This window comes from Amphibalanus amphitrite, unplaced genomic scaffold (assembly GCF_019059575.1).
Source record: "Amphibalanus amphitrite isolate SeventyFive unplaced genomic scaffold, NRLGWU_Aamphi_draft 000965F_arrow, whole genome shotgun sequence".
NCBI lineage: Eukaryota > Metazoa > Arthropoda > Thecostraca > Balanomorpha > Balanidae > Amphibalanus > Amphibalanus amphitrite.
The window spans coordinates 120,362-190,388 of NW_024882459.1; the positions used below are offsets into that span (position 1 = coordinate 120,362).

A 70,027-nucleotide genomic window follows, 5' to 3' on the forward strand; every position below is an offset into this window, starting at 1 on the left:
CGACCAGATAGTGACGTCCGGGTGCGGGAGCTCTGCAATGGCTCGCAGGGCAGCTTCCCTGCGGACTGCAGGCGGGTCCGACCGGCGGGTGGCCACGGGCAGGTCCACCCTGAAGGTGATGCCGCTGCGGTGGCCCAGCCATGGCGGGTCGCAGCTGTAGAACGCCGAACCTGTAACACAATAGAATTGCAATTGTAACAAAGACCTGCATGGTCAGCACACATCTGTCATCTGCAGTGACTGTCATCCCAAGTTGGTATGAATTGGCACAAAGTTGGGTCATGGTAGCACTAGCAGACGTAGCACAAGCTGTTGTGATATGCCATACCGTAGGACTAGGTCGTAGGTTGTAAATTTTAGGTTTAAGGCTGTAGGTTGTAGGTCAGGTTAGGTAAGGTTTGGTTAGAAAGACCCATTCTCGTGCATCGGGCAGCTTGTGCTACATCTACCTTACCAATACCCAATTTGGATTCCCAAAATTGATGGCAAACAGGCTTTTTGTATAACAAGTGTGGTTAATTGTTCTAATCCCCGCTGCAATGTGAGGGTAACTGCTTTTCTACAATCACAAAATTTGAATTCATATAGGTAGGTGTTTACATGTTCAGAAAATGATACAAAATATGACACGATTATAGCTGCAACTGGATAATGGATACCAACCTCAACTAAAAGTTTCTGCAGCCTTATAACCTAACAAATGACTAAATTGCCAAAATAAATCCCTTAGTACAATAGCTTGACTCTAAAAAATAACAGAAATTTTGCATGCAGACCCTCTGAAATGGAGGGTTTATGAAAAGTAACAAAAATAAACATTCACCAATATCAATATGTTGTTATAAATTTCATATGTAGCATAAGCGCCAATACTGCCTTCATTTACAATGTTGCTACTGTTTTCCACTCACAAACGCTGCCCTCCGTGGACAGCAGCAGCAGCAGTGAAACGTCACCCGTGGTGTGACATCATCACCCATGACGTAATGGAAATCCAGTTGTTACCAAGGCCCCAGTAAATGCTACCAGTGAAATGCTGTTTCCAGTGTTATGGTCCTATGTATATTTCCAGCCGATCCAGCCTTGAGTGTGCACCCGTGCGTGCGAAAAAAAATGTTGGGTGGCGTTTGGATCAGTCGGACGTGTTTGAAAGTGCTCCATTGTTTTAAGATATATACCGTAACCAGCTAACGTACTGCCTTTAAAATGCACAGAAATATTCGCATTTTATCATAGATTGTTTCTGGTGTATACTGATTAAGCATAAGTTACGTGTAAGACTGCTAGAAACATTTTAAAAAATGAATTATTTTCATTAGTTTTGGAAAGTATTACGGTTCAATTAAGGTCAGTTCTGATTGATTTTTTACTCCGAAAGCACATGCTTTATAGGCTTAGATCTAGCAATCGCAGGATTTACGCACTGAAACTTGAAAGGTGATTAAAGATATGCACAGCTCTTCGGACGATGACTCGGACTACTTTTTTGAGGGTTATGACCCCAAAAGCAGCGAATGGATCATTGCAGGCAAAAGAAAAAGGAACAAGAAAATGAATGAAAAAACGAATCTCTCCAAAAATGAAAATGATGCAAAGGTAAAAATCGCTTCAAACTTGTGTGGCTCTTGTCAGATGGAAATGGGCGCCAAAGACCGATCACTGGAATGTGGGGTGTGCTTGTTAAGATACCATGTTGTTTGCCAAGGAGTATCGGACAAACTGTACGAAGCCCTTGGGGATGATGCGGACAGTTGTGCGTGGTTCTGTCGGGCTTGCAAGGAGGGAGCTAAGCAACTGAGACTTCAGATCATAGCGTTGCAGCGAGAGCAGCTGTCCATCAAATCCGAACTCGATCGGCTCGCCACTACATCCGATCAAAACTCTGCTGGGATTGCCGGATTGAGAGCTGATATATCACAGACCAACCAGAAGCTTGAGGCGGGGCAAAAGGAGCTGCAGGCTAGAGTCAACGCCATCGAAGCCATTTCCAATGCCAACGTCACGCAAAATGACAAAAAGATCGCTGCCCTCCAAGCAAAGCTCGAAAAAAGATTGCAAGAAGTGGAAAAAAGCTGTGGGTCGGCATCAGCAGAAGTGCGCAGTCCTAGCTACGCTCAAGCAGCAGCTAGCATGACAGCATTGGAAACCAGACTAGAGGAACTGTCCGTGACTGTAAAGTCAAACCTAGTAAAAAAGGACACTGATACCAGAGCCCTGAAGAGAGGTCTCAGTGAACTAGAAGACATCGAAAATAGGAAACTCAACTTGGCAGTTTTCAACCTCCCTGAGACCGGTAGCAGCGAAGGAGACATTACAGCATTCAAAGAAATGATAAAATCTGAGTTTAAACTATCTGTGAAGTTACAGGAGGCGACACGGCTTGGAAAGAAGAAAGACACAGGTTCCAGAATACTGAGAGTGAAACTTGAAGCGCTGAGTGAGAAGAAGCTGATCTTGGCTAAAGCGAAGGATTTGCGAACAAGCCACGACGAAACGTATGCTAGTGTCTTTATCCGTCCAGATCTGACAAAATGCCAGCTTGAAGCTTCAAAAAACTTGCGAGCACTGCTCCAGGAAAAGCGCCAAGCTTTCCCAGAAAAGAGATGGATGATCAAACGGAACGAAATTGTCATGGTTCCATCACAGCGAGACTAGACATTCAAGACGTCAAGAAACCTGCCGGGCCTGTAACCCATACTGTTAACTCATTGAAAGTGTTTTATGCCAACATCGACAATTCTATTATGAGTAAATACGACGCGATGCTGGCACTCACTGCACTTGAGAGCTATGATATTCTTGCATTAACAGAAATGAAACCTAAAGTTGGGTTGATGCCTGAACACCCTGTAATGGAACTGCCCGACTACGAATTATTTACTAGCAACTTTTCAGCCGGAGCTACTAGGGGCACGGGAATTTATGTAAAAAAGAATCTGATGGCCAAACAAGTTTATCCCACGGGAGACTGCAACTTTCAGGATTGCACCTGGATTACGGTTAATGCCAGGGGTGGAGCAAGTATGCTTGTTGGGGTGATCTACAGAAGCGGGTCACCAAGTAAAGCTATTCCTCAAGATCCTGATCTTCACAAAATGCTTGGCTGGGCAGCATCCACAAATCATTCGCACAAGGTTATAGTCGGTGACTTTAACCACCCAGAAATATTCTGGACCCCGGACCCAGAAGTTCCAGAAGGTGTCAGCCAGAACAGCCCAGCTCGTAAGTTTATCGAATGTATACGCGATACCTACTTTCTACAGCATATAACAGAGCCAACAAGATACAGAGATGGACAGCGCTCTACTCTCGATGACCTACTCTTTACAAATGAGCGAGACTTGGTGGAACAACTGACAATTGGAGACCCGGTTGGAGCAAGCGATCATGCCAGTGTCTCATTTGCTATATCGTTTGTCCCTTACGTTCCAGTAAGAAAGAGTGCGGTACTGAATTACCACAAAGCCAACTATGAAGAAATGAGGAAAGCACTGGACGTTGACTGGCAAGGACTATTTGAAGGCAAATCTGTGCATGAGATGGCAGATACGCTTGGACAAACGATCACGGATTTAATGGATAGGTACGTGCCCAAGCTGGACACCAACAAGAAAGCGAAAAGAGGAAATCCCCTGTGGATGAATCGGAGTGCTCTTAGAATGGTGAAGAAAAAACATCACGCTTGGGTTCGTTTTCTGAACACCAAGGACAGTAATGATTACGAAAGTTATGTCAAGGCAAGAAATGAAGCTACCCACGCGACCAGGAAAGCAAGGCGGGAATTCGAGTCGAAGCTGGCTAAAGAAGTCAAAGGAAATCACAAAGTGTTTTGGAACTACGTCAACCGTCGCAGGAAATCAAAATGTGGTATCTCGGACTTGCGTAGTGCTAATGGTGAACTGGCAACTAATGACAAGCACAAGGCTGATATATTGAATCATCAGTACGCAAGCGTTTTCACAAAGGAAGACAAGTCATCGATCCCAACGCTAGCTCCAAAGCCTTTGGAGGCAGAGATGCAAGTTGCGATAACTGTTCAGCGAGTCAATGCCAAGCTGAAAACACTGAAGATTGATAAATCGCCAGGCCCCGACAACATGCACCCTCGTGTTTTGCACGAACTTGCTGACCAACTTGCGACACCCATCACATCTCTGTTCTGTAAAAGTATTGAAACTGGAGAAGTTCCACGGCAATGGAAGGTGGCCACTGTCACGCCAATCTTTAAAAAAGGCGACAAAAGTGATCCCGCGAACTACCGACCAGTGTCACTGACATCAATATTATGCAAGATTCTGGAGAGGATCATATGCGAGGACATCATCGTTCATCTGAAGACAAACAATCTTATCGCTCGCCAACAACATGGTTTCATCACAGGGAAATCTAAAGTCACAAACCTACTGGAAGCTCTTGATATTTGGACGGAAGCGCTAAGCCACAGCTTACCAGTGGATGTTGTGTTTCTGGACTATGCCAAAGCGTTCGACACTGTGCCCCATGAACGGCTTCTAGCCCAGGTCCAGGCTCTAGGGGTGAATGCAAAGACTCATCAGTGGATAAGGAGTTTTCTAACAGGCAGGCGGCAAAGAGTGAACGTCAATGGATCACTCTCAGACTGGGAGTATGTAACAAGTGGAGTGCCGCAAGGCTCAGTGCTCGGGCCTCTCTTGTTTTCCATGTTTGTCTGTGATGTTCCCGACCTCTTAAATTGTCATATCTCTATGTTTGCGGACGATACCAAGGTCTACCAAGTCATCAACGAGCGCGATGGTGAACTTCACAATCTGCAAGAGGACATCAACTCTTTGCAAGATTGGGCAAAAACAATGCAGATGATCTTTCATCCACTCAAGTGCAAGGTCATGCATCTCGGACCAACAAATCCTGGAAGTGAGTATACCATGACAACTATGGGTGGAGGCAAACATACCCTTGAAGCAGTCTGTGAGGAAAAGGACCTGGGAGTCACTATAGACATGAAGCTATCCTTCTCAAAACATGTCACTAACCAGATTAACAAGGCCAATAGAATTCTTGGTGCAATCAAGCATACCTTTGCAAACATTGACAGCGACATTTTCAAAGCCTTGTACAAAAGCATTGTCAGGCCCCACCTCGAGTATGCAACTGTTATATGGAGTCCCAAGTTCAAAAAGGACAAAGATGCACTCGAACAGGTGCAGCGGCGGGCAACACGGCTGGTGAACGGACTGTCTCACCTTTCATATTCAGATCGCCTCAGGAGCCTTAATTTACCTACTCTGGAATTCCGACGGAAACGGTCGGACATCATCGAGACCTTCAAAATTTTGAAAGGCTTCGACAAGGTGGACTTCCAAAGAGAGTGCCCGTGTTGTCACAACAGCATGTTCAAGAACTCTCTCAGCCGTGTCACCCGAGGTCACGATCAAAAACTTCAAGTTCAGCATCAATTGGGACCCAGAAAAGCCTTCTTTGCGGCACGAGTAACTCAGACATGGAACAAGCTGTCAACCCACACCATCGATGCTCCAAATGTCGATGTGTTCAAGTACAGACTGGGGAAGGAATGGAAGGACCACCCTGAAAAGTTCAACTACAAGTTCTCATACTAATGATCATCGTGGCCATCAATGTATGGCCTCACCTAGCATGGCAGCCTACTCGTCTTCGTCAGAAGAAGAGGAGGCATCTCTTGAGTAAAGGGTCTGATTACTCGAAAGGGTACCTAATGACCTTTACTTAAGGTAAATACTTAAGGTAAATACTTAAGCGATTGTGTTGCTTGTTTTATAATGTGTCTACAAAAGTACCTACTTCAACTTATCAATATTGCAGCATAACAGCCTATTAGTTTACATGAGCATTCTGAAAGTTGGGTCGTGGGCAATGTGACCGAAAGTTGTATCCTGCCAAAGGTTGTAATTGGATGGTAGGCATAGTTTCTCTTGTTGGACTTTGGAGTCTCCAGGTTGCAGTTCCACTTCCATGCGCATCATATGAGCGCGCTGGCATCAGGTATTGGTATGGGTGCCCTGTTGTTGATGCGAGTTTTCAAAGCTTTGCTCAATTTCGAAATGCTTATGGGGAGCCAACAATTGCTATTACACTTCATTACAAATGATAAGATACTACATCTCAAACAGAATACCCACAAAGTTCAAATGAGCATGAGCATGAATAGGGGCACTTAAACCCTGGATAGTTAAAGTTGAACACATCACACCCTGGGACAGCACAGGGAAGATTGAAATGGCAGAGACCGTGTCACTCTTCAGTCGTCATTCCCCAGTCCCCACTGCTGACGACTGACGTCCACAGGGGCCAGTGGTGGTGGATGGCCTGATGCATCAGCCACTGAGTCCACAGGCAGCTGACTCGTCCTCCAGTGCCTCAATGGAAGGAACGACCATGCTCGGGGTCAGCCCAGATGATAGCGGCTGTGACGGTTCTGGTCTGTTGGCCTTGCTTGGCTAGCTGTGGCCAGCACAGCACAGAGACAGTGCAATGTTGCCTCTGGCCACAGCGATTGAAATACTTTGTGCTAGCCAGACTGTTTTCCGTGTGTCCCCGTTGCGGGACGTTCATGAGACCTGTGGCCGCCGGACCCAGAGCACTAGATGTCTTAACGGCGAAAGGAGCAAAGACATAGCTCTCACGGAGAGTGGCATATCGGGCGCGCTTGCGTTCTTCCACACAGCGGGCTCAAGGCGGAGCTGATGACGGCAGTTGCTGAGAAGGTATCGCAGCAGATGGCGTCCCATACCAGGCTCGTTTTTCGGCCGAAAGGGAAGAGCGTTAATCCCATCGGGACGTCGGCCGTCGCCTCTGTCAAGGCCGGTGGGCTCCAAGACACTCTCGATCCCTGTGCTGCTGAGTGCCCGCCGCAGCACGTCATTAAGGTTAGCGTGACGTGCATGACTGCCAACACTCTTGGCACAGGAGAGACCGTGGTGGCCTAGTCGGTCAACAGGGCGACGGCAGAGCTGGCAGTTATGCGGTTCACATACCGGCGCCCCGAGTCGCAGCGCCACTGCTACCCGGACGGTTTCGTCCCAGACTGGTGACGGGGAGGGTCTGCAACCAGGCGGCAGTGTGGGGCTCTGCGGCAGCAAGGAGACGTGCCCGGACCACCTGGTTTGCCCCGTCCAGCAGGTGCTTCTGAGGCATCTTAGAGAATGTCTCATCCCAAGCGCGCTGCTTGCCCTCTTCTGACGGGGCACCAGACGTCAGACGAGCGGCTTCGCCGAGCTTCGCGGCAGTATCGGCCTTGACACGCTGGAGTGTTTGAGTCGGCTGGAGAGGCTCGGTGGCGTGGAGAATCTCTTGCGTCAGCGGCAGACAAGCGTGAAGGGATGCCACGTGACACGGCGGGGCCATTACCATCACCGACCGCACTACAAGTCCTCCGAAACGTAGTGGTAGGGACGCCTGTTCCCACGCTCCGTCATCGATTGTGACGTTAATGACGGTGGTGAGAGTCCGCGTACTGTGTTTTCGACAACCAGCAACGACCTCGTCTCGCGATATAGCGGCGCTGGCCGCAGAAGATGGGTTAGCCGGGGGCTGCCATGTAGTGTCAAAAGGAAAAGACCGGAGGGAGTGAGCGTCAAGACAGCTGATGCGGGCACACAGCCTGTCTATGACGGCTGCAGCCCTGGTGGTGGCGACAGGCAACGCAGCATCGGTCAATGGAGCGCCTAGGAGGGAGAGATCGCTTGCTAGAGTGGCTCTGGACTGCGCTGGACGCTGCTAGGCGGCGCTGGACCGGCGAATGCGACATCGCACTTGTTGGCGCTCAGCTGCAGACCAGTTGTAGGCAGGCTGTCGCCAGGACTGCTAGGTCAGCGGCGACGAGGTCGGCCGGACCTCCGATGGTCCTGTCGTCGAGGTACCACACGTTTAGTGGTGACCGCTTTCTTCTGATGATTGGGTCTAAAGCAAGAGCAAAAGCCGCGACCATTGCCCTGTACCGTTCTAAGCAGTTCCTTTTGGAGCAGTGTGTCCCTATCCGTTCAGTAACACTTTGGGATCGACTTGGATGGATGGTGTCGAGCACTGCTACTGGCCAAGCGTTGATTGAGTTTCCCGCTTTGGGACGGCGCTGTACGGCTATAGCGGCCTGCAACAGCTGTGTAAAGCCGTAAAATAATGTATTCCAACAGCATCTGTGTTCCGCAATCTTGAAAGATAACGCTCCGGTCCGTTGGAGTATTTTTGTCCCGTTCTTTTCCAGCGACCGCCGTCCACCCGACGTGGACCAGTCGCGGCGATAGCGAGAAACGCGGCGATGTCCCATGTGCAAACGCAGATAAGACTGGGAACTTGTGCCGTCGTTTGTCGTACGGTACTGAACCTCCTTGATCTTTGTATAGGTAGCCGACTCAGTGACCAGCGCCGGCCCCCCAGCGAAGACGAGTGCATTTGAGGGTGTGATCTGTGCGGTAGAGGGAAGGGAACGAGTGGCTGCCATGTCGGACGAAGAAAAGGACGTGGTCGAGTTGATTGGAGATTATACCGCCGGCCTGCTCGACAAGTATCAGCGCATTAAAGGTGGGTGTGAAACACGTCACCTTCGACATCCGACTTGTGATAGGATACCAAAAGATTGTTTAATAAATCATTCGGAGTTTGGTGTACTAATATGTGATCAGAATACTAATATCCAAAATCAGCCAACTTTATGCCGAAATATTCGATAGATTCCGTTTGTTTATGCTGGTAAAACATTTTACGGTTTTCCCATCCTTATTCTAATTCATGATCTGAATGAAGATGGCCGTGTTTGGCATCGATGTTATCATTCGTAAAGCGTAATTTAACCAAAACTGCAAACCTCAGACGTAACACATTTTGACACCTGTGTCCCATCGGCAGATGGCGACAAGTCCATTCCATTCTGGGACCAGGTGGTGCTTTGCTGCACGGACGACACCCGTATCGAGGCGGCCTTCGCGCGCAGTGTGGCGGCGCTGAGCCTACCCTCGGCGGCGCGGTACCGAGTGCTGCCCGACCCGCCTGGAGTCAGAATAGAGGGAGGAGGAGCCACCATGCACGCGCTGGCCAAACTGAGGGAGGAGTTCGGCGACCAGCTGGATGAAATGCGTGTGCTGGTCATACAGGCAGGTCAGTCGGGAGTGTTCGATCAGGGTTTTTGGAAGGTCATTGGTAATGAATGTAGAAAAACGTTTTCATCATTTCAAAAGAAACATTTCTGGGACGGATTCGTTGGAGCAACGGAGGGCATGCTGATTGCTGAGTAGCCTGTTTTAACCGGGTTGTACCGTTTAGCGTCATCGACAGTGGTAGGTGAAGTATGGCCGGACGATCGGACTTTGACTCATGAATGCTGAGCCGTGGCAGCATTTACAAGGTCCATCACTTGCGTCGTCTTTACGACCTTTCTTTAGGTTGATGTTTCGTTTCCATTACCAGGCGGGTTCAGCAAGCGTCTGGTGCACCACGCCGTCCTGGGAAAGCTGTTCAGCATGCTTCCCCTGGGCAAGCGCGGTCTGAGCGTGCTGGAGCTGAAGCTGGCTATGTACCTGCCGTTCGCGGCGCTGTTGCCCCGCGGCGGCATGCTCACTACCAGCTGCGACGATCTGCAGCTCTGCTGGCTGCCCGAACGGCCGCCCGGTGAGTCGGCCCCCGGAGATTGGCGGATCGACGCCGAGACTTCAGGGGATGACTGGTGGTCTGGAGGGGGTTAGGGGGATAATACAGACCGGATGGTCAAAGATAGCCTAATCCTCAATATAATCTGAATAAAATGAAAAAAATAGCAAAATTCCAATCAAATATGCTCATAATCATCATGATTATTTTCCTCACAACGCTAAACTCTCTATAAAAAAATTGTTGTTTATTGGGGTTTTAGGGCGCGCCGACTGCAAAGGTCATTTTGCGCCCATAACGTCGCACTAATAAAACAAGTGTTTCAAAAGAAAGATAACTTAAGTACGATCATCAAATTCGATCATGGACACTTTAATCAACCAGGGTTACTTGTATTGTGTTCAGACATACATCCGCCTTGGCTGTTTATCGAACGGATTCTGTTTTTTTTTCGTTCACAGATGATCTGTTTCCGACTAAACCGGACGGTTTTGTGACGCCGTCCCACCCGGCTCCGCTGTCGACGGCTGTCAACCACGGAGTGTACGTGCTGCCGCCTGGCGAGAAGTCCGGTAACCAGCAAGGGCGGATCTAGGGGGTCGTTTTGGGGGGGGTCACCAGTCGGCCGACATACCAGGTCTGGTGAATGAATTCTGACGACCGGGGGGGGGGGGTAGGGAGCGAGTATGTCGAGATCAAAAAATGACATTTGATCTTCGTCGTTTATAAGATGAAGTTTTATCGTAAGTCACTCGGCTCAGTAGTTTTAGTTAGTGAAACCCACCTATATAGGAGCGTCGCCACGGATTTTTTACTGGGGGGGGGGGAGGTGGGTCGACCGACTTAAAAACCCAGAAGTAGATATAGTTACCTCACTTTTAGCCTAATGCATTAGTAAATAGTAGCATACAGTCACGATCTCTCTTATTGACCTGTGTATGAATCGGCGGCGCGAAGCGCCGCAAAAATTTGCAAAAAAAAGTTGTCAAAACACAGCTCTAAAACACAAATATTACAACCTTTTTAGCATGCTAGTACAAGCCGGAGTTCCTTCACAGTACACATATGAATTCCGATTCAATTTGACACGGTTGGTGTTATTACAGTCACTGTTATTTCTCTCTTATTGATTGGTGTATAAATCGGCGGCGCGAAGCGCCGAGAAAATTTGCAAAAGAATGTGTCGAAACACAGCTCCAAAACACAAATTTTACCACCCTTTTAGCATTGCAGTACAAGCCGGAGTTCCTTTACAGCACACATATGAATTCTGATTCAATTTGACACGGTTGGTTTATGTAATTACAGTCAAGATTTCGTATTGACCTGTACGTATGTACATAAATCGGCGGCGCGAAGCGCCGCGAAAAATTTGCAAAAACATTTGTCAAAACACAGAGGGGGCCTCCTCTCTACAGAGGACCACCGATCTCTACTGCGGGCCTCCTCTTTTCACAGGGCCTCTTAACTACAGAAGCTACAGGGCCTCCTCTCTACAGAGGGCTTCCTCTCTACTGAGGGTCTCTCCCTTTAAGAGGGCCTCCTTTACAGAGGGCCTCCTCTCTTCAAAGAGCCAGAGGACCTCATCTCTGCAAAGGGCCTCCTCTCTTCAGAGGGCCTCTTCTCTACAGAGGGCCTCCTTTCTTCAGAGGGCCTCTTCTCTACAGCGGGTCTCCACTCTTCAGAGGGCCTTCTGCATTCAGGCGGTCTCCTTTCCACAGAGGGCCTCCTCTCTACACAGGGCCTCCTCTCTACATAGAGCCTTCTCTCTACAGCAGGTCTCCTCTCTACAGAGGGCCTCCTCTTTAAAGGGGTCTCCTCTCTACAGGGGGCCTCCTCTCTACTGAGGGCCTCCTTTCTACAGAGGACCTCCTCTACAGAGGGCCTCCTACCTACTGAGGAGTCAGAGGGGCCCTAGCGGTCAGACACAGACACTAGCGGTTATTCACTGGAGGCCCCAGGAAGTAAGAAGGGCCCTAGCTGTCAGGCTGGTCAGAGGGCCCTGAATGTCCTGACGTGATTTTTGGGATTCCCGTGAATTTCTTTCGCCTCAGACGTGATTTTGACCTGCCAGGGCCCAGGGGCACTAAAAATAAAACAAACAAAATAAAAAATGAAAATAGGACATCACCAAAATTAAGTGACCGAAATCCGTTGAGTTTTTAATTTTGCGTATAGGTAGGGGCACCACGAATTAAATTCATGACCATCCCCTTGGAGTTTTCCTGGATCATCCCCTGGTGCTCGCACGGTTGAGACAAAAACGAGTAAGATTCTGGTCTTCAATACGCCTTTTCACGCAACACGATCCAGAAAAACAAAAGTATTAGCTCAGAAGTGTTTGACAGGTGATTTTGAGCATGCAAGACGGCGTCTATAGCGCATTTAGGTCTTCGGCTTTTGGGGGGGGTCAAATGACCCTCTCAGACCTTTTGGGGGGGGTCATGACCCCGTGGACCCCCCCCAGGATCCGCCAGTGGTAACCAGTACGTGTTCTCGGCCCCCTGTGAGGAGGTGCTGCAGAAACCCAGCGAGCAGCTGATGAGGGAGCGAGGCGCCGTCTTCATGCAAGGTGAGACGGTCGGCAGTGACAGCCATAGTTCGTGATATTGGTAAGGTCGTCTCGATTCTTGCACACGCCGATATGTAAGGCGTTTCGACATTTTATTACCTCACAGTGGCAATCTTTTCAAAACTGATCGCTTCCGAAAGAAATGTCAGTGATTCTTTCTTGATTTTATCTTAGAAATATGTCTGCTCCGTTTCCTCCCCACACGTCAGTTGAGTTCTTCCTCACCACTGGACTGTCTACCGTTCGCAGACGGCCGGGAGACGGTGCAGATTGACGGCGCCGTGTGGGCCGGGCCGGCCGCCATGCGCGCTCTGGAGGCGCTCTACGTCCGCCTGCGGCCACTCAATGAGGAGGTGAGCGTGTGGCGCGATTTTCTACCGTCGGGCGGCCGGCGCCGGCCCGGCCACTACGAGTCTGTGGAGGTGCCGCGGCTGCCGGCCGACTCGGCGCGACGGATCACGTTCGACGCGCTGCTGGGCGTGCCCCTGACTGTGCTGGCTGTGCCGCGCTCGCGGTTCTACCACCTGGGCACGCTGCCCGAGTACCTGCACCACCTGGCTGGCGGCGGCGAGCTGGCGCGCGTGCTGCGGCTGCGCCGCTGGTGCCACGCGCGCGGCCAGCCGCAGGACGGCGTGGTGATGTACTCCGCTCTCTGCCCGCACAGCCGGGTGCCCGCTAGTGCCATGGTGGAGTTCTGCCGACTGCAGAAGGTGGAGGTGGGGGACGGCTCGCTGCTCAGCCACTGCCACGTCGAGGGTCCGGAGCGGGTGCCGGCGCACGTGCTGCTGCACACGGCGGCCGTCACGTGGCGCGGCCGCCGCCAGTACGTGGCGCTCGGTATGGGTATGCAGGACCCGGTGAAGGAGGCGCCGGCGCTGCTGGCCGGCCGGCCGGTGGCCCATACCACCGGGCCGCTCTGGTCGGCGCGCCTGTTCGAGGCAGCCGACACGATGGCCCAGGCTGCCGCGGCGACCCTGCGGCGCCTGACTGAGGCCCAGCCGCAGGTCGCCGACGATCTCTGGAGCATGGAAGACGTGATGAAGCACTGGGACCCGATGGCCATGCTCGACTTCAGGGACGAGCTCGACAGACTGGTGGACGGCGTGGAGGCTGCAGACAAACTAGAAGCGGAGCGGAGCGTGATGCAGGGCTCGGGAGACTGCAAGCAGCGAGTGGAGCCGAATGGGGTGTGATGGGATCTCAGGGGTGCGATGGGATGCTTGCAGTGCCGTGCCAGTGGTTTTCAGGGAACAGCCAGCTGTGCTGTGCTTCCCAGGCTGTACATTGAATGGTGAAAACGAGCAGCATTGTCGCAAAATCGCCGCATGCTATTGAGGCGGTATTACGGGTCATGCCTTTTGATGCTTCATCCTTGTGTGTGGGCATTATTTCGAACAATCAGGTTGTGCATTCCGATTCCAGTAGCTTTACTGCCAGTATGTACCCTAGGGTTTGTGGCTTTCATTTTATACATCACCTGTGTGTGACTTCATTGTTGTGCTGTGCAAGCCAAATGTAAACAGTTTTAAAAGGGAAAGCAATAAAGGAAAATGATTCATGTGTTTTTTTTTGGGGGGGGGGGAGGGCAACAGGGGCTCAACAGCAAATGATCATCGTACACGTTTGTGCTCGACCAGAAACAGGGTGATTGTCTCCAAATAGTGAAGTAGCTAAATTAGGCTTTAGGCTCAGTGAGATATATAGAGCAAGGTCTCCAGTGTAATCGCGACCCACCGTAACGGGGACCGGCGGGGGGGGGGGCGGGGGTTCCAGCGTTAAGCGTATCCAGTATTCACATCAACCGCTAGTAGATTGTCACAATAGCCAGCATGGTGCGTGTTTCCCAAAAATAATCGCGATATGACATCGGGTATCCCAATGCCATTTCGCATTTCATGTCAATCTCGAGTGTTATATCTCAATGTCAATCTCCTGTCAGTGTCATGTCTCTTCTTTTCACCGTCCTTTTCCCGGTCACATATTCTATGAAACACTAGGGCAACTAAAACTTACCCCTCTTCCCGTGAAATTCGATCCTCGGATATGTGACATGGAGCCCGGTCACACTGACTCCAACGCGACGCTAACTCGCCTGTAATTTACTAGTTTGTGCTCGAAATCACTCGAACAGGGGCGCGGGAACTCCTTTCCGACTGGGGGGGCACACCATAATAGAGATCAACCTAGGGTACCCCCAAATCTAGTTTTCTCACCGGTTTTATGCCACTTATTTTTCACCCCTCGGCTTTTTCAACAAAAAAGAAAACATTTGCAAAAAAAAGTGTGGTATTCCGTCTCAAAGCTGTGGGGGCACCGCCCCCACGGCCCCAGAGTTGGGGGGGCAAGCTGCCCCCACTGCCCCCCCCGGCTCCCGCGCCTATGCACTCGAATGTGCCTCTTGATAGCTCACAATACGCTAGTTGGTGCTCCAAGGGCGCTCAAATCATCCACAGGCCGACAAAAGCTTAATACACGATGATATTTACACGTAATATTCGTTTCAAATGACATCCATTCAGATCAACAGGGTATTTTGCACTCAAACAATGACTCCCACTCGCATTAAAATCTAGTTGCTACTCTCCTCTCACGCTATTACAGGCGCCGCTGGGGGAGGGTGATCAATTGTGGTTAATGTAACAGGAAATTCGACAGTAACTGATTGTAACGACAGAACACGAGACGCAGCACCGAAAAGCATGCAACGTAATGCGGAGTGTGTCCACGAATCCACAATCTACAAGAGATCGTTCAGATATTCAGAAGAAGACGATGATATTTGGAATGTAAAGCGCGATGAAGGTGCTGGTCCCGCAATGGTCTAGTGTATGAAGGTGGTGGTCCCAAGTCTACAAGTGCATGAAGGTGTTGGCCTCGCACTGGTTCAGCCCATTCGCCTAACTAGCAGCCACTCCATCCACTCCAAAAGGCCCTCGGCCTCACGTAACGCCCGCTCGTGTTCGCTAATCGTCGCGGTGAACTGCTCGGCATCCCATCATCGTTCGCCTGTCGCGCCACTGATCGTCGCCGGTTCTTGAGTCACCCCAATGCCACCGCCTGTCGCCAGCTTATTATCCATTCGTCACATCGCAGCGACTGCCCCCGTATCTTCGCCAGCCTTCCTATTCCTCGGCACAACCCACGACACTCCCACCCCGGCTGCGTCTCACTTTTTCTCCTTTCCGGCCTTTGAGCTGATGCTGTGGATCATGTCCTGGATTTTCCGCAGCGCCCGGTTGTCCTCCAACAGTTCGGCACACTCGGCGTCCTTCTCTGCCAGGCTGCGCTCCTGAGACTTGCAGAGCAGCTCCAGGTTGGTGACCTCCGTGCGCAGCGCCGCCGCCTGCTGCTCCTGCTGGTGCAGCGCGCGAGACGTCTCCTGCAGGCGGCTCTCCTGCTCCTGAAGCGCGGCCTCCTGACGCTGACGGGCCGCGCTCAGCTCTGTGGAGGAGAGACGTAGGATTCAAACTGGACCCTTGGAGATGAAAACTTGACAGGGTGCAAACTCACACTAGTGCAGAGTTTGGCTTCAGAACAAAAATAGTTATTTGATGAGGAGAAATGCGATTAGCAAGACAACACATTTGCGAGACTAATATTTCAGGTCGCCAGCAAAGTCAGCATAAGCGATAAATCACCATCGTGCACCCTCAGCGCTGAGAATCAGAAAGAAAACATCTACATTCAACCGAAATAAGCGTCATTCCTAATTAGACATCAGCTCCGCCCCCTCCCTCCGCTCTCTTACCCTGTTTCTCGGCGGTTAGCGCGGCCACCTGTTCGGCCAGCGCGGCGCGGCGCGCCTCCGTCTCCGTCACCGCCTGCTGGGCGGTGCGCAGACTCTCGGAGCGCGCAGACAGCTCGCGCTCCAGCCGCTGAGCGGCCGCGTGCTGCTGCTGCGTCTCGCGCTGGCACTGGTCGCGCTCCTGACGCACCCGGGTCAGCTGGGCGTCGGCGGTGGCCAGGCGCGCCTCGGCCGTCCGGCTGGCAGAGTGGAGGGACTCGACGCGCCGCTCGGCGGCCACCAGCAGCCGGCGCACCGCCGCGTTCTGACCGTCCGGGGAGGGGCGGTCAGTGGGGAGCAGGGGGTGTCTGGTATGGGAGACGAGAGCAGTTTACAGTGGAGGGGGAACGTCCGCTCCGACTTCCGATAACATTGGTCGATCATGCATGGACTTCAGCCGCGGACCTGTGTCTGTATATCGTGTACGCGCTAGCCTAAAATTATAGTTGCATTGCTCCCCTTTTACCTCCGCCGAGTCCTATGTGCCTTGTACTGATCTCTGCCAATTCTTATGCACTATCAATTACTATGTACCGACTAACCCCTGCCGATGCTTAATAAGCACCCTGTTCCGACCTCTGCCGCTCTGTACTGCCCCCTGCCGCCCTGTGCTGCCCCGTGTACCATACACTGACCTCAGCGGCGGCCTGGGCGCCCTGCAGTCGCAGAGAGGTGGTGAGCGCAGATGCAGCCTGCAGCGCCTGCTCCAGCTCTGCCACCGTCTCAGTGAGCGCGGCCACCTTGAACTCGTACAGCTCCATCGTGTCCACCAGAGAGACATTCTCCTTCGCCTGTAGGCGATGTGAGGTTACATTAGACAGTGTCCACCAGACCATCAGCAAGACGCTCTCCTTCGTCTGGGGACGGGGTGGGTTAGATTAGACACCACCAGCGTGACGTAACTCTCCTTTGCCTGGGGACGGGCAGGGGGAGGAGATGAACGACCACTGGAGGAGGGAGGAGATGGGGACGGGCAGGGGGAGGAGATGACGAACGACCCGCCATGGCTGGGCCACCGCGGCGGCACCACCTTCAGGGTAGACCTGCCCGTGGCCACCCGCCGGTCGGACCCGCCTGCAGTCCGCAGGGAAGCTGCCCTGCGAGCCATTGCAGAGCTCCCGCAACCGGATATTACTATCTGGTCGGACGGCTCGGCTCGCGGCGGGATGGAACAGGGCGGCGCAGGCGCGCTGATCCAGTTTCACCACCTCAACAATGAAGAAACCGTGCGCGCTCCTGCAGGGGCGGTCTGCTCCAGCTTGAGAGCAGAGCTGACCGCCATGCGCGAGGCGCTCGCGGCTGTGGCCGGCCTGGAGGAAGGGGAGCTGGCATCAATCAAGTCGGTCCGCCTCCTCACCGACTCAAGGTCTGGGCTACAACTACTCGGCCGCGGCCCAGCTAGCCAGACCATGGCTCTGGCCGCCGAGGTCTGGAGGCTGCTGAACACCCTCGCCGAGAACGGCACCGAGACGGTGCTCCAGTGGGTGCCAGGCCATGCCGGGCTGGACGGCAACGAGACCGCCGACCGCCTGGCTGGCGAGGCCGCGGCGGGCGACCAAGATAGCGCACCGATTGACCTATCGAGTGCGCGGGCCGCCGTCACGCGCCATGTCCGGGAGCTGTCGCGACGGAGGACAACCGCTGCCCACCCGCACCCGGACCCCACGCCTGGCCACGACTCCCTGGCGCGCTGGGGGTCGGTGACGCTGTCCCAGCTGAGGACCGGCACATCACCGCTGACGCGCGACACGCTCTACAAGATTGGCCTGGCAGCCAACGACGAATGCCCCGCGTGCGGGGAGCCCGACAGCGTGACGCACCTGCTGACCGATTGTCCGGCCTATGAGGCGGCCCGCCGCCGCCGCTGGGGTGTCGACCCCCGCCTGGTCGACGTCCTCGGCGGCCCGGCGGCGAGGGTCGTCGACTTCATCGAGGGTGTCGGGCGGACCGAGCCGCCGCTCGACACGCCTGCGCCGCCGCCCCCCTGAGCGGGCTGGCGGCGGGATGCAGAAGAAGAAGAAGAAGATGAACGACCAAGCTGGTTACTGGATGCAACAATGGATAGGGTACATAGGAAGTTTACAGGTGATAACCGGAAATGAAAACCGTGGTACAGTCTCTGACATTACCACTTCTAAACAATATCGGCATTCATGCGCTAAATATTTTCTTCACTCCGCTCTTCACGTTCACTTTAATCGATAGTTAACCGACGCCATGTCTTCCTACCACGCCCCTCTCCCCTCCAGCCGCCGTCCCACTAACGGCCCGTGACTCACGTCTCCCCGCTCCTGCTGCAGCCGCGCCAGCACCGCGTCCACCCGCTCCACAGTCGTCTGGCTCAGTTCGATCGGCGGCCGGTAGGGCGGCGCCACCGTCGCGTCTCCGGTCGCCGCCGCCGCTGCGCCCGCGCGCTGACACGCCAGCGAGTCGGTCAGCTGCTGCACGCTGTCCAAGCAGAGGCGTGGGGTATCGGTCAGGCAATGGTGAGACGTAATTAGTGAGCAGCAAAACCGCAGGCGGCGATTATTAGAACAGAGACCAGTCTTCCAGCTTCAAGTTCGACAACAATGCATTCGCCATTCATTCGCCGATAACGCCCCAGCTCTCCCTCCCGCTGCTCCCAGGACACTGGAGATTCCAAAGAGTCGCTATTCCGTACCTGTCATCACGCAGACTGCCGGCACAGAGGAGCCGCAGCGCCCTCTGCACCAGATCCCGGTCGTCGGCCGACAGCGCGCGGCCCAGCCAGGCCAGCAGGCGCGCGTCACGCAGCAGCTCCAGCTGCGCCTCCAGCCAGCCGGCGTTCTGGGGGGCAGCGGGGGGACGAACAGGGGTCAGTTTAACATTGCTGGGAGCTGCTGACGGGCAGGAATGAATGGAATCACAAACACTTTATAGCATACTAAACCATCCTATTCCGCAGTTACAGGATTGGAGCTCAAACGAAACAAAACTACTTATCATTCCCCAGTTGCCGTCAGTATCGGCGCCCATAATTCAGCGCTCACCTCGTTGGCCAGGGCGCGCGCCAGCTCCAGCGCTCCGACCACCACCTCAGCGGCCGTGTAGTGGCGGGGTCGTCCGTCCGGTACGGGCGGCAGCGGCCGCAGCAGGCGCACCAGCAGCTCGGGCCGCCAGCGCTCGGCCAGCGGCGCGCGGCAGCCGGCGTGCGCCGCCATCGCGGCCAGCAGGGCGGTGACGGCGCGCGCCCGGCGGCAGTGGGTGTCCGGGTCGGCGGCCGGCGCCGGCTCGGCACCCAGCAGCCGCTCCAGGCCGGAGAGCGCGGCGGCCAGCTCCCCGCCGTCGGGCGGCAGTAGCTGCCGGTGCAGGGCGGCCTCCAGGAGACCGGCGGCCGCCTCCACCGCCTCTGGCTGGTCCATCAGGCGAGCCGCCAGGCCACAGACGGGCCGCCAGACGTCCGAGCCGCCGGCACCGCGGCGCACCAGCGCAGACAGCGGCCGCAGGATCAGACCGGCCTGGTGGTGGCGCTCAGGAGTCACCTGCACGGGGAGGGAGGTGGTGGTCAGTTAACCAGGAGGGCTGAGATGCTAAGATACGAATGGATACCAACTAATTCCGTCGCATCTCCAGCCCATAACGCTCTCTGCTCGTCTCGGCGTCACCCACCTGCTCGACGAGCTGTTTGACTGCCGGCGCCAGCCTGTCCTCGTACGTCTCAGCGGCCAGCTCTGAGACGAGCGACTCGAGCAGCCGGCCGGCCTGGCGCATCAGCTTCACATCGCCTCCGGCCAGTCCGTCGGCCAGGGCCGCCCACACCAGGTCGAGAAAGGCGCGCAGCTGCTGTCCGGGCAGCGGCTGGTGCGCCGGGGTGACGGCCAGCAGCAGCTCAGCCGCCTGCAGCTGCTCCAGCCGGCCAGACTCGGTGCTCAGCAGCGCCTTGGCCAGCCGTTTGCGCTGCCCGGCGGCCAGCAGCGCGTCTGAGGCGGCCGGCGTGCAGCGAGTCAGGTGGTAGAGCGCGCGCAGTGCCGCCGCTGCCGACTCGCCGCGCTCACACACCAGCTCAGAGAGGGTGCGCAGCAGAGGGCCCACGAACGGCTCGAACCTGGCGGACACGAGGTCACAGGCGGTCACCGTTAGAGGAGCAGACCCACAGGTAACAGGCGGTCACCGCTAAAGGAGCTGCGATTTCGAGGTCACAGAGCACAGACTACTGTGGCAGAAAACGGCTTTTGTTGAAAGCAGATGGTAGGGTTCTGCCAGGGAGTTAAGTCATTAGAAGTACGCCTGTTTATGCGTGAGCTGTTTACTTTCGCATCTTTCTAATGCAGCCCGGCTAATACACTATACTCAGCATCTCGTCCGTCTAAGGCTGGAGACTTCCAGTTTGCGGTTAACTTGCGTTTATTTTGGTGGCTAACTTCCTTACACGCGTGTAGCTGCCCACCAACTTTTACCCGGGGACTTCCATCCGCGGTTAACTGGTGGGTAGCTACACGCGTGTAAATATTTAAATGCCGACTTACACGCCAGTTTAAAGGGCTTCCCGATCAGCTGATCGGGATGCGGCGATCAGCTGGTCCAATGAACAAGTGCGCAATTCCATTATTTATGGGACCGGTGGCCCCCCAATCAGCGTTTTTACACATGCAATGAGTACAGCCGTAACAATGGGATGTGGTGATGCATTAACCTAACCAGAACAGCGTTTGAAGCCGTGCAAATCAGCATCAATAATGCTAATCGCCTTGTGTTATTTCACTCTGTATGGCCGACCGCCAGTCTACTGCATGATCTTACAACAGCCGTATCTCAGATTACTCGTCTGCCCTCGTCGGTTCGTCTCCGTCACCCCCGTCCTCACCCCCGTCCCGTCACTTCACCGGTGAGGCGTCGTCGGTGTCCAATTCAATGCCACACAAAGGACGATTATCACCGAGTGATCAGTTTAATATGTGCGCGTCGCGGGGGTGGCTGACGTTCCAACGGCGCAGGATCCGGTCCACCACCAGTGCCCATTTGCTGCCGTTTAAACCGCTAATTGTTCTTTTTGGCCGTCCTTTTCATATCTCTCCAGAGCTGTGTCAGCTGTTTCTAGTCCCATTTTTCTTCTGACCTTGCATTACAGGCTGTAACAATGTTCTTCCAAGACCGTTTTCGTTCTTCATTACTCCTTCCATCGTGTCGCTTATTTTCGATGACTTATACTTCAGTCTTCATGACATCGGCTAACAAATGCATGTCTCTACTACTGAAATTTCTGCTCCTCTTCTTCCTGTCCATGGTTGTTGACCGGACACTCGTATTGCTTCCACTGAGCTGGTCCTCGCCCCACTGACACGTAACGCGAAGTGCGACGACAGGGGCCCGACACTAGCCGGCTGGCTCGACGATCACATTATTTCGGATGCGATACGAATCCCATCTCACTATCCCGAAGATTACGAAATAGCAGCTGGTGGCAAGGAGATAGGTGCGATGGAAATAGACTAATCCCTCCGTTCAAGGTAGGTACGTTTTTCGGCTACTAGTCGTTTATTGTTTACATCGGACAAACACGACGGAAGCTGCAAACAAGAATAAAAGAACATCAAAGAGACGTCAAAAATTGCAATCACAACGGAAGCGCCTTCGTAGATCACCTTTTCGAACCAGGAGAACACGCACCGCTTTGGAACAAAACGACAGTCCTCGAAAACGAAAACAATCTAACGAAACGACTCACGAAAGAAGCGCTACAAATACACGTCAAGAAAAACGACACGATCAACCGAGTAGATGGCACCGCTTTCAGTCCTTTATGGGATCAGTGCTGGTAGGGCAACGAGATCCGACGATCAAGCAATCAAAAGTTTTTAAGCATGTATTTTTAATGTGTCACAGCCTGTTTGTGTGTCTCATGTACTGCATTCATTCATTCATTCATTTATTCATTCATTTCTTCAGTCAGTCAGTCAGTCAGTCAGTCAGTCAGTCAGTCAGTCAGTCCGTCAGTTAGCCATTCATTCATTCTTTCATATATTCATACATTGTTTTTACCACATGCCGAGATATCCCTTTAACATTAGCACGTGCATTTGGGAATATATGTATAATACTGAACGAGGCCGGTGTAAATAAATTTTCAAGACCGAGGTCCTTACTGAATTTTTGAACGAGGCCGAAGGCCGAGTTCAAAAATCAGTAAGGACTGAGGTCTTGACCAGGGTATATTGAATTAGGGGGTAGGACCAAGTTTAGTAGGCATGATCTCAGCAATTATTTTGTTTTATATGGCGATTTTCATTATCACAATATTATTTTTGATATCATGAAGTTTGTATATCTCGGTTTTACGAAAAATAGTAGGGCAACAAAGATAAATTTCGTGAAAAAATAATTTTAGTTGGAAACATCCATTCTGGTATGCAAAAGTCAGTATGAAGCCCAGTATGGTGACCGTCTAGTGTGCTTCCAAGGCTGAGTACCTCACATCAACAGGAGTTGTTTACTATTTTGTCTTACGTTGCTAGGTGGTTGCTAGGGAGCTAAGGATACTCTCTTGCGTGATCATTTGCACTTGTTTTTCCTCATTATATCGACATGTTGCTGCTTCTGAGAACTAATTCATGCTAAGAAAGAAAGCAGTTTTCTTAAAATGTGTATTTAAGTGTCGTAGTATTAACACAGCTCTGCAATTCTCCTTAAATATCTGCAAAATCCTGACTTCCCGGAAAATTGTTGGTGGTGATGGGGATCGAGCCCGTCGATGAAAAGTAAGTCAATATGCAAAGGCTTCAAAACGTTATTTCTTGTTGTTCTGTGAAATAGCAATGCAAAGACCGATGATAGTGCCAGTGTTGAGCTTTCTAATGAAGCCTTGCAATTAGTAGTAAGGTTATTATCACCTAAGATATCTTCCATCAAATATTAGAACTCTGCCATTGTCTTGCTGTAGAACAGGGTTACTTTCAGTCTCTTGGGAACACGATTTGCCGGTCTCAGATCGAAAAACACTTCAAAAGGCGGTAATAGAAAATGAAATTTTCCACCTGATAGCATCTCGGGTTTTTATATATCCTGTCCAGAATTTTCATAAATCAGACGTAAAAATGGCCAATTTCGTCAGATTCCGAATTTTTGCCATTGGGTCTAATGTAAAGCATGGCTACTTTCAGTCTCTTGGGAACACGATTTCTGTACCTCAGATTGAAAACCACTTCAAAAGTCGCAGATAGTAGACGATTTAATCTACAAGATAGCATCTCGCTTTTTTCTGTATCTGGTCATGTATCTTCATAAAACCTTCTCAATTATAGTCAATTTAGCATTAAAGTCTATGGATTTAGAATAATTTTCATATCCGACTAGATTTGGGCTACCATGTCTGTTGACCGGGGGCCGGGTCTTGACAATTTATCACCGGCCGAGTTTGGTATGTATTTTACTGTATGCCAACGATAAAATAATTGTCTAGACCGAAGCTCTTAGCCGTTTTTTGAACGAGGCCATCCCAAAATGTTGACTTGGTAATTCGTTTTTGACCGTGGTCAATTTGCTTACACCAGTTATTACCACACCCCTCTGGCTAATGTATTTGAATAGGCCAGGCATACAGTAAATGGCTTCGGCCCGCCTCGGCTAATGTTGAAGGTATTTGGGAAACGATTCGGCCCTAGGGCTTTTTGATTTTCCCAGACAAAAATTTACTGAATATTCTGAGCGGAAGAACCAATTTCAAAGAAGATATTTACGGATTGTGTGTTCACTAACAGCAACAGCAAAAGTAAGTGACTGCGTGTTTACTTACTTTTGCTGTCAACGTAATTCAACTAAACAAGGTTATCGTTCCAATGCCAATGTATTTATTGCTGCAGAACATCGTAGGAATAATCATTATTTCTACATAATGCACGCAAAAAACGAACAATTTAAATGCGTGAAGCATCTTAACGTGCCACAATGTTATTGTGTTACAAACACAATGTTACAAACATTTGTTATTGTTCCAGCTGGGATCCAAGACGCGTTTTTTTCAGCGTTTCACCCAATTTTCAGTTTTCCTCACGGTTTCCTCACTCCTGCTGGACTCCATATCTTTAATCTAACTTCTGGAGCTTCACCATCTTCATCCTCAGCTTTTTCAAACCCTAAATAAGGGGGAAGTAGGAATTCAATCTTTCGTACTCAACGCAGCCCAATAGTGAAAAACACAAAAAATAATCACGGTGACTATAAATATGAACATAGTGTAACAGAGTAAAAATGTTTGGTTCTTTGTCGCCAAGCCGCCCTCCGCCGTGCGTCCGTGGGTATGTGCGTCGGAATTTGCATCTCCTCTGTCCGTTGCCATGGCGACGCCGCGCGACGCGGCGCGGCGAGAGACGCGGCGGGAAGGCAGTCGAGCTTGGGAACCCGGGGGGGGGGGGGGGGGGTGTCGTCGCGGTTTAAGCGGCAATGCAGTTTTTTGCCGTTAATCGAGACTAGAGATGCCCTTTTTGAACCCGCGAACCCGCTTTCTGCGGGTTTTCAAAACCCGCAGGGTTTTTGGCGGGTTTGAGAAGCAAAACTTGTCGTGTGGCGGGTATTTGGCGGTCAGACTTAAGAACCTATAATTTTTTTTATTTTTTTTTTTAGATGCAAAACACAATGCCAAGTGCATTTGCTCAGGTTAACAATACAACATTCATCAAAACAACTTTTAAAACAGAACCAAATATAAAAATATATCAAGGAAGCACATTTCAAATGCAAAACTGAAAACAACCAGCAATAGCATCCACAGTCTGGCAATGACCAAACCAGGGTACAAGCAATAAACTACTAAGCATAAATAAATGCTGATGAAAGCATTCCATAAAACATAAAAGACCCTGAAAGCAAACTTATAGGAAGCTGAACTGAAGTCTATGTGCACTGTGCAGTGTGCACTAGATATACATTATGGAAGAACCCAGACTTAAATGAGATGTTGAAAATCAGAGCAAATGCCACATGTTACTTTATTTGCGTCTGGTCGGCATAAAAAAGAGCTATCAGCTAAACAAAATTTGATGCAAATTCATTGATTACCTATCCTACTCTATGTTCTGTTCCACCCTATATTACGAAAATAACACACCAATCACCCTTACAAAAAATCAAAATATAGACTGGCCGGCCCAAACATAACGCAATACAATACTGGCGCACTTCCGACATTCTGACAAGGATGGGCATTTGACTGCGTCAATTTTGGTCTCTGAGGTGAAGGAAAGCTGTCATTGATGACGCAATAATTTTCAATCAGTTTTTCTGTCTTGGTTTTTGAATGCCTCAAAATAGCAGTTATACATGTTACAAAACCACGTAGCTGGTCGCATTTATTTCTTTTGTCTTTTTACGTCCTTATCATTTGTATGCCGACAGATGACCAGCCGGAGAGCATTACCAAGACCATCTATAAAATCATTACATTTAATTTAGTATTTACTGTCTCTTTATTTCTAAACCGGTGATTAACCTCTAAATTGTAAAACTTTAGCTGTTGTGTAAAATAATTTAATCAGAATGGCACATGAATATGCATTATACAACAGTGTTTTCGCAACAAGTTCGACTAACTACGGCCGCAATAATTTAGTCGCTGTAACATTCCTTCATCAGCTGTTGGTGACGCTTCTGACGCATGTTTCCAGAAATGCGTGGTTCATTGGTGGTTAGTTGCAAGGCCATATATGTTATTATAGTTGGTTTTTGCTGGGATTTTGCATGATTTGTTTTATGTGTAGATCGACTGGATACTCATTATTCACTGTGTCACTATTTATTTTTAACTGGAAATCGCATATCTTTTTATATCAACATTCATTTTGATAACAATATCAGTTGGGCAAACTAGGCGGCGGGAATCAAAATATGGAGGCATCAAAATATTGATTCTAGTGGGCGGAGCTTTGACCATATATGGGCATACGTGCAGACCATCACAGAAACGTCAATTATTCAGCAACCGGCTACAATTTCAAAATAGTTTCTTCACAAAATGAAGAGCAACGTTGAAGCTACCCGCCAGTCACGAAACAATAGCTCTAACCTCTTTGGTTAGTTTAGGAAAGCGTCTTGAAAATAATCAAGATATTGATTCATCACGGCGGCTAATCCCGGCGAGAATCAATATTTTGATTCCGCAAACAGCTGGCTAATCATTATTTTGATTCTGAAATCAGCTGGTTTATCAATATATTGATTCTGCGAACATACTTTCTGCAGACGTACTTCACCCTTCAAATTGATTTACGAGATGTTTCTTGTGTGCAAATAATGCAAATTCAATAAATTCATGAAGATATTATCAGCACAGGATCGTGTAATTTTTTTCTTGACCTTATTCCCACGGTAGACCAGGGATTTTCAGCACTCACCCTGGCTCCCTGCTCAAAGCTGCAAGCCTTCGAGGGAATGCGTTAAGGGAGCCGTGCTGACCTTTGTATAGGGGTTGTACCGAGTCGGAGCCGGAACCGAAGCCCGACCATTTTACTCGGAGCCGGAGCAGGAGCTGGAGCCGATTTTTTCCTCCGGAGCCGAAGCCGTCTGACATTTTCACGGCTCCACATCCCTGCTTTGTAGCATTGATTTTGAGTAAAAAAAAAAGTTAACTTATCGTCTTTCACGTGTTCATGAATGTGTTTCTACGCATCTGTATCCCGTCCCATTTCTGTGGAGTACAGTAGGAGATATTTCGCCGAACAATATCCTCAAGCCCGTTGCACAAATTGCACAATTTGAATGAAAATATGATACACGGATGTATTTGCATTCGCAAATAATACGATGATATTCATAACACATTTCACAACGATCCCTGCAATTGCCACACATTTACCATCACAAAGCCTTGTCGTTGACGCTCACACCCCATGCAAAGCAATACTCACTTTTAGGACACGTCTCTAATTCAATATAGCTACGTATTTGCAAAACATGCAGTTAATAATATTTGAAACTGAGACCTAACCAATAAGACATACCGTGGACAGGTAAGAAAAAAACAAATAAACGTCTGGAGAATGACCTCAACGTCTCGATGTTGCCTAATTACAAAGAGCAATTTTCGGTTTCGAATCAAATACATGAAATAAATATAAACAAAATTTGTACAGATACACTCAATATAGGGTTTATGATTAGCACGGCTACCTAAAACATCAATCCTGTCAGGTTGAGCCACTTATGTCCACACCCAAAGCAGGTCGCTTTGGAACACCCCAGTCCCCAAGATCCCATATTACCACCGAAAACGGTCACCAATTGGTCTACTGATCAGCATCTTCAGAACATTCTCGACCGAAACGCTATCAGTCCTGTCTGTGTTTTGGTTCGCTTCATCTGGGCTATGCGCACGTTTTTCTACTCCGGTTCTAGGGACGAGATAGCAGTCATCACGCGCTGCACCAGCTCGTTCTTTGACAGGTTGGTGACACTGTCGTCATCCGGCAGGATAAACACGTGGCGCATTTCACCCTCGGCCCCGCCAGCCACATACACACTTCCTTAAGTCATATTGTTTCTCGCCACGAGATCAAAGTTCAAAAGGTCGTGATGTAGGTAGTCTCCGCCCAGCCCGAGTCAGGTACTCCGCCGGTTGGTCGGGTGCGGCCAGGTCCGCGCAACGCCACCCTACTTCGGTCGACGCTCTGGTTGACAGGGATGGCGTTGTCATACAGTTGCCTGTCGACTGAACAGCGATTCAAGACATTCCTTGGCCCTCTGAAGCCGATCCCCGCAACGACCAGTGTTTGATCCTTGGTTGACCTGCAGCAAACAACAGAACACAATAATTAGGACTTTTGTGGACAATAAATTAGGAAACTATATGTGTTATTATTCCCCTTGTTCAGCAACTATTAATTTTAGAATGTATTCAATAAAAAATTAAATACTTAATGTCACTTAAATTTCCACTGAACGCCACCAGGTGCGCCAACAACTGTCATCTCATGCAGTTATATAAATTCTGCCAAAAAAGTAGATCTGAGCCCTGAGGCCAGTTGTACCAACAGAAAAATAGGTGGCTGCTGGATTTTTTTTTTGTCTTAAAGTTACTTCACATACAGAGCATGAACGGTACAGCCCTATCCGTTTACGTGCCCATCATGTTAACGCTCCATATGTGAAGCAGTCTTTAGGCAAAAAAATTCTAGCAGGCAGCTATTTGTGATGATAAAACTGGCCTCTAAAATTAACTTTGGCATGGACAATCCTGAAAATTAACTATCCAGCATTCCCTGGACAGCCGTACATTAGACACAATTTTCTTGAAGATCACGCATAATGTAAATATGGCTTACACCATTCAGCAACTTGCTTTTGTTACACTTAAAGTAAGCATCATTAAATATGTAGCAAAAATGGGCAAAGCAATTACAAGCCAAGCATACATACCTACTATTTAGATAAGGCAAACACGAACATGCACTACGACCTTTCAATCTTAACTCGGAACAAGTCAATAACCTAGTTGCCATTAAAAATTTAAATGCTACAAATTAAAGTTGTAGCAACAATTGGATGAGTGAGACACAAGCAGAGGCTAAAACATCCAAATTATGTAAAATACTGGACATGCACTGCCCCCATTTCATGAGTCCACCCAACAATTCTATCATGTGAGACAAAACATTAGGCTTCTTGTAACTAATTTATACCGTAACTTTTAAAGGACATCATATTTCACTGAAATACTACACCTAAGACATCATTTTCAAAAAAATATAGCTTAAAAAGACAATAGAAGAGTGCGAAGGCGTCCCGCGCCGCTGACGTCGCTACCGCGCCATGTTCCTAAAACCATCTCTTAAAACGAGTTTTCGGTAAGAAACGTTAAGATCACATGCCTGAAATTGAAAAACACACTTCAAAGTATCTTAAAATATGATCCATTGTTACTTACACTTCAGAAAAGGTCGCTTAAACAAAATAAAACCGGGAGCACTACGTTGCATCCACACACCCACGACGCCGGCGCGAAATGGCGGGAACCGGAAATCGTGGCTAGATGCAAAGTAAAAGAATATTTCTTATAAATGAATTATACAACTAAATAACTCATTTTTTATTTTCTTTTAGACAAAATTATGAAAAAATTACAAAGGCTCGTCGTTAATGATAAACAGAGCAAGTTTTAACAGCACGTTTTTGTTGAATTATGGCGGCGAAATCTTTGTGCCATTCGTAAAGGTACGCGCGACAAACGGCTGATAGCCATGCAGCGAAAAATTGAAGCGGGGAAGTTTTTTGTTTTGACTTGTCAAAAAATCTCGCCGTCATGGGGGTTATTTCCGCCGTAACGGGTCGTCTGAAGGTGGGAATGTCCCAAATTGAATCAAAATATTGATTCTATGCCCATATATGGTCAAAGCTCCGCCCACTAGAATCAATATTTTGATGCCTCCATATTTTGATTCCCGCCGCCTAGTTTGCCCAACTGATATCATTCCAGAGGCCTAACATTGAGAGGGAGCCAGAGTGAAATTTTGATCCTCAGCCAATGCTGAAGGGTAAGGTGAGAGAAAGATTTTACTGAACTCTTCAGAAAGGAATTTCAAATGTATTGATGCATTATTCATTTTCCACTATCCAGTGTGCACTTCCTGAGGACTTAGCATAGCAATTTCAAGTCCTTACTATTTGTTTGGCTGTCTTTTTCTGCACAGCAATGAAGCAAGTAAGGTTTATATAGCTCTAGCATTGACTCAGCTGTATTTTTTTCTTGCAAAAGTATGTTTTTAAGATTGCGGGTTTTTTGCGGGTTCGGCTCAGACAAAATCAGCTTGCGGGTAGTTGTGGTTGGGCAAGGGGTAGCTGCGGGGCGGGGCGGGTAATGAAATTGCAAATTTGGGGCATCTCTAATCGAGACTCTTGAGCTGGAAACCGGAAAGTACACGCGACCGGTAACATTGGGGGCTCGTCCGCTGCGTCCCTAGTCCAGCGAGACTCAGTACCGTGCCGTTAGTATTCTTTTTTTTATAACGTAACTTTGTAATTTTCCGACGCCATGTCGGCCTCTGACCCCGCGCCGGCTAGTGATTCACCACAGCCGCCAGCTGACGCCATCACGGAGGCGAAACCGACAGCTATGCTCGCATTCATGGAAGAAATGCGGCAGCATATGCAAAATCAAGACAGGCAGATAACAGCGCTACAGCAGGCCGTCTCTGTCAGGGCGGCTCCGGCGGGCGACAATGGCGCCGGTACAAACGATGCCGTCGCCCCCGTCGGGCCTCCAGTGAGTCGTGAGACGGTCCAGAGTCATCCGACTCGCTCTCACGACCTGCTCCCGTTTCGTGAAGACCCAGCAGAGCCCATGGACGAATTCTTCGCCCGGTTTGAAAGGTACTGTACGTCTGAATACCGCGGTACAATGGAAGACGCGCTGCCGCTGCTCCGTTCAAAGCTGTCGGGCCGCGTGCTGGAAATATTCGATGCTAACGGACCCCGCAGCCCGTACCCAGTGATCAAGCGCCGAATGTTGGAGTGGGCCGCTCGTCAGCGCGGCTACGAGGAGACGACTGCGACGGACGCATATCGGGACGCCGCGCGCCGGCTGGGAGAATCTCTGGCAGTGTATGCGTTCCGGCTGGCTGCGCTGTTCGAAGATGCGTACCCTGAGGCGGACAAACAGGTGAGCAATGATCTCCGACGTAAACTGCTGTCAACGCTGCCCACGTGTGCCGCTGACTTTCTCCGCCGGCAGCTGCGTTATGCGCTGATTAATCATGATACCACGCTCAGGTGGGATGGGTTGGTGTCATACCTGGAATGTGAACGATTCGAGTCGGAGGCTGATGGCACACACGACTCGTTATATGCACGTGCTTCAGCGGAGCACGGCAGTCAGTCAACGGCCGCGCGCCGGTCGTGCAAAAGCTCCCGCCCCCGGACAACGTCACCACGGTCACGCCCTGCGCACCACGACCTCCGTTTGTCCGCTGACGAGTCAGACAGCGACTCGGACTGCTCTCATCGTTCCGTCAGCGTCCCGCGCGGTGCATTTAAGTCACGTGGTGCGTCAGCCCGCGGACACCGCGCACCGACCGCCGTGCAGCCGGCACACTCGCCAACCCGCGACCGTCAAAGGAACCCTCTGCGCTGCGATTTCTGCCGCCGCCGCGGTCACACCGCGGACGAGTGCCGGCGTGCCAATGACCTGTGTTTCACGTGCGGCGCCTCTGGCCACTTTGCGCGTGACTGCCGCACCTCTCACGACGATGGGCCTGTCCCCTCAGCCCTAGGTCGCGCGCGCCGCCCCAGCTCGCCACTCCCGCTGGACAAGTCCCGAGAAGACCCGCCAAGCCCGGCTGTAATGCATGCGGAGCGTGGGGCTTCTCGAGCCCTCCGCCGCGGCCGGCGTGCCCCAGCACTCAGTCAGACGGAAAACTAGATGGTCGTACTGCCGCGGCGGGGCCAGCCGCTACGACCGATTCTAGCCCCGCGCTTCCCCTGCATGCGGAAGCTGTCTTCGCCTCGTCTGCCCGACCGCAGCCAGCCCTTCACGCGAAGTTTACTGTGGCTGGGTGCTCTGAGAATGTGACGGGAGTGATAGACACTGGCTCTGACCGCTCCATGATCGCGCGACACTTGGTTGATGATGCTGTGATTCGACCGTGTTCGGAGGTTGTTCACGCGATCGGCGGCCGCACGCTACATCCGGTAGGACGTGCAGAGGTCTCCGTTGTTCTGCACGGGGTGCCGCTTCAGCTCACAGACTGTCTGGTGCTCGACTCGGACCGCGCCGTAACTGATCTGATTATCGGCTGTGACGCGCTGGAACGACACAGACTGTGTATCGATGTCTCTCGCCGAGCGGTCACTGGCCGACATGTGGATGGTTCGCAGTGGACGCTGTACCTGCCTGATGGGGATCGCAACTCTGCCTGTGCGTATTTCGCCCGCGCAGTGCCCTGTCGCGCGACTCGAGACGTCACAGTTGCGCCTGGTGACTCTGTGACCCTCCCCTGCCTGATCAGTTCCCAGCCTACCTGCGACGTTTGTGATGCGCCCTCCCGCTCGTATGTGTTCACTGGGGACGTCGCCAGTGCGCCCTGCTTGCAACCTGTTGATGGAATTGTGGATCTGTCCGAGCCCTGTGTGCTGGTTTGCAACCGAGGCTTTGTACCAACCACTGTCCGGAAAGGTGCACTGATCGGCCAGCTGTACACTGCAGCGGACAGCATGCTTGACTGCGATCCCCCCGTGGAAGTCCTTGCCGCTTCGTCGGACGCCGCTGACGAACAGGTCAGTCGCCCGCCGTCCGCTGACGAGATACCTGGCCTCTCACGTGAACAGCGCGACGCCGTGCAAGAAATCTTCGACCGGCACTCGAGAGTGTTCGGGGGTGGTGACGCTGACATCCCGCGGGCTGCTCTGACCGCGCACCGAATTGAACTAATGGATGACACCCCGATCTACGTGCGACCCCGACGGATGTCTCCACCGATCGCCGAAGATGTCGAGCGTCAATGTCTGGAGCTTGAACGTCTGGGGATCATCGAACGCTGCAACTCAGCATGGAATGCACCAATCGTGCCGATCCGGAAGCGCGATGGTTCGCTTCGCCTATGCATCGACTACCGCCGCCTGAACCGCCGCACTGTCACAGAGCGTTTCCCGATGACAGATGTAGCAGATTCCGTCTACAGCGCGCATGATATGCGCTGGTTCAGCGCGCTGGACATTCAACGAGCCTACTACCAGCTTCAAATCGCAGAAGAGTCGCGGGATTTCACCGCGTTCAGCACGCAGCGGTCCCACTACCGGTTCCGATGTCTCAGTTTCGGACTGAAAAACGCTCCTGCTGTCTTCCAGCGCGAAATGCAGGCCATTTTCGCGGGATTCTCACGTCAGCAGCTTGTGGTGTATCTGGATGACCTGCTCCTGATGGAATCGTCGTTCTCCGGCCATCTGCAGCTCGTGGATGCTGTTCTGTCGGCGCTGGAGGCGCACGGGATCACGCTGAACACAGCGAAGTGTCACTGGTTTCAGCATGAAGTAAAGTTTCTCGGACATCAGCTCTCGGCAGCTGGACTGCGCAAGGCCCCTGAGTACATCGAGAAAGTTCAGAGCTTCCCGCGGCCGCAGACTGTTCAGGAGCTGCGCCGGTTCCTCGGCCTCGTGAACTTCCAGCGGAAGTTCGTTCCCCGCTGCTCGGAGGTCGCTCGTCCTCTGTCTGAGCTCACCGGCCAGTCTGGCTCCACTGCGCTTACCTGGACACCCGAAATGACTGACTCGTTCGAACAACTGAAGAATGAGATCGCCCGCGACGTCATGCTTGCCTTTCCAGACTACAGCGACACCGCCAACCCTCTCTGTCTCTGGGTCGACGCTTCGGCCTATGGGGCTGGCGCGTGCCTCACTCAGCGTCAGGACGGGCGGGATCGCGCCATCGCGTTCGCCTCGATGTCCTTCACGAACGCCCAGCGTGGCTATTCAGCGACTGGTCGGGAACTCGCGGCACTCCGATGGGGCGTGAAAACTTTTCATTCGTTCCTGGCTGGGGTTCATTTCATCGCGTACACCGACCATCAGGCCCTCGTTCACCTGCACTCACTGCGGTTGATTAACCACCGGGTCGCGAGGACCGTGGAAGAGCTGGCGGCCTATGACATGGAGATCCGACACGTCCCCGGCCGCCTGAACGCTGCCGCTGACATGCTGTCCCGCGTGGGAGCCCCAGACGGCGCGCCACCTGCGCCCGAGACTCCCGCCGACACGGGTCTCCCTCCCGGTCTCATCCTCTCGCATCGGCCGGAGGGGGGAGGGGACAGCCTGGTAGAGTGCCTCTGCGAGTGGATGAGCACCAACGCGCTTCAGCCAGCTGTCAACCGCGAGCTCCGTGCGAAGCTGATCGACGAGGCCCTTCGCTCACCAGGAAGATACGGACTGAAACTCGACCGGTCTGTGCGCCAGGCCTTGCGTTTGATGCGCCTGCCCGGACAGCCGCTGGCTGTGGAGCTGCTTGCGGTTTTCGCCTGCCTGTTCGACGTGAGAGTTCTGGTGCACTTCGGACCTGATCATCCCATGACCTTCTGCAGTGCGCGCCACTCGAAACGGGGCAACATTCAACTGCACTGTCTGGCGGGCATCCACTTTAAACTCCTCGCTGAGACCGGCGCGCTAGATGAGCAGAATCCCGTTCTCTCAGCGTACATCGTGAACGAGGAGCGAGCTCGTGACGGCTCGGATCAGGGACTGTCTCGGCGACACAGTGCGGAAGCCCAAGGGAAGAATCTGCAGAGCGAGGCAGAGGAGACAAGGGGTCCTGCATGTGGCCATCTGTTCAGTTCGCGCTGCTCGGCAGCAGCGATATGCAATGGACAGGCGGCCTGCGCGCTGCTGGATAGCGGCGCGGCCGTCAGCTTGTGCAGTGCTGACTCGCTGGGGCGCCTCGGCTTGAGAGATTCCGACGTTCGACGGAGCAATGTTGCGCTGCAGGGACTCGCTGGATTGACGTTCGGCACTGAGTACGTTGAAGCTGAAGTCGCACTTTCGCCTGAGATGAAGACAGTTCGCGTGCCGTTGGTGATCGAACGAAGCAGCTCGTTCGGTCACTGCCTGCTGCTGGGTGTGAACTTCCTGCACGAAGCTGGCGCGATCATCGACGTGGAACGGCGAGAGGTGACCTGTGGGAATCGCGTGAGTCCCCTGTTGGAGCAGCAGCATGTGCCAGATGGTGACGCCTTGGTCGGACTGACTCAGGTGCAACGCGTGCCAGAACTCCCAGCTGTACGCGAACACCAGCAGCACAACCGGGCGATCCGCTCTCTCGCTCATCATGTGCGGCGGAAGACGAGCAGGGCAATGCTGCCACGATCTCTTCGTCACTTCCGCAAGCACTGGGATCGAGTTGCCATGGTCGAAGGACTGGTGGTGTATCAGTTCGATGAGCACAGACACGTGCCGGTGGTGTCCCGAGACTGGCTTGTGGAACTGGTTGGGACCATGCACATGGAGTCAGCTCACGCCGGTCGCGACAAGCTAATCGACATGGTGACCCAGCAGGTATTCTGTCCCGGGGCGGCCAACATCGTGGCGGACGTGGTTGGCGCATGCAAGAAATGCCAGCTCTTCAAGCCGTCTTCCCACGTGAAGACTCCTCCGACCCTACGGATCACCGCCAGCGCACCGTTCGAACTGATCGAGGCAGACTTGGTGATGCTTCCCCGCAGCGGACGCGGCCACATCGGGTGTCTTGTGGTGGTCGACCATGCCTCTAAGTTTGGTATCGCGGTGCCGATTCGGTCCAAGTCGTCGCCAGCGGTTGCTACGGCATTCGAACAGCGGGTGCTGCCGGCACTCCTTCGTCCAGCGGCCCGTTGTCTGACGGATAACGGTGGAGAGTTCTGCGGGGCCGAGTTCGAGGCCGTGCTGGAGCGATGGGGCATCGTCCACGTTCTGTCCACGCCACTGCGCGCACAAGGTCACGGCGCGGTGGAACGCTTGAACCGGACGCTTGGTCAGTCCCTGCGAATGTTGGACGGTGCACCTGGCGACTGGGACCTACGCCTTCCCCGAGCCGTGTCAGCGTACAACTCGACCTTGCACTCCGAACTGGGCGTGTCGCCAGCTCAGTACCTACTGGGGCGCGTGCACGAGATCAGCGATGTTCCGCGAGTCCCGTTGACGACGCAGCGTACATGGAGTCCGGGACATCCGAGCTTCGCGCCTTTCCGTGTCGGCGAACAGGTCAAGAAGGCGATCGAACGCCCTGGCAATCTGCTGGCCAGCAAGCTCGGACCTCGCTACGCTGGCCCGCTGACAGTGACGCGAGTGAATGACAACGGCGTGACCTACGAGGTCAGCGACCAGAGAGGGCACTCACAGCGAGCCCACCACGCGCAGCTGAGACCATGGAAGAACCCGCCAGCGTACATTCAACGAGCATCTCCGCGCGTACGTCGGCTCTTTCACTGGGCGAACGATGAACCGGAGCCACCAGACGAGGCAGAACGGACCGCCTCCGTCAACCTTCACGTGCCGTGTGGCCTGGTACCGCAGTCGACACAGCCCGGGATAACGAGACATGAAGTGACGACGCAGGCGGCGATGCCAAGTGATACAGTTGAATACGAAACGACAGCGCCGTGTGAAGTGTCACCACCTCGACCTTGCCTGCGATCCCCACGACAGGGTAGCGAACAGGAGACCCAGGGAACGCCACGGCCACGCGCTGAAGGATCTCCGCCGCGGCAGGTACGATTCCAGCTGCCAGCCACCACCGAGCCTTCCGACGATGGTCTGCGCAGATCTTCGCGGACTCGACGGCCGCCGCAGTGGCTAAGCGACTACGAAATGTGAGGCGTATTCAGGGATACGTCTGTGCGTGTGGTGTACACTGTACAGGGTGTAACGAAATTATCCGGACATCTTTCTTCGCGCTGTAATTAAGAAGCAAGGCATTCTGATATTTTCCCTTTTGAATTATTATATAGCCACCTTTCATAAGAGCGCAGGTACACATTTTTTGAACATTCCAGCCACTGGATTTTCCAGCACATGTAGGTTTCATATAGAGTAGCGCCTTACTAACCTGTGCCCACAGTTGGGCGACGCTGGTGGCGGGTGTCCCCTCATTCATCTCCTGATGGACAATAGTCCATAAGATATCAATTGAATTGCATGGGAACTATTTCCAAGTCACAGCCCTTTAGCCCAGAAGAAAAAATAGGTCCTCTCGGCATCACTTCTCATTCTGCTAGGGACTTGAAGGTGGTGCGCCGCCCCGCATGAAGACTGCGCGGCTTGAATCAGGCATCGGTACACGTTCAGAAACCGAGCCCTCCTGTGCCGTCTGGTTGAGTGGCTCCAACCAATCGCTAGCCAGGATGTTGCGCCGGTAATACTCGTCACTGATAGTGGTTTTCTGTGTCGTCATGAACAGCTTGAATATTACACAGCAGCTGAACATGCTCCAGGTCTGGATTTTGGCCGGATGTTTGACGCCGGCGACGGCCGGCACGTTCGAGCTGCTGGCAGCCCACACATGGCCGATTTGACGGTTCAACGGATATCGCAGCTCGAACAGCTTCCCATCCGACCAGGTCACCTCATTCATGTCTTCCTTCGACCAGTGGACACGCCCTGGCCTGAGGCCAAAGGTGGTGGACTGGTTGTTTTCCCGTCAATTTCATTGTCTTTTCCAGTTTGAAGAGCAGTAAAACCAAGCTGGAGGGCGGGTAACAGTGAATCATGATGTGGGACCTCTTATTATCTGCCTTGGTAAGAATTCGAGTCAGTATGCGGATTAATTGGTGCCGTTTCCTTGTCGCTATCTTGACAACTCTCCTCACCACTTGGCAAAGGGCGCCTTTTGCGATCGAGGCCGGGCTGAGTCTGCCACCAAGTCCCAGCTTATCACGCCTCAGGCAGATGTGCTACTGGCTGCTGCTGATGTCCAGCTGCTGACAGACCAGCTTCTGGCTCATGCCACCATGCCACCAACACGTAGCCTTACTACGAAACGAGAGACTATACTCCCTTCTCTCCACTGCCTTAAACGAAAACTATCAAATAAACTCGTCGGCGACTCGACTCTTACTCAGAGCAACAGTCATTTCGCAAGGTCAGGTCACTGCTGAGTTGAGAGCAGATACCAGAGGCATGCATTCATCCAATTTTCCAGCTTCTGACATTAAAAAAGAAACTGTGCGAGCAGATATGGCGAAAAAATAGATGTCCGGATAATTTCGTTACACCCTGTACATACCGTATGTGTTCCGATGCTTCGTTGTGTGTGTTGAGAGGCGGCGTTGGCTGGCGGGGGGAGATGTAACAGAGTAAAAATGTTTGGTTCTTTGTCGCCAAGCCGCCCTCCGCCGTGCGTCCGTGGGTATGTGCGTCGGAATTTGCATCTCCTCTGTCCGTTGCCATGGCGACGCCGCGCGACGCGGCGCGGCGAGAGACGCGGCGGGAACGCAGTCGAGCTTGGGAACCCGGGGGGGGGGATGTCGTCGCGGTTTAAGTGGCAATACAGTTTTTTGCCGTTAATCGAGACTCTTGAGCTGGAAACCGGAAAGTACACGCGACCGGTAACAATAGTACTAATATAATATTAACACAATATTAAGATTAAAGTGTAAAATATCAAATGAATATGATATTAACTGTTGCGCCGGTACGGCATGTGGTAAATCTCTTCCCAACCTTGGGCTGTGAAAATGCAGTTTTATTCACCTCGGTTTTTGGCTACGGACCTCGTGCCTACCGGCACTCGGTCCTCCGCACAAAAACCTCGGTGAATAAAACGCATTTTCCCAGCCCCGGTCGGGAATATATATTCCCTCATTAATTTTGGGTACAGATTTTCAGGTCAGAAATAGCTGGACGGATTACTTGCACGTTTTTAGATATGATGACCGTACCTGGACCGTACTATTTTTCAAACGTGTTCACGATGCATGTCATCGTCATTGTTGTATGTTTCTTGACAACGACCTCGATGCGAAGGTCGAAAATTCGAAACGAAAACAATAAACGAATAGTAGCCGAAAAACGTACCTACCTTGAATTAAGATGTCTAGTCGTAAAAGCTTGAAATCATATAATCCCTCCGTATTTGAAAATTTGAGTCCTAGATCCTCAATTCTGTCAACTCAAATATTGCTCTGATTACTAATGTATGACTTGTTGAAAACATCTGGATACCTACTTGCAGTGATGAAATACGTAATTTGTAACCCCTCAACAAGCACAGAGGGCCAGTTTAACCAACAGAAAAATAGCCGCCTGGCAGAATTTTTTGCCTAAAGACCGTTTAACATACGGAGTGTAAACGCGATAAGCACGTAAGCGGATAGGGCTTTACCGCTCTCGATCCGTATGTGAATCGGCCTTTAGGCGAAAAATTCCGCCAGGCGGCTATTTTTTCTGTTGGTAAAACTGGCCTCAGGACTATGAAAAGGTGACCTCAAATTCGTCTAATCTTAGCAGCCGAACGGTTAGGCCGAACTGGCTGAAAAAGCCAGAACTAGATGATTGCACTATTGTCTATCACTTGCACATAAAATTTGCACAGAAATAAACTTTTAAAACCCCCTAAGGACCAAAAAAAGCACCACCGAAAAGATACCCGCGAACTTAATACATGGGGTGGCTCGCGTGTAAGTTCGTTCGCTAACTTAGCGAACAAACTATTTACCCGCAGATGGAAGTCTCCGGGCAAAGTTACACGCCGACTTAAACGCGAGATAAACGCCAACTTACCCGCAAACCACTTACACGCGACTTACCCGCGTGTGGAAGTCTCCAGCCTAAGAGTGCCTGACCTGCTCTTTAAATCTCTCACTGACCTGTCCAGCGTGATGTCGGCCGTCAGCGCCTCGGTGACGGAGAGCAACAGCGTGGTCCGGTCCCCCTCCGGACGGGAGACCAGCATCCCGGCCACCAGCGGCAGGAAACAGTACCTGTACGGGGTATAGCGGTGTAAGTATAAACACTGGTCCATCCGGACGGGACAAACGATGCACTCCGGGGTCGGTGGCTTTTGTCGGCTTTGCGAGCACGGCGTTCGTGGCGCGGCTGTCCGATACGGTGAAGAGAAAGAAGAAAAAATTACTTTAAAAAAAACTGGTCGACAGTCGATCAATACTAACTATTGCTCAAAGTGCGAACACTCTTCTCCGTCTATAATCCTCAGTCCGGTGCCCCTTGACTTTTTTACCAATACATAGTCCAGACGAAAAATTGCTTCCGACTGTTATCACTAAGTGAACCGTTCGACATTTGGCGCGTACCTGTCCCTGAGGAGCGCCAGCGCGGCGGTATCGGTGCAGAGGTGCTCGGGTAGGCGTCTCCTCCCACCTACCTGTCCCAGAGGAGCGCCAGCGCGGCGGTATCAGTGCACAAGTGCTCGGGTAGGCGTCTCCTCCCACCTACCTGTCCCTGAGGAGCGCCAGCGCGGCGGTATCGGCACACAGATGCTCGGGTAGGCGTCTCCTCCCACCTACCTGTCCCTGAGGAGCGCCAGCGCGGCGGTATCGGTGCACAGGTGCTCCAGCAGGCGCACCAGCAGCCACGTGACCTGTGACGTCACGCCCAGGCTGGAGAGCAGCCGGTGCAGCGACAGGTAGAAGTCGCATGTCAGCTGAGCGTCGGCCGAGAAGACGCCCAGGTCCGACACGACAAACAGGATCTGAGTGGAGAGAAGGTGTGAGCTATGAGGTACCGATGGTGATGGGAGACAATCGGCCAAAGATTTTGGTAAAAGTGGCATAGCAGAAAAAGTGCTGTTTTATCTCAGCTCACAGTTGTATCCTCATCAATCAGAATGCCAAGTATATCCTCTTTTTTCCAGTAAGTCTATGTGTATGAATGGAGTATATCCTGCAACCTTGGCGCCAAGTAGGCATTGGCATTTCATGCTTGGCCCTAGGCCAATGCCATTCACTCAATAGCCAAGAAACAAGTCAAAGCAAAGAGGTTCAATGCAGAAGCAGGAACAATGCTTGGTAAATGCTCATGCATTTATATATGCCCTTTGGGCCTTTATATACCCCTTGATACAAACCTTGATGTGTCTCTGCAGTTGAGTGAGACTTTTGCTGCTCTCTGTTTTCCTATATGTGTCTGCTGCAGTGATGAAATTTCTTATCTGCTCTGTTGCAGCCATGGCTGAAATAGGGACACATTCAACATTTAGCTAGCTTTTGTAAAATACATTGATGGAAATGTCAGATCTGCAGCAAGTGAGTGTGACACCAAACCATGCAAAATGCTATTAAAAAACCTCCAAAACTAGCCAAACCTTACAATGAACACCTACTATTATAGCCAACATAGCAGTTCAGCCCATACAGAGGAAGACACTGCACCACTAGGTCAAGGTACCTTATACTGGAAGATTAGGTATACCTGCCATGGACAAGAGATTATACCCAGGTCCAGGGTTTGGGTGTCAGCTTACTGAAAATTGTCAGAAGTCTGACATCCTAGCTAGTCATTCATTTACATCCTATATCAAACTCAAGGTCAGCATATTATGCAATGAAGCATCAGTGGATTTGCAGCTTGGTTCAAGATCAACATGAGTAAACAAATTGAGAAACACCTTAATTAACTCTAGCTTTCAGCATAAATTCTGGAACTGTGATCCGAGCCCCGAGGGGTGTTTACGGGCACTGCGACACCCCAAACTGCTGAGTGTGGTGTGTGCAGCAGGCATGGGGGTAGGGGATGGGTAGGCAGTTCTGAAGTCATGGCTGCGCGCGGTGGACGGTTTCCTGTGGCCTGTCCCGACCGGCCACAGTGGTCGCTGTGTGCGGTGACGGAAGGTCAGAGGATGACATAGGGACCCATTAGGCAGATCTTAGAGCCTGTGTACGGTCTGACAACATGCAGGGCCCGTAAACAGCCCTAGCTGAGGACAGCAGACATAAAAAGCAAAGGTTAAGACTTCATTTATAAAAAGGCTCATGAGATAATTTCCAGCTTAATTTCTTCCTACTTTCACCTAGGCACCCATTTCACGATACATCTTATAAAAATGGTACACTTCTGGTTCATGGCTTGGGCTGCAGATAGGGTAAGGGCGGGTAAGAGTACGCGGGCGATAAGAGTACGCATCAGCTGTTTCGGTTGCTTAGCAACGCGGGTTTGTCGAGTTCATGAAGTGACATGAAGCCGCCAGTGCGTGCATGTCACCAACGGAACGTGGGCGTTGAGCGGCGACGCTGTTGAGTTTAAGGCGATGAATATTATTTTCGAGCGTTATGATATTATTATGATATGGTACAATAATTTTGATACTTGGCAGTTGATACAAGGTACATTTCCGTGATTGTTGTGGGAAACTTGTGAGGTTATCTGGGGAAATACTGCACAGTGCAATATTCTGTTTGCGAAGCTTTGCACAACGTTTCGGGGTTGTTTTGTGCGCGAATTGCATGTACGGTAAGAGGACGCACTGTTCAGGAGGGTAAGAGTACGCAGAATTATACATTAAATCGAATATACAGAAATATAGAATTATTAATCTATCGCTCAATGACGATTGTTTTGTAGGTATATCATCAATGGAGCACTGTGATGCAGATGCGTACCCGAAATTCTTCCAAATACGAGTTATTCTCCTTTTTGATTGTGCATTTTTTTTAAGAAACACACGACATGATTATTTCCTGATTTATAGACTTGAAAGATTTATTTTATGTTTTTCTTTTTGGATACTAGAATTAACTTAAATGCCTTCTGAGTTTGAAGTTAAGCATTTGGACAGTGCAAGCTGCATAGGTGTGTGTTCATATGCTTGCGTACTCCACCCGCCTGGCGTGCGTACTCTTACACACCCCATATGGTAAGAGTATGCAAGTGCAACGGTTCAGAAAATGTCAGTTTTAGACCACTTCAGTTGGGCAAACTAGACTTTTGGAATCAAAATATGGAGGCATCAATAATTTGATTCTGGTGGGAGGAGCCATGACCAAATATGGGCATGGAATCAATTTTTTGATTCATTTGGGTACACTTTTGACTTCAAATGTATCGTTACGGTTGAAAAAAGGCCCATGACGGTGAGATTTTTCTTTAAAAAGGTAGAAAAATGTGGTAGGTTTGCAAAAAGTGTTACCTCAAAACTAAGAAATTGTCCCTTTGGCCTTGTGAATGGGAAAAAGACAGAGGCACTGTCCATCACGTAAAAGCTGTTTTGAGGAAATCACACTGTATGTTATTTTTGTATCATGAATCACATACTAAACAATCAGTATTTGTGTAAAATGGCAAAATGAAATTTTCAAACCTCTTATTATCATTGTTGTAGTGCTTTTACATTTATTATATGTTTTTTACCTGTTGCTTCAGTTTTTGCATTCTTGACATTTAAAAATTGTGAATTGTTATCAAATGTAGTGAAGGTAAAGTGCAACAATGCTATAGGTATCTGTTGTGGTGCTGAGGATACCACTAAATGAGAATAATAGCAAGATAAATGCTGTATTCTTGCAAGTCATTGTTGCCTATCTGTTAACATTACCTGTGAATCAAAATAATGATTAGCCAGCTGACGGGGAATCAATATTATGATTATCTGTTTAAAGTGAATCAATTCCTTGATTTCCTTTCACTACCTATAGAATTCAAATTGTTGTGATAGGAGCAATATCATTTTGCTTAGGAGATACTTCCAGCATTTCTGTTCAAGATCAGGCATGCTCCTTCTTGAAACACTCTCTTATTTTTAAGTGTTTGGTAAGTTAGAAATGGTCTGCATTTATGCCCAAATATGGTCATAAGGAATCAATCTTTTGATGCCTCCATATTTTGATTCCAAAGGTCTAGTTTGCCCAACTGACTTCCATTTCAGTTGGGCAAACTAGACTTTTGGAATCAAAATATGGAGGCATCAATAATTTGATTCTGGTGGGAGGAGCCATGACCAAATATGGGCATGGAATCAATTTTTTGATTCATTTGGGTACACTTTTGACTTCAAATGTATCGTTACGGTTGAAAAAAGGCCCATGACGGTGAGATTTTTGTTTAAAAAGGTAGAAAAATGTGGTAGGTTTGCAAAAAGTGTTACCTCAAAACTAAGAAATTGTCCCTTTGGCCTTGTGAATGGGAAAAAGACAGAGGCACTGTCCATCACGTAAAAGCTGTTTTGAGGAAATCACACTGTATGTTATTTTTGTATCAAGAATCGCATACTAAACAATCAGTATTTGTGTAAAATGGCAAAATGAAATTTTCAAACCCCCTAATTATCATTGTTGTAGTGCTTTTATATTTATTATATGGTTTTTACCTGTTGCTTCAGTTTTTGTATTCTTGACATTTAAAAATTGTGAATTATTATCAAATGTAGTGAAGGTAAAGTACAACAATGCTATAGGTATCTGTTGTGGTGCTGAGGACACCACTTAATGAGAATAATAGCAAGATAAATGCTGTATTCTTGCAAGTCATTGTTGCCTATCTCTTAACATTACCTGTGAATCAAAATAATGATTAGCCAGCTGATAAGGAATCAATATTATGATTATCTGTTTAAAGTGAATCAATTCCTTGATTGCCTTTCACTACCTATAGAATTTAAATTGTTATGATAGGAGCAATATTATTTTGCTTAGGAGATACTTCCAGCATTTCTGTTCAAGATCAGGCATGCTCCTTCTTGAAACACTCTCTTATTTTTAAGTGTTTGGTAAGTTAGAAATGGTCTGCATTTATGCCCAAATATGGTCATAAGGAATCAATCTTTTGATGCCTCCATATTTTGATTCCAAAGGTCTAGTTTGCCCAACTGATTTACGCTGAAGAATCGTTGCCCCATGGGTTGATGGTTAATTCAATGAACTTTAATATTCCCTATTTGCGATTTCTTTCCTTCAAATATTAAACAAATGAGAGCAAGAAATACACTAAGTGCGTACTCTTATACTGATACGACTTCACCCTATCTGATATTTTGAAGTTTTTGAATTTGAACTATACGAACAAACAAAAGTAATTAAGTAGGTAAGTAAGCCACTGAAACGTCAAAAACAAAACAATACCTACCGAAATTGAAATCGCGGTCTTATTACTTTGTGCACGTATTTGACGATTTTTTCTAATTTAAAAGGCCTCTATCTTGACGCGAACGACCGACGAACAATAAACAAATCGAAATGTTCAAAATCAGCGCCGCTTCTGGCAGCTGAGTATTGCTGCCATATCCAGCCGCGTTGATACCAAATCGAAGTATTACTTCACGCACCTAAAAGAAATTACAAGTTTTCCTCCATCTCATTTGCACAGATGGATGTCGCGCTGGGATAAACGAAAGCTGTGCTTACCGGCTGAATGATGACCGACCGAGCGAGCGTAGTGCAATATTCTTTCCAGATTATTATATCCCGATTATGGGCAGCCTTGTAATCGTGCGAGAATTGACCTCGAAATGAACGTTCCACCAACGCAAACTGTATAAATGGCACGGGCAATATAGAGTTCAGTGGGCAGGGGCAAATGATACATTAGCGTCAGAGATAAAATATTTTCACTCAGCTGTCGGATTCATGCGATAGTTGCTGCTATTGCTCGTCAGATTAAACAGTCGCTTTTGTGGCATTTATTTCTGCAGCTAACAGCATAAATTCATAAAACGGCCAAGTCATTAGTACTGTAGATAACGATAAATAGTCAGCGCACTAAATGACAGCTCTTTCGCAGTTTCCATCAGACCAGCAAAAAAAAGAAGACTTACGAACAAAAAGCCACACAACGTTTATATTGATTACACCTTGTGCTTCTCTAGGTTGCGCGTTCTTCCTTCCCCGCCAAAGCAAACACACCGACACACACACAATCACCGCGTAGGTATGCTGCCCATCCCGCCAAACGCGCACATTTCTCCGACTTGTATTCCCGATTTAAAGACATCGCGATAGCAGCGTTCCTGTCATCAGTCGTGTGCCATTCTCGGCGCTCTCCTGTCCTATACAGTGTGGGTGTCAGACCACCCAGCAGAAAACGTAAGTTAGACCGGCTTCTGCCGCCGACCTTTGACGCAAGCACACACAACAATCACCTGCGGCGGGCGGGGAGGGGACGGTCGCTGCAGGCAGGGTCGCCACACGCCGCGCTCACGGCGCCGGCCGATGGTTACAGGGCCGACCGATAGATGGCAGGCCACACGCTAACCACCACCGTGCGCCAGAGGATTCGCTGTCGATCCGCCACGGTGGGCGCCTCAGACCTCAGCCACATCTCCCATCCGACCCCAGCGCGAGTCCCCTCAACGGACCTACGGCGGCGGCGGCCCCATTGGCGTCTCCCTGGGGCGCCGGCAGCGGCGTCCCGGCGTCATGGAGCGGGCCAACTCGGCCGGGGCGGCGCTCGGAGCCTCTCAGCCACTGTCAGCGGCTCGGCGGCCCGCTCAGGACGCCGCCGCCGCCGCCGCGACGGCCGGACCTAGGCGCCGGGAGCGTTACGCAGCCGGCTCCGGCTCGGCGTCACCGTCGTCGTCCTCGGCGAAGTTGAGCCACGACTGCTCGACGATGGCGGCCACGCGCTTCTCGTACTCTCGCCGGTTCTCCTGGTAGAGCTGCGCGGCCAGCGAGTTGGCTGGCGAGTTGGGGTTCGGCTCGTCCAGCAGCGACTGACGGTAGAGCGGGGAGGGGAGGTCAGAGCGGGGAGGGAGGTCAGAGGGCAGTAGGGAACAGCCCAGAGATGCTTGTCAGATGACCAAGGGACGTGGTGACGAACAAACGTGGTCAGAAACACAAACGGTAGATGGGACAAGGGGTGTGCTAAAACATGTTGACGCTTGTTAGTCGAATGACGAATAACAGATGGGGCAAAATTTCTTTCGCGGCTTGTGGAGTGGTGATTTGAAACAGGCATACCACCGTTCACTGATCAAGTAACAAAGTCAAAAGCGAGTCATTCAAATAACCTTCACATAAACAAAAGGACGTGGTCACAGGCGTAACAAGCACACAAGTAGGAAGAGAGGGGACCAAGGAATGATTCCAATCAACTGATGAGCAAAAACCTGACACCATGGCTACTGGTAAATCTCAGCACTATTTTAAATACACCAAACAGCCAGAACTACAGCTCAAGCCCGACCTACACCATATACGCCTGAAAGGTTGAAAGCCAAACCGGCACACCGTCGCGATACGGTCTCGCATCTGCCGGGCCATCATTTCCGCAGTCCAAACCAGATGAAACAAACGGGAATGACGGGCACTTTTGTAGGAACACTGCGGTCGTGTTCCAACGCCGGCGATTGCGCTCTGCAACCAGAACCGGAAAGTCTTTACAAGACCACACGGTGCTGGCCACGTTGTGTTTGGTTGCAGTTCTAGGCAACGTTTGTAACCAGTTTTAGAATCACCCAGGCGAGTCAGTTCGGCGGCAATTTTTCGCTCTCCATTCCGCTGTCAGTTGACGTGAAAACGCAACGCCGGCCAGGAATGCTCTTTGTCTTCAAACATTTTTGGACACGCTATCTTGATGCGAGCAAAGTTGCAGAAAATGCTCGGAAAGGAGTGACTTACAGATTAGCGTTCGGTGTCGACTTCCAAAGCGGCACGGGCCGTCACCAAACACAGTCGGCATTGTCACAGGTGGATGATCGCACCACTCACAAGGCCGGAACGGACCCACACCGCGAACACAACACACAATAACAGCATCACTCATCAGTGACAGGAACACAGGCACTGCCCCACTCCCCCGACCGTTCAATTCATATCGGTGTTTGCAGGCGGTGCGTGCAATAATGACAATCACTCTGTCAGTTACCGTCACGCCAGCCTCCGCTCCCACAATCACATGTCAATATGCCGGTGGAACGGCTCGTTCCAAATACGAACATCTCGCATCGATAGATGCACAGGCGTTCATATCACATCAGTGACAGCACGCCAGCCAGCCTACCACAAACACCGACAAGAGACATGGCACGGCCAGGCCTCCTCCGCTGAAAAATAGATCATTTCTAATAACAGAGCCACATAGCCCAACCAAAACATAAACTCATGAAGCAGTAGCCGTCTCCGGTACCTGTCTGTCCTTGCCGATAGCGTGAACGGATTGAACCCGACCGGCCGGCGCGTGACGAAAAAGTACCGGGCACCGCTGAGCCGGCGGACCGAGTAACGGGATGTCGGCAGGGTGGGACCTTCGGCAAACGGCCGGCGGCATACCAGCCGACCGCGGCGGCATACCAGCCGACCGCGGCGGCCGTGGAGTCCGCTACTCGGCCGTACAGCTGATGGCGCCGGCAGCACCGGGAAACCGTGACCGGCGGCCGGCGGTCCCCCTGCCGGCTGTCCCCCCCCCCCCCGGCCGGCACACGCTCACTGAGCACAATGTCGGACCGCTTACAGCACGCTCACCCGGCCTACAATGCCACTCACCAGGCATGGAGGCTCGACACGGACTCGGTAAAGCCAGGAAAGCAAGCCTCGGCAGGCGCTCAACAGCAATCCAACGTTACGGTGTGTGGAACAAAGCCAGGAGGGTGGCCCGAGCCGCCTGCACAATGCACATCCCTTGTCTCAAACACACCAGCTGTGGGTAGACCTCTAGTTAGATGTCTCGATGTCTGATTGTTTGGTTGTCTTTGATGTCCAATGTCTATAGCTAAATGTCTGGCTCTCATTCGACACAGCCGCTCCACTGTTTTGGCCAGCGCTGACTGTCCGCCGTCGCCCAGCCATCCGACCGTCAGCACGGCGGCAGCGCTCGGCGCGGCGGCGGTCGGTTGGCTCGCGTGCGGAGTGGGGCGCGCCTAGCGTCGGGTGCGTGCCACGGGCCGGCCGCGCCACGGCGGTGCGTTATTTGGCCGGCGCTATCTGTCACCGGCAGGGCTGGCCCAGACCCCCCCCCCCCCCGCCCCCCCCAGATCAGCCAGACTGCAGACCGGTCGAGCTGCAACTGCCGCTGCGGCAGTGGACGGGGGGAGGGCTGCAATCGAGCGGAAACTCCGACTGCCTGATAACCAAACAAATCAACCGTTCAACAGCTGAATATTTGGATAGGAGGTCGAGAGGGCAACCCATCGCTCACTTCACAAAACGTAAGGAGCGAGAACTAATGAATAAACGTGGTAGTCATACCGTGGTAGTCATAAACTAGAACGCAGTTGACTCAAAGATCAAGAAATGCAAAACACGAGAGTGAAAGCAAAACTGTTCGGTGCATAAGCAGCTACAACCTTGCTTCAACAAGCCATCAACAAAAGACATGTTGGATCCTCCATCGCATACCAACAGGACTTGCTCCACCAACTAAGAAAGTTAGTCGGCATAAACTAACTTACTAAGAACCAAAAAGTTGCTAGAAACATGGAATCGATCAACGGTGTTCCCGCCCCAGCGGCTAACCGCATCAAGATATACGGATTTGTTTTTGACTGGCATTTGTCTTTCAGGTGTCGCATATGTGTGCCTTGCCTCTGATAGCTGACTACTGTGCTTGGTAGCCACATTGACTGCACGCACGACCACTCACAATCCCGGACGAAGTGAGTCTCACTTATATCTCTTCGATAGGCACTACTGGCACTGGTTAGACAGCGCGATACTGTGTGATTGGATTATTTAATCAGCCAGTCTGGTATATTTAAACGAGCGGTGCTTAGAGTTTGAGTTCAGTTTCTTAGTAACCAACATGATCTGTTCGCTCGTTCATGTGCTACCTCCTACTGCGGCGATTGGTTATGTGCCGGATGTATTACACCTTTCGTCCGTTGTCCCCACAGTTATAACGGTCATCACGGTCTGCGACTACTGTGGGCCCACCGACTACAAGCCCTGATCACAATAAATCTTGTAGAACTCTGCCCTGGTAGTTTTTTCCTGTTGGCCGGATCAAACGGTGAACGGCTAGTATCTAAGCCACCTCTGGAACAATCGATGTCCCAAAACATGCAGGAACCGAGAGAAGAGATAACTAGGAAAACTATCTCAGGAGCTGGATGCAAGTTTGCGGCGGCTAACCGCTGCAGATGTCTGACAGCTGTTATCATCACCCCGGCTTTGCAATGTGACAGTCACGGTCATAGGGCGTCTGGAAAGTCCAACTTCCTTCATCCGCTGACAAGATAGACAGAAAACAAATGTGCTTGCGTGTCTGATAAGTGATAAAGGTAAATAATCGTCGCAATACCCTTCCTTTCTTGTGTCGCATTGCCTTGCACCGGTCGCCAGCTTCAAGATTCGATAATCCCAAGGGCAGAACGGCGAATGAGGAAATCGTAAATAAGGCACATGGTAATGACAATGAGGGTGGCCATAGGCATGCGAAAGACTACACCAACAGGCTGACTCAACCAATCGAACTGGCGTTGTTCAGCATCTATCACCTCCTCCCCCATTCCAGCCAAGTTCCACTGACCTGTATGGATGTGAGGATGGCGGACACATCGTAGGTGGGACTCCAGCGGTTCTGCAGAATGTCCAGGCAGATGCCACCGTCCGCGTACACGTTCGGATGGAACATCTTGGACATGAAGCGCACCAGAGGCGGCTTGTTGGGGTACTCCTCAGTGAACTCCATGATGAGCTTGAATGTGCCGTCCTCGAATGGTGTGTCGTGCGGCCTGTCAAACAGAGAAGAGACGGTGGTTAGGTGGGTGGGTAAATGGAGCTGGAAGAGACGCTGCATGAGCGTGCCAGCGAGGATGGATTTACACGGATGGGCGTGCGATGGAAGATGGAAAGAACATTGGTTACAAGTGTGATAGAGCCTGAAAGTGAGGCGGACTTTGGGCGTGATGTGCTCAAGTGCAGTAATAAGTGGCATGGTCATCAGTCTCTGAGCAGCAGAGGGAAGTGCCGGAGCTGCTTTGAAACATGGCGTTACAAAGCGTGGGGAGGAACTACATGGGGTGTAGAATTTGACGTTGGCAGAGGAAGGTTGTCTGACACGGGTATGAAGACATTGGTGTAGTGATGCAGAACGAGGAAATGGAAGCATGGACATGGTAGGGAAGGAAAGTCATACAGGACATACTCAAACAACCAATACTCAAATTTGTTTAAAACAAACATTCATAACGACGACTCACACTCTTCATGTACATTCCGGACACAGAAAAAAATAGATAACAATTAAAAAAAGTATGTTCTATTAGGCATCACAAAAAGGTCACTTTAGCATCATTTTAATGCTTAAAAAGCAACGTAGTGCGTGAGAGAAGACGACGTGAGCAAAATGACGACAGACTCGGTTCGTCTTCACCTAATCCTCTCGGGCAAAATTCACAAACCAGACACATGCACAGGACATTCAGCCGAGCAGACACACGCGCAGTAGCGGCGGAACATCCTCAATTAAGGGTGGGGGGTGGGGGGTGGGGCACTGCCGACTTTTGGTCCCATTCTTTCCATGCAACGCCCATAGGGCTAATGTTAAAATGCCAAAATCAAAGGGGGGCACGGAGCCCCGGTGCCCTCCCGGTCCGCCGCCTATACAAACGCGCAAGTGAAATGCACATCTGTCAGTTACGAGCCAAACAAACTCCGAAACTGCCCCCAGAACTCACTGGTACTATAATTCTCTCGAAAGAGCTGTAAATCTAAAACCACGGCCACGACGGGCCGGGGCACCAGAGAGAGCAATCTCGCTATCACGCCAACTACGAGCAGCTTACACACGGAACGAATAGCTGGCAGACACAACTTCACAGCCAGCTCCCGGGGACTTCCGCGTTGGCAGCCCTCGGTCTGTAACTCGGTTTACGGCCTCATTACAATCAGCCCGAAACGTGCAGGTCGTGCGGCAGCGGATTTGTCGTCCCACCGCGTACAGTAAACCCGGCTGAGGGTCCAGATCGGCGTAGGATGTGCCCGTGCGGATGGCCCTGCGATTGCAGCGAGTCAAAGTTACCGGATTTGTATTTGTGTAAGCTGGGATTTATCGGTGCGGTGGATTCTAGGATGAATGCGGAGCGCTAAGTCGACTCTGTCACGTGGACCGTGACCCCTAACATGGGGTGGCGTCACCCCAGTACGGCAGTACTTCCGTGACACCAACTTCAGCCTTTAGGAACTATTCCAGCCGACAGGAATGCGATATTTTGTGACCTTCTATCCGAGCTATCTATCGGGTTGGCGCACACAAGTCTTCTTCAAGAGAGGAGTAAAAAGGAAATGATCAGAGGGAAAACTTGGTGTGCATTGAGTGCAGGTCAAAATGTAAACTGTTTATGAACTAAGTACAAGAAGACTATGTTGCAATAGTAAAAAATTGCATAGAAAAAACAATCGAGGACAAGTTCCATTGCTGATCGCAAATATGCAAAACAGCGAAATGTGTCAAAAGTAGTGGAATCGTACACTAACCACAGACAAAATGCTTTACGTCCATGTTGCTCTCGAGTTGACAGGTTTAAATGAGCGTTAACAGTGTAGCCAGCGGCATGCCGATTCTCAAAACTTCGCAAACCTCTGCATGCCGTATTGCGCGGAACCGGCGGACGGCGGCGTTCACACATTTCCCACCTGTGAAGGCCGTCACGGCTCACACCCGCCCCGAGAGCCTCTGAGCGGCCCCCGTGTCCACTGCGGGACATATACGGCCGTGACGGCCGCGGCAGGCCATTTCCCCGGGCCGACAGCCGACCTGCACGCGGCCGACACGCCACTTCGGCGAACACGCCGGGCGCGGCGAGGTACGCCGCAGCACGGCGGCGGGCAGAGTCGGTACAGAGTTGGTACAACAACGGGGTACGGACCATGTTGAAGGTGCACCGGCCACAGTTCGGAGGTAAGGCAGGGGTGCTGTGGCAGCACAGCAATGGCGCGGCAGCTGTATGACGATGGCACGACAGTTAACAGTAGATCTGTACGACAGCCGCAGGGAACTGGTACGACCGCACAACGACGACAGTACGACTTTGGTACCACAGTGGCATCAGGCCTCCACACCATGCCGGTATACTGGCTCACCACCCATGGAAGCCTCCCCGGTGGGAGAGAGGCAGTGCGACGAGCAAATTGGGCATTATGTCTGACCGGGCGGCAGCTAATTCATCAGCTGTTGGTGGCCAGTTACGCCAGCACCCAGCCAGGAAAGCGCCGACAGACGGGCGTCGCGTGGGCTGGTGAAAAGGCCAGTGTCTGCGTCATACGGTCGACCGATCCGCCGGCCGTAGCCGCACGGAAAGGTAGAACGCCGGGTAGACGGTCGAACAAACGGAGTGGAAACTGGGGTGGCGGCCTCGGCATACGGCCGGTACTCGGGGAAATGGGAAATCGATCCAGCCTGGAGACGGACGCTATTGCCAGTCCAGACAGAGGCCAGAAAGACATGCAAGGCACAGTGATGGTCTGAACTTCTGGGTGACTTCCGGAAAAGTTGAGAAGGAAGACTGAATGTTCTCCCGAGTACACAGCAAACGGTGACCGCGGCGCACGGTAGAACACATCGTGATGAGCTATTGTTCCATGAAATATCACCAAATGTCTCGGAAGCCCAGCACAGCACAGCACAAAACAACCAATGACCGCCCGCCAAAGAAGACTGTAAGCCAGCATCACATACAGGTGTAGAGCCGATGGAACAGTTCCAAATACCAGCATGACCAACAAACATGAAACAACAGACAGCCAACAGGCCAACAGCCTACCTACAGACGGCCAACAGACATGCAACAGACATAGGTATACCAGCACGGTAAATACCTATAGAAAAGGCATTAGCCAAGTCACCCAGCTAATCCATAGGCGAAGCTATAACACACAAAACAGAACCGGAATAATCGACAGGTTCCAAGCTTCGCTCCAGACGACCTTATCAAATATCCAAACACCTGAGATGGTGATTTTGGGCCAGCACTATTATAATCAGCAGACTTAAAAATGTCCAAAACGTGACACCATCAGCAGCCCTACCATCACACCAGTGGCGGGTCAGCAACACATTATGGCATTCGATGCTGAAATCGTGCTGTCGGGTATTCAAGACACGGCAGTTAACAGCTATTTATAACATTGATGTTGTCAAGCAGTCACAATGAAGAAAAAACCAAACCCAGACAACGTAAATCAACGTTCCGAGCAGACAGCAAGCATGGAATGGGGCGCACTAGAAACGGTAAGCTGTATGACTCGCTCACACAATGTTACCGAAAAGTTACACCACCTGTCACCAAAAATGTCAGCCAGCAGTCGTGTCTGCTATAATCACGCACTTCACGCGTGCATCCACTCTGCAGTCTGTACCTTTCACTTTGCACGATCTATCACGGGCGGAGATCCGTGTAACTTGTTGGTAGAACAAATAAACAGATGTTCACCAAACAAACACTAAAAACGCAGCTGACAGTTCATGGAAACGCCTTACTGACTGTGTGTTGGATATAATCAGCTCCATTAGACGGTCCTCTCAGTCCCAGTGGATCTTATAAGGTCAGAGCGTCGTCCGCACCATATATCCAAAGAATAACATCAAAAGAAGATCACACTGAACGCTCCATAAAACGACCTCGCAAGTCGCAGCGCGATACTTATGGCGCATAATTGATAAGACGGTATGTATATAATTATTACAGCAGCGCATTTCATGAACGATTCATCGGGCAACACATGTTACTAGTGACTCAGCACCACCGTGCTATAGTGACTCAATGCCACTGGTGGACACCGCACCACGGAACAAAGGGTGAGGTGTCGTCCTGACGGCGAGTTTACTCAGATTACCGACACTGGCGCGGGGAAGGACTCACGCAGCAGAACTCCCCTCAAACTACCGTGAATTCTCGACGATGCCCCTGGAGTTCCCTTTTTTAAGTCATATGTGAGCGAATGGCGTAATCTCGTACCGGACGGTGACGTAATATTTGCATCACTGCCTGACGGAAGGGTGATTGTCGCTGTGTGTATGAGCTTGATAACATTGGTATGATCTCTGGGGAAGTACACCACTTCAGCGATTTCATCTTTCTGGTGTAAGGCGCATGAGCATTCCAGCTTGGGACGGGAATAAGGTACAGTGTACACTGTACTAAATCACTATCGAGCGGATCCATAACGACATACCTACACACCATGCAGGGATTTCACACTGGAAAGACCGTAACGCTACGGCGAACATTCAAACGGCTTCATAAACCTTCTCTATACGCTCTAATCTCTATTCCATCCCCATCCCGCCCCTCCTCGTCCCCGCGTCAGTCCACCTACCCGAAGATGACGGCGTTCCAGATCATGATGTTGTTGTCGGTGGGGGCGGCGCTGACGCCCTGAGGCGGGTCCTCCTGGAGTCTGAAAAAGCACCACGTGACGTCAGCTCCATGCGGAAAGTTTCGCCACGGCGCACCGCGATGACGTCACGCGCAGGCGCGTAACCACGAGTCTGAAGTTACTGGGGACCACATGGAGGGCCACGAATATTTTTTTTCTGGATCAGCCTTTGCCCGAGTGTGGGGGGGGGGGAGGGGGAGGCGTTTTTGGCCACACCTGCCAGTTAGTTGTTGCGCGTGATAAGGAAAACCGCGGCGCACACCGCTGCGAAACTTGGTATGGCTTATGATAGGGTGAATAGGTCAAAAACGCCCCCATTAAGCGCGAAACCTTCTGACACTCAACCCAACTCAGATTACTCAAACCTTTGGGCACCATCATGTAGCTCATTCTTTTTACTACGCTTTGAGACCAAGAAAAGACACTTGCGTGTGGTATTTAACCCCCAAAAAAGGTTTCCGCATACCCTTACAAAAGGGCGTTTTGCCCCACACCCTGGGTAATACGCCCACACCCATGTGCAAAGCGCCCCCACCCCATCCATCAACAGAAAATGATGAACATGGCAGAACTTGACGTCATTCTGACGTCATTTGTGGTCAACCTATCATAGCCTTTGGAATAAAATGTTGTTGCAATGTGTAAAATGGATGCCCGGAGGAGTCCTGAAAGTTTGGTGACGATATCTGCAGTCGTTAGGATATATCAGCAAAAATGGACAGGGAGAGGCCTTTTCGGCCCCGACCTACACGGCGCTACCCTGCACTCTCACCACCGTGCAAAACGCCCCCCTTTCAGAAAACTGGGGGCGTCTTGCCCCATGCATCGAGTAGGCGTCTTTCCCCATCCACTCCATTTCCGGTCAACAAGATATTGACAAAAAACGCGCTACTAACGCCGCAGCGCAATAAATTCAACAGAATGACAATAAAACGCAGTTTTGAGTGATGTGCACAATAGCAAGTTTTGTGATATAAAGAGGGCATCAAAAGCTTAGGAATCTTCTGTAAAAACAACAAAAACAGCACCCAAAACCAACATCAGCACCTACCCACGCTGCTCCTCAAGACGCAGAACCGGAAATAGAGAACTACGTAAACAAGCAGCTGACTGTTCTGAAAGCCAGGATAAAACACCTATCCGTCGATAAGATCTACGATTTTTTTTAGGGGAGGCGTTTAACCCAGGGGTGCGTTTTCCCCACAGTTACCCTACCTCAATTTCGCATCGTGTCTGAAAATTTTGACGCCAAGTCACCTAAGGTCAGGTCACCAGGTCAGTAAAGTAACCAGGCCTCTAAAAAACTTTGTGACTCTGTCATTCCTACAGTTTAAATCCCAGAAATTTGAAAATTGAAACTCGAGCTTTTGCATGAGGAAATCAGTATGAACAATTCGTATACCTATCTTAAAGTTTTCACATCGGTGAGCTAATGTCAGGTCAATTTTACAACCTCTCCATTATAAGTCATTGGGAGAAAATTGAAATGCTCTTCTTTTGGCCGAAAACACATTCAAACACCTTGACACAGGTAAATATGACACACTGAACCGGGAAATTGCACCTGTGACCCGTTCTATGCCCCTGAGCTCATCTCAGGTCATGAAACATCTCCAACAGTTTTTTTTTTTGCCACGACTTGTCACGACTGATAGCTTCTAAGAGACACACTGAACCTGATTTGACCAAATCTGCACCTGATCTGCACCAGATGCGCACCAAATGTGTACCAGATGGCTGTCGTGAAAACGGCTAATATGGTGTGGCAAAAAGTCCCCCCTACCATGGCGAAGTTGGCTGAGAGGCCCACGCGGGCGCTGGCTAAACAAAACATCGATAGTTTTGTCTTTCGTTGAGTCGTTGAGTTGACTACATAATACTCTTCACGTCGATTTAGAGACAACATTTTGCTATTTAAAGAGACCCTCCCACCTTAACATTAGTTTTGAGTTGAGATAGCCAAATTGGTGGCCATGGCCTGAAAATACCGGTTTGGGCACTCACAACATCGAAAAATGCTTTAATTCGGAGATATGGAATTTCAAACTTGCAGTTTTCGGATTCTAAGGGGCTAATGCATTGGTATGCCCCCTTAGAATTTGTGACGTCAGCGGAGGTCTAACGATTTTTAAATCTTTTACTAAAACGTTTGGTAGCACGCGGCGGTATATGCTGCTTTGCGCGCAACAAATGCCGCACTTTCAAATAAAGTCGCTAGGAACAGCGGAGATCCCAGAAAGTAAACAATAGTAAAAGTCTAATATCTTGAAAACCGGTGAATATTTTTCGATGAAATTTGGTAGATATTCGTTTTCGCTCTTTCTGAACCGAGCGACATCACTTTCATGCCAATTCATTAACTTTTTTGAAGGTGGGAGGGTCCCTTTAAGTAAATTGAGGAAGTCGTCGGTTTTACTGGGGACGGTCCCCAGTAACCCAAAAGCTACTGGGGACCGGTCCCCAGTATCCCCAGTGGTGGTTACGCGCCTGGTCACGCGCACGTGCGGAGGTGACAATGACGTTCATATCATACTGTGTGATCTAAATTTAGAATGTGGCCGTTTTATGTAACACATTCTGACGTCAAATGACACATTGTTTTTATTAGGTTAATCGCTATCAAATGCTCAATATTCGTACGCACGTCACCCCTAGACAAAAATGAACTTGACTGAAATTAGGTGGCTGATGCATCTGGCATATCTGTCGACCTGCAATGTCCCAGACTCCAGTTATGAGCCCATGCATGGCAGAGTTCAGCGAGCAAGACGATCAGAGGGGAGAGGGCATGGACAGTGGAGGGCACCAGCACTGCTATGGTGAGCACAGCTTGTAAAATGAATATGCTGTTTGACGTTCATATACAACCACACAGAACATGCCACCAGTTATTCATGAACCTGGTAAAAAGGAGTTAACCAGAGCCGTGCCAGCACCCCCCCCCCCCTCCGTCTAACTCAGCTCCTGGGCCACGTAGCGACACGCAGTAAGCGGCATTAACCCGCGCCCCAGTGGCGGTCTCAGCCAACTTCGCCCTAGTGGGGGGGGGGGGGCATATGTTACCACCCACCTCTAACTCAAAAACTAAGAGGGCTAGAAAGACGCGGTAAAAAGCAGTCGATAGCACTCAATGCGTACGTTTGAAAGTATTTCGGTCATTTTTCTTCTTGGAGCAATATTGGGGTCACTGGAGGTCATCAAAGGTCAAAATTTCCCAAATGTCATTATATTTTTCAGAAAACATGCTTTTATCTCAGGAACTATGATGGCTAGAAAAACGCATGGAAAAGCAATCGATAGCTTTTGAACTCTTCTTTCGATAAGGTCACATCAAAATTGACCTCAGGTCAACGGTTTAGCCTGCAGAGGGCAAAAACTCCAAAAATAGCTGTTTTTTCGCAAAGTGTTTTTCGACAATAACTTTTGACTAGAAAAAGCCACGACATTTCTATTGCCAGAATCGTATTCCTCTCGACGAGACGCGTCGAATGAACTATAATTTGACCTTGAAAGGTCAACTTGAAAATTTGACCTCAGGTCAAGGTCATGACCTGGCCGGAAAAGGTAATGTTGCATATCATTCGATGCGTCTCAACAAGACAAACACAATGAAACCATCCCCAGCGTTCTATCTCTTTCCAATCGCGAGTTATTGGCAAAAATCTGTTTGTAGCCTCAAATGACCTCGGATGACCTTTCTAGAGGCTATCAGCAAAAATGACACCTTGGTCATCACGGGTGGTCCAAATCATTGTAATTCTGAAATATTTGGACTGTTCCTATGCGTACACACGGATCTAGAGGCATTTTCATTTTCCTCCATTGACTTATAATGGTAAGGTCACGCCACTGACCTGACCTTAGGTCACGGATATAAAAAATCCGAGATATACAAATTGTAGGGGCCCATAACATCATGCAATCCACCAAGTTTAAAACCTTTCTGACAAACACTGCAGGCTGGACATGATTGCAAACTTTTTTTAGGCCTGGTCAGTTAACTTGACCTGGTGACCTGACCTGACATGACCTGGGGTCAAAAATTACACACATTGTCCAAAATTGATGTACAAAAAGCTATGCCAAGCGGCGCGGCGCTACGCGCCGCGGTTTTTTATTTATACGCAAAAAACGCGACAGGGTGGTAACATATGCCCCCCCCCCCCACTGGGGAGAAGGTTAAAAGAGCGTCAAAATAACGAAGAGAATACACGGGTCATTTTAACGTCAGGTCAAGTAAGGTCACAAGGGGATATTCCAGGTCAGATTTTGCCTATTTCAACATTTTTTCGACAAACCGGCGCATAACTGGAGAACCAATGGAGCAACGGCGCCAAACTCTTACAAATTGTTTTTACGAAAAATTGAATTAACTATGCTGACCATGAAAGGTCATTTTGAAAATTTGATAAAATTTTCAAAATGACCAAAATTTTCAAAATCAGGTCAAGGTCATGACCTCAGACTTTCCCAGAAAAGGTCATATTTCATACCAGTCGATCTGTGTCGTCGAGCTGAAAATATCTAAGGTGGTTCCATCATGCTAGCATGCCTCAATCCAAAGTTATAAAAAAACTGCTAGGACCTTTCATAACCTAGGATGACCTCAGAGGCACAAGCAGGGGTCAGTGGTGCAATTTTCCGATTCAATGTAACATGTTTACCTGTAAACCGGTGTTTGAGTGTTTAGTTAGAAGGACGTTCCTCCAAAAGAGATGCATTTCAATTTTCTTCCATTGACTTACTTCCATTCCATTTCCATTGACTGGTCACAAAATTGATCTGACCTCAGGTCACAGATATCATAATTCCGAGATATATATTTCATAAGCACTGTCAATTTTATCAATCACTGAAAGTTCCAAAGCGATAATTCAGTTGATAATTCAGCTATGGCGAGCACTGGAACTTTCTCTGAGGTAGGTAAGTTCACTTGACATAACCTGGTGACCTGACCTAGATAGACCTGGGTCTGAAATTTTCACGTGTGAAGAAAAGATGGATTAACCCTCGCATGTGTGCGGCGTTTGCCAGCTTCTAATGTGTAGTGGGGGGGGGGGGGGTTGGACCCCCCCTTGCCGTTTGGCCCCTGATCGAGCTAGAGCTTCGCGGAAAAAACGAGCGTGTTGCCCGTGACGAGAGGAAGCCGATGATACCCAATTTTAAGGTCCTAGGTCATTGGTTGACCTTCCAGGTCAGGTCAATGACCCAAAGTCGGGAAAATTGGGACCTATTAAAAAGTCGTAAAGTGTGGCTGCTAAGGGTTTTTTTCGGGGTGCTGATCACGAATATCGTGTTAGTTTTGATCACAGATAATGTCTTTAAGCATTTAGACCAGGTCGGGTCAGGTCAGGTCAGGTCAACCAGTAGGGGTTGTGACGGGTATTCGTAATACGTGTCAACCGCCTCTGACAGCTTCGTAACTTCTTACGAAGGCACCAAAACTACTTCGTAAATGTTCAACTGGTTGCTAAATTCGAATTCAGCTCCAAAAACTAGCCTAGAAACATGTAAAGCTCGAAAAAAGTGAACCGAGGTCACCCGAGGTCACCAAAGGTCAATGACCTGACCTGACCTTCAGGTGACCTTGACACCCACCTTAATGCATGGGAGCAACATCAAATCACATGTTTGAACGTTTGAAACCACGAAAAGCTTGCAAACGCGCGGCTAATGCGAGCCGACATACGCGGAATCGCGATTCCGGCCAGAATCGCGATTCCGGCCAAACATGGTCTCGGAAAAGAGGTCACAGGTCAAAGGTCATTTAGGTCAGGGTCATGAAATTTTCAGGGTAGGTGTAAAATTGATCAATGCGAGGGTACTGAAAGTTTCGTCGCGATCGGCCGCTTTTTACGCGAGTTATTCGCGAAAAACCATGCGGGGGTGGGGGGGGTCCCACCGACCACCCCCCTACACATGCGAGGGTTAAGGTGTACCAAAAATGGGGGAGCATGTTTTTTGATATTTGTGAAACCCTCCCCCAGCACAGCACGAGTTAAGACAACCAGCAATGCTCTAAAATTTTCTAACAAGGAAATTTTCCTAGGGTGTCAGAATGGGAATCAGAATGCAGCATTGCCCTTTAATACCATTTACTTCCCAGGAAAGCATGTAAAATATCAACAAATGGCATTCATATGTCATGCACAAGAGACAGCAAGAGGGGTAGCAAGCCAATGATCATCCCAACAGGCCACATTACATCACACTGACCTTTTGAAGTCCCGCATCAGACGCCTCCGAGCTGGAGTGGACATGACTGTCCAGCTGTGCCAAATGTAGTCACAGCCAGTGACACCAGGCTGTCCTCTTCAGAGATAGGTAGGTACTGAAGGGAGTTGAGAACTGTGATGAAAATGTGATGACAGCCAATCAAAGTTGATGTGGTAGCTAGTGTAAAATGATATTGGCCACATTTTAAGCACCCTTAGCACATTAACATTGATTCTAAACACTCAAGCTGCCACTATATCCAGCAAATGCCTATTTCTACTTATTCAGAAAAAAAACTATTTGCCATTTGGTGTTGTTAGTTTTTTTTTCATTCACCTCTCTGCTAGTTTTTCCATGCATTGAACTTTGAAGTTACTTGCTGGCCTTATTAGTTTCCATTGTAGGTAACAATCAAACACAGACAAAACAATTAATTGCCAAGAAACTCTGGCAAGTCGGCGGAATACTGATAACTATCATTTTAAATTAGCAAATGCTTACCTGTTTTTCTGTTCACCTCCTGATTTATACTGATACTGATACTGCTTTGAACTTCTAATTGGTTTATACAAATTAGAATATGTGATTCTCAACACTCAAAATGAGATAAATATTGATGTAAATGTCTGTGAGTGCAGCTGAGCCTGAGTTTTGAGGCTTCACAGATTCTGACCATATGATTTTCGAGACCACTGCAACTGGTGAGTTATAAAGGACTTTCCGTTATCTTTAAAATACTGTGATAGACGATATCTTGACTTATTTTTACACACCCCTCACTGCTCTCGCAAATATGTTTCCTCGCAGTAAGTAACTCACTCACGACACCCCACAATCTTAGTCAATCTTAGTCAATAATCACTCTGTTGTTGTTCCCGTTACAGTTAGTCACTCTTCTTTTGTGCTCCATATTTGCTTCAAGAACATCTATTCAGAATATCACCTGAAAACTGATGACGAATGAAATGGTAGAAAGGCCATTGGTTGTATAAATAATTGACTTCGTTCATTCGCTCTTTTTTGCTAGTGCTAGCAGCTTTTCATCATTTGTATCACATTTCTGAACAGCTGAGCAAAGAAAATGCATATTCTGCGCACAAGAGACATATCCATTTTTGGTAGCTAGTCAAGGCCGTCAAATTCATTTAGCTGGAAAGCACAGCAAGCACGGCAAAAAAGCACCATTCACATTTTTACATATGACGCTGTAGTCTTAATGGAGGCTTTAAATTTGGACGATGCGATGTTGAAATCACCATTCATTACAGTAGAATAAATACCATTATGCTTTTTATTCAACACATGCAATACAAAGCACGCGTATTGTCTCCACCAACATTCTGAAAACCGAACTGAACGTTGCGTAGGTCAAGGCCCTAAATATATGTATCGTTCGTCAGGCGTAGGTATCGTTAAGGCTTAAGAGGAATGACTCAGGAAGCATCTTCATTCGTCCATAGCTTTACCCGTTCAAAAGTTTCTGACCCAGTTGCATATGCTTTCAAAAATAAAGTAATGTTGGTCAAAAACTTATGAAATAAGCTCAAAAGTTTAATGGATGGGTTGGTTTTCTTACAAACGCACGGTCTACATCTCACATTGACCTCGTCCTCTCAGCGCACACCTTCATCCTTTGAGCTCAGTCGCGGACGACCCGTGGCTCGTACCAAACACTATCCGCGGACACGCGGCAGACGCGATCTCAGGGCAGAGGCGACACTCGGGCGCCATCTGTGGAGCTAAAACCGGGCCCGTCGCGCCGCCAGCCGATCTGGCCAGAGACGGAGTTCTATAGTCTTGGCTGCGAGTCAGGGCATTGCTCCCAGGATTGTTCCAGTCCTCCGTTCCGTGCTTCTATCCTCAGGAAACAGAAATCCTTCTCCTCCACGCCACAACCCCCCTCCGGGCTGGACAGGCAACTTTATCTCATGCGGGCTGCTCCCTTGGAGCGGCACCGCTGCTCCCGAGGGAGCGCACCCCGTAGCCGGGTGCAGTGAGTGCCTTGGGGCTGGGTGGCCTGTCCTCTGGACGGGCTCAGCCCCGGCGACTCACTAGGGTGCCTGCCCAGACCATTGTCTCCCCCTTTATCCTATCATCCTCCCGGCTCTGAAATGGTCTCATTGGACCGAAAGGGCCTAAACCAACAAAACAAACAACCCTGATATTTGCACGTATAATTCCTTAGTTAGAAAATTGTATGGAACTGCGGGTGCTCGGACACTGCAAATCCGTCGCCCAAGCGGTGTTGACTTTGACTCCCCTCGACTGTTACGGTTCTGCCCTAAAGCCACGTCGGCGTTGAGTTGTGAAAACTGGGGGACACAAACAGTACCTAATATTGTCCACCTATGCAGAATGAGTACAGGTTTATTGACAACGGTATAACGCCTTCATTGCAAATTACGTTAACACTGGCTTCGCGTACTTATTACGCGACTTCAGGAGCTCACGAATCCCCGAATCATGCCGGTAGGCACCAGCGAGCAGTGAGTAAACGGTAGAGATGTCAAATATTTATGTTGCAATGCTTAACGCAAAGAGTTGCATCGCCCGGCTAGACAATGTCACCAGCCGGTCAACTTAGAATACACAATACACATTGACCCAATAGACGTCTTACAGAGTCGTGAGCAGAAGTTACACTTCTAAATAAGTCACGTAACGCTACATATTCATTCGAGCCCAGGCCTAATTGCTCCAAAACGCGCAAAGCTTTTGCCATTATAGTAAATCGTCAGTCCAACGAAACGCTACCGACATAATGAGTCCTCATAAACAAAGCAAAAAATAAAAAATAAATAAACGACCACGGCAATTTTCTGCCCCCGTGCCCACTCGCCCCGCCCCGCGCCGCACCGGCCGCTCTCCGGGCGCTGCGTTGAGGCACATCTCTCATCCCGGTGCCCGGGGCGCAACTGCAGAGGGCGTTCACCTGCAGAGCTCGCCGCCACTGCCGGTCGCCGCGGCGGCTGCAGTCGGGTCGCGCCGCGCTGCCGGGCGCCGGCAGGGTCATGTCGCGTCGTCTGCGGCAGGCTGTCGGTGCCGTGACCCGGCGCGCTGGGCGGCCGCTGGCCCTCGCGCTAGTGGTGGGCTGTGTGGTATTTGTCGTTCAGCGGCGCGGAGGTGAACCGGGTCAGGTGCATCAGTTCAGGTTTGTGCAGTTTGTACACAATGAACTTTTACATAACGCTGTGTTTTGCAAAGTGGTTACGCTTCCCCGCACCATGCAGTTATCCCGTGTCATGTATAGAGGAGTAAGCATCGCTTGGAATGTTGATTGAACACTGATAAAGGAACCAATCGTGACCGCACATTTGGCTGAAACGAAACTATAAGACGTCATGGGTTGAAAGGTCATAGCACTGCTCTGCTTATCAGTCGTTGATTGCAAGTACGACGGACAAAATTAATTTTCCTCTATTTAGATTTAACTTAGGTTCAGGTTTGACGTTCATACCCATAACTAAAACACTATCCCTCTCAGACGGCGCTGTCGTCCCCTATATCATCCCTATCTCTCTCCGCAGGTGTTCGTCGCTCCCGCACCCGCTGTCGCTGCAGCCGGTGGCCGAGCGCTGGTACAGGCCCGGCCGTCACACGGTGGCCGGCGCGCGCCGGTGTCTGCGCAGACAGGGCGTCTCCCGCGTGCTGTTCATCGGCCACTCGCGGCTCAGGCAGGTGTTCGAGCGCATGTCGGCGCACCTGAGGTTGCCGCCAGTGACCCGGCTCGACGCTCGCCGGGCGGCACTCTCCGCGGCCACCTTCCGCGACCTCCCGCTGCAGCCCGGGTGGGTCCACTTCGCCACGGCCAACTCCACGTGTCTCGAGGTGTGGCCCAAGCCGAACGCAGACGGCTACGACGGCCCGCCGCGCGCGTGGTGCTCGCTGGCCGCCGCCGCGCCGGGGCTCACACTCGAGTTCCGCTGGCGTTTCGCGCTCAAAGGGTTCCTCTCGACTCTGGCGGAGCTGAGCAGCGCCTGCGCGGCGGCCGGCGACTGCGTGGACGTGCTGCTGCTGACGCAGGGGCTACACTACCTGGTGTCGGGCAGCTTCAGCTCCACCTCGGCCGTGTACGCCGAGACGCTGCGGCGCGCCGCGGCCCTGCTGAAGCCGATGACTGCGCGCGGCACACGGGTCGTCTGGATGCTGGAGCAGCCGTCCAACACACGAAACAAGCACGACGCGGAGGGGATGAACGACGATATGACTGTATTGGCACCGCTGGCGCGCGAGTCGCTCCTCGAACTGGACGGCAGGGGTGTCTGGGTGTGGTCCTCACACCTGAAGATCGTCACGGACTTTTTGATGCGGTCGTGCCGGGCGAAAATGTACGAGACGGCCGCTGACGAGAAGGTGTGCGACGACGAGATCTACCATGTAAACAACGCGAGCCTCGACCGTATGTCGGACGAGGTAATGGATTTCATGTGCGGGTGCTGAGTGTGAACCGAATCGGCGGAGCCTTATCCGTAGTCCTGGTGAATAGTGACGCAGTGAAGATACACCTGCTCTATGTTCATTGATACAGTGTGACATGCTCACACACACACACACACACAAACGTTTATTAAGGAACAATGCTATTGTATCTAGCGGGTATTTCGAAACTCAGGGTATTTTAAGCCTGTTAGGCGTTGATACACCATAGAGAATAGAGATGGGGATTTCCTACAGGCTGCCGAAATCCGACCTCAATAGCTCAGTAACTGCATAGTGCCGCCGAATCGCCGACCCGACCAATAGCGAGTGTCCAGGTCGAATTTGCTTGTGTGTCTGTGGGATGAATAGGAAGCATAGACCATGGGAAGCTCAAGAGCTCTCGAGATATTCACCAAAAAGTTCAGCGGTTGCATCCCCCGTGCTGGCAAGGTTTGCTTGTTTGTGGCCCACGCAGAAGAGTAGACGCACCTTATACGCTATGTCAAGAGAGACGGGAGCATCGCACAGGCGCAGAGCTCTGTTGCATCCGTATTTATGTATGCATTATGTAAAATGATTGCATCACTTCAAACTGAACTCTATTCCAACTGAAACAGAGCCACCGCACGTCGGCTAGATTAATCCTTCGGTCCCAGTTGCGTTATCTGTAGTCGTTTAAACGGTCGAATATGTTAGCTGCTGGTGCGATTTGTTCTTGGTTCGTCGGCCAGAGTCTGAACTAGAGATGACAAAATGTGGACCCGAGGAACATGTCAATCGAACCGGTTTGGACTCAAAGGTAAAAAAAAAATGTTTAAGTAATCAAGATAATCTATTTTTCTAGCTTTACCGCGCTATTTAAAAGTAGACTGCAATCTTCTTAAACAAATATATTTACATCTCAGGTAAGATAATGCCACGGCCGAAAAGTTTTATGCCTGGCCAGGACGCACGCCAAAGCCATTAATTATGGCGTGTGTGGCGTGCTTTTGAGCTCACGGGGCGGCTCAAACCACTGTTTCGGGGATAAACCGTCACTACCTTAGTGAGGTGTAAACTAAGTATGAACTCGGCAGAATAACACTGCTCAATTACCGGCAGTAAGGTAAGCATTTCGCGGGCGAACACCGCCCTGCTGACCTGGCTCACTCTGACCACGGAGCCGAGTCAGGCTGGGGTCCCACTACAGGCATGTCCTCTTGAAACTGTAACCACGCGCAGTCGATATTCACAGTGCGAACTGCCCGCCACGAGAAAAACGAGACGCAAAAACGTACGACTCGTTTTTGTTGAGCTGATCTTGCCGTCCCGTCCTTTCTACTATCGATCAGTTATTCCGATCACATCAGTAATCCTAGCGACCGAGCGAATGTCATCCCAACCCTCTCCCTCCCCTCCACTCCCCATCAAAGACCCCTCCCCTGCTCCTCCCCTCCCCCTGACCTACCCCCGTCTACTGGAAGGCCTCTTTGAACGCCTCTCGCAGCGGCAGTCGGAGGAAGATGGTCGTCAGCTGAAGCAGCTCCTCGCGGTCGGCCTCTTCCAGTTGGTGCGTCTCGGTGAGGCGGCACTGGTGCGGCAGCGACGCGCCCGGCGCGTACTGTATGTTCAGCTCCACGGGGATGCGCGGCGCGTGCCGCTCGCCGCCCGAGGCGTTCAGTTTCAGCTGGAGCATCACGTCGCAGACGGCCGGGTCGTGCCACAGATTGGAGCTGCGCGCCGGCAGCTGGGCGCGCAGCTCCTCCACCTGGCGGCGGCGCGAGGCGAATGCGTCCACCTCCGTGGCCACGGCGTGCACCAGAGCCGGCAGCTGGCGAGGGAGGGGAGGGGGACGTCAGACAACCACGGGGAGAACAGCGAGACGCAGGAGACGGCAACGGACAAAGTAAGAGATATCAGGGGACATACGTCTGTGGTCTGGGAAAGTGGTCCTTTTCCTCACACATACAACAATTATTACTAGCACAGAGTACAGCACAGAGTATGGTAATAAGTCAAAGTGCTATCAGAAAATATAATAAACGTGAGGAAATACGAGTCCTTCCGTACTTTGTTTAGTTGGATGGCTGGTATCCAAGCAGCTACAAATGACCTCCCGCACGGTGCCAATACTGACTCCGCACGGTGCCGCCACTGAGCGACGCACGGTGTCATCATTGACCCACCGCACAGTGCCATCACTGACCCGCCGCACGGTGCCGCCACTGACCCGCCGCACGGTGCCGCCACTGACCCACCGCACGGTGCCGCCACTGTTCTCCCACACGGTGTCGCCACTGACCTGCCGCACGGTGCCGCCACTGACCCACCGCACGGTGCCGCCACTGACCCACCGCACGGTGCCGCCACTGTTCTCCTACACGGTGCCGCCACTGACCCACCGCACGGTGCCGCCACTGTTCTCCTACACGGTGCCGCCACTGACCTGCCGTACGGTGCCGTGCCGCTGCAGGTGCCTGTCCAGCTGAACCCCGGGCGGCAGGTCGCGCACGGTGGCCTTCAGGGGCGCGTCCTGCCGCCTGTCGTGCTCCAGCTGCAGGGTGTGCGCCGGCCGGCTGTCGTCGGGCCGCAGCCGGACGGCCACGCTGCCGGCCCGGCCGGCGGCCGCCCACAGGCCCAGGTGCCGGCCCACCGCCTGGCGGCCCAGCGTGGCGAACGAGGCGTGCATGCGCCGCTGGTCGGGCCGCGACTCGTCCAGCTGGCGCTGCAGGTCGGCGCGCGCCGCCCGCAGCTCGGCGTTGCGCGCGCGCAGCTCGGCCACCTCGGCCAGCAGTCGGTCCTGGCGCCTCTGGCGCGCCAGCTCGGCACTGCGCGCCAGCGTCAGCTCGGTGGGGTCCGACTCGATGCCGGGCGCCAGCACGGGTCGCCTAACAGACCCCATGACCCGTACCCTGCGACAGAAACCGACACCCATAATTCACAGGTCAGCTAGGGTCAGTGGTGAAGGTGATGTCCATAAGCAAAGATGACCATAAGGCAAAGAGCAAGATGTCAGATGAGGAAATTGCAAAGAGAAATCAAATAACCCATGTTTTGTGTGAAGACACTAAAGAGGACAGTGAATGGGGGGCAATAATCGCAGCAAAATGTCAGGCTTTCAACTACAAGTAAATGTGGAAACATTTGTGTTGATGACTGGGAAAATAAAAGGGGTTAATGCCTGATGGATACTAACAAGATTACAGCGACCATGTAATGGCCATATTAAAGCTGGTTTCTTCTTCTTGCACCAGGTGGCAGCACTTTTCCAAAATCAGTGCTTGTATTTCCAAAATCGTGATTTTCCTCGCTGAGAAGTGAAATCGGTTTCATAGTTCATCGTTGCCAAAAATAGCTGATAGCATTGTCATTTTTGGCACATGGTTGCCAATAATGGCATGTGCTTAAAATGACAACGTTTGACCAAACCTCCCCTAACTGATTTCAATTTGAAATCAAAAGTGTACCAAAATGAATAACAAATTGATTACATGCCCACATAATATATATGGTCATGGCTCCTTCCACCAGAATCAAATTATTGATGCCTCCATATTTTTGATCCCAGAGGTCTAGTCTGCCCAGCTGATGTGTTGTTTGTGTATTTGCAAATACATTTTTTGCTATTTAAAAAGCTTTGGGTAACATTTTATCTGGACCACCCTGTATGAGGTACAGGTACAGGGGTACAGGTACAGGTTGAGGTACAGGTCCAGGGCCTGTACCTCAACCTACTGCCTTGCAATGCATTTGCCATAAACTGATGAAATACAGCCATGCTGAATTTGTAATCCAGCCCAGGGTCATCTGAGCCTCAAGTCAAAAGTGGGGAAACTGTGGCAAAATCTGTTTTTTTTTATCAGTCTGCTATTTATAACAGCAATCTGCCAAAAAATGGGTGAATAGAATGGAGGATAGACTCTCAGCAATATTCTCATAATGAATCTGCCAGGCATTTGCTGTGCATTTGCTTCAATTAGGGCGCAGATCTGTTTTTGTATGGGACCGTACCCAAATTTGCTATAATTTGAATTGGGTACAATGACGTCATGTGCATACCCATTTTTTGGCAGATTTGTTATAAACAGCAGACTGCTAAAAATAACAGCTTTTGCCACAATTTCCCTGACTGATTCAGCACCTCATTCAGGTCAAATAGACTCATTGAAAAATCAGCAAAATGGAAAGCTAGGTATTGTGCATTGTGATTAGTATCAGTAGGATAGGTACCTAAATGTCAAAATAAAGTCCAAATAACTTAAGGATAAATTTTGCAAGTTCATACATTATTTGACATCCTCAATCCAAAAGTGACACTTACATGTCTCACAAAAAAAACACCAACGCCTCCCCTAATCACAGCATGATACGCACGCACACACATAAAAATACAAGGAAAACCATCGCTACACCTTGACTGAAGACCTAACATCGCCATTACAATTACAGTACAAAACCGTATTGGTAGGTAATAGGCAGGGTATATTGAGGGTAATAGGTATGATACAAGCATCAGTCGGGGGAGGTTTGGTCAATCGTTGTCATTTTAAGCACGTGCTATTTTTGTCACACGTGCTAAAAATGACAACGATTCTGCTATTTTTGACAACGATGAGGCCGATTTCACTCCTCAGCGAGGAAATGAAGATTTTGGAAAGATACACTGATTTTGGAAAAGAAGTGCTGCCACCTGGTGCAAGACGAAGAATCCAGCTTTAATATGCCTGTTATTTGTATGGTAGTTTGTTTTGTGGCCTGAAGTTGGAACTTAAAATTGAAGCATCCGAAAATGATCGATATTGATCG

General features: G+C 50.5%; 5 protein-coding genes and 1 long non-coding RNA gene across 8 annotated transcripts in view; 2 read left to right on the plus strand and 4 right to left on the minus strand.

The window, feature by feature from the left end:
• The first annotated feature begins 1,084 nt into the window (after positions 1–1,084).
• LOC122368660 (fucose-1-phosphate guanylyltransferase-like) lies at positions 1,085–13,714 on the plus strand. The gene is made up of 7 exons (XM_043342837.1): positions 1,085–1,097; positions 8,219–8,535; positions 8,860–9,108; positions 9,418–9,618; positions 10,059–10,169; positions 12,077–12,169; positions 12,419–13,714. Exons 2-7 carry the CDS (start codon positions 8,454–8,456, stop codon positions 13,360–13,362), a joined length of 1,680 nt encoding a protein of 559 aa, XP_043198772.1. The 5' UTR covers positions 1,085–1,097; positions 8,219–8,453; the 3' UTR covers positions 13,363–13,714.
• Positions 13,715–14,629: 915 nt separating this feature from the next.
• Positions 14,630–19,135, minus strand: LOC122368652 (uncharacterized abhydrolase domain-containing protein DDB_G0269086-like). Its single transcript, XM_043342807.1, has 6 exons — positions 18,965–19,135; positions 18,616–18,761; positions 18,233–18,401; positions 16,589–16,744; positions 15,918–16,218; positions 14,630–15,610 (listed from the first exon to the last, which is right to left on the minus strand). Exons 1-6 carry the CDS (start codon positions 19,133–19,135, stop codon positions 15,336–15,338), a joined length of 1,218 nt encoding a protein of 405 aa, XP_043198742.1. The 3' UTR covers positions 14,630–15,335.
• A 7,526-nt stretch (positions 19,136–26,661) lies between these two features.
• Positions 26,662–28,930, minus strand: LOC122368662. The gene is made up of 2 exons (XR_006254274.1): positions 28,825–28,930; positions 26,662–27,686 (listed from the first exon to the last, which is right to left on the minus strand). It is a non-coding gene; the product is annotated as an uncharacterized LOC122368662 (long non-coding RNA).
• Positions 28,931–44,961: 16,031 nt separating this feature from the next.
• LOC122368661 (ubiquitin-conjugating enzyme E2-17 kDa) lies at positions 44,962–61,797 on the minus strand. 2 transcript variants are annotated; one of them, XM_043342839.1, is made up of 5 exons: positions 61,325–61,797; positions 60,824–60,955; positions 54,548–54,628; positions 49,758–49,962; positions 44,962–46,005 (listed from the first exon to the last, which is right to left on the minus strand). In XM_043342839.1, exons 2-5 carry the CDS (start codon positions 60,865–60,867, stop codon positions 45,835–45,837), a joined length of 501 nt encoding a protein of 166 aa, XP_043198774.1. In that variant the 5' UTR covers positions 60,868–60,955; positions 61,325–61,797; the 3' UTR covers positions 44,962–45,834. The 2 variants fall into 2 exon arrangements, with proteins under 2 accessions (XP_043198774.1, XP_043198773.1); XM_043342838.1 differs by having other exon boundaries at positions 60,824–60,938; positions 61,325–61,796.
• A 2,011-nt stretch (positions 61,798–63,808) lies between these two features.
• LOC122368666 lies at positions 63,809–65,802 on the plus strand. Its single transcript, XM_043342842.1, has 2 exons — positions 63,809–63,974; positions 64,351–65,802. The coding sequence occupies exons 1-2, from the start codon at positions 63,835–63,837 to the stop codon at positions 65,261–65,263; spliced, it is 1,053 nt and encodes a 350-aa protein (XP_043198777.1). The 5' UTR covers positions 63,809–63,834; the 3' UTR covers positions 65,264–65,802.
• A 313-nt stretch (positions 65,803–66,115) lies between these two features.
• LOC122368667 overlaps positions 66,116–70,027 on the minus strand; it is a 4,642-nt gene continuing 730 nt past the window's right edge. Inside the window, exons 1-3 of one of the 2 annotated variants that reach the window (XM_043342843.1) lie at positions 68,418–68,546; positions 67,668–68,133; positions 66,116–67,052 (exon numbers count right to left, since the gene is read on the minus strand). In XM_043342843.1, the coding sequence (XP_043198778.1) occupies positions 66,696–67,052; positions 67,668–68,133; positions 68,418–68,434 (840 nt within the window). In that variant the 5' untranslated portion in view covers positions 68,435–68,546 and the 3' untranslated portion in view covers positions 66,116–66,695. Of the gene's footprint in view, positions 67,053–67,667; positions 68,134–68,417; positions 68,547–70,027 lie in introns of those variants that run through there. The other variant, XM_043342845.1, reaches the window with a different exon arrangement.

Coding starts and splice junctions, on each gene's coding strand:
- LOC122368660 (XM_043342837.1), top strand. CDS start 8,454: ATGTCGGACGAAGAAAAGGACGTGGTCGAGTTGATTGGAGATTATACC. Junction 8,536..8,859: donor CAAGTATCAGCGCATTAAAG/GTGGGTGTGAAA, acceptor TCCCATCGGCAG/ATGGCGACAAGTCCATTCCA. Junction 9,109..9,417: donor TGTGCTGGTCATACAGGCAG/GTCAGTCGGGAG, acceptor TTCCATTACCAG/GCGGGTTCAGCAAGCGTCTG.
- LOC122368652 (XM_043342807.1), bottom strand. CDS start 19,135: ATGGCGGCGCACGCCGGCTGCCGCGCGCCGCTGGCCGAGCGCTGGCGG. Junction 18,402..18,615: donor GGCAGTCTGCGTGATGACAG/GTACGGAATAGC, acceptor CTGCTTGGACAG/CGTGCAGCAGCTGACCGACT. Junction 16,745..18,232: donor TGCAGCAGGAGCGGGGAGAC/GTGAGTCACGGG, acceptor CATCGCCTACAG/GCGAAGGAGAATGTCTCTCT.
- LOC122368661 (XM_043342839.1), bottom strand. CDS start 60,867: ATGTCCACTCCAGCTCGGAGGCGTCTGATGCGGGACTTCAAAAG. Junction 54,629..60,823: donor CTGATGCGGGACTTCAAAAG/GTCAGTGTGATG, acceptor GTGCTTTTTCAG/ACTCCAGGAGGACCCGCCTC. Junction 46,006..49,757: donor CCATCCTCACATCCATACAG/GTCAGTGGAACT, acceptor CTCTACCGTCAG/TCGCTGCTGGACGAGCCGAA.
- LOC122368666 (XM_043342842.1), top strand. CDS start 63,835: ATGTCGCGTCGTCTGCGGCAGGCTGTCGGTGCCGTGACCCGGCGCGCT. Junction 63,975..64,350: donor GGTCAGGTGCATCAGTTCAG/GTTTGTGCAGTT, acceptor CTCTCTCCGCAG/GTGTTCGTCGCTCCCGCACC.